Source organism: Lissotriton helveticus, chromosome 2_1 (assembly GCF_964261635.1).
Source record: "Lissotriton helveticus chromosome 2_1, aLisHel1.1, whole genome shotgun sequence".
In the NCBI taxonomy this organism is placed as follows: Eukaryota; Metazoa; Chordata; class Amphibia; order Caudata; family Salamandridae; genus Lissotriton; species Lissotriton helveticus.
The window spans coordinates 166,326,154-166,398,242 of NC_136059.1; the positions used below are offsets into that span (position 1 = coordinate 166,326,154).

The 72,089-nt window shown below is 47.8% G+C and overlaps 1 protein-coding gene across 1 annotated transcript; it reads left to right on the forward strand.

Moving 5' to 3' along the window:
* The first annotated feature begins 22,784 nt into the window (after positions 1 to 22,784).
* Positions 22,785 to 59,462, forward strand: LOC144817833 (C-C motif chemokine 19-like). Its single transcript, XM_078674685.1, has 4 exons — positions 22,785 to 23,032; positions 36,074 to 36,200; positions 49,232 to 49,337; positions 58,159 to 59,462. The coding sequence occupies exons 1-4, from the start codon at positions 22,972 to 22,974 to the stop codon at positions 58,180 to 58,182; spliced, it is 318 nt and encodes a 105-aa protein (XP_078530811.1). The 5' UTR covers positions 22,785 to 22,971; the 3' UTR covers positions 58,183 to 59,462.
* The last annotated feature ends 12,627 nt before the right edge of the window (positions 59,463 to 72,089 follow it).

Genomic DNA, 72,089 nt, shown 5'->3' on the forward strand with positions numbered 1-72,089 from the left:
GTGTTAACTCGTATCCTGTTAAACGGGCACTAGTTAGATGCTGTGTTTTCGTTTGATTCAATAAAGCATCTACCGCATGGGGAACTAACACCAACAATTTATGTGACAGAACTATTCCCTCACTCTGTCGTATGGCCACAGCTGTTGCTGCAACTGCTCGAAAACATCCAGGCAATCCTCGAGCCACAGGATCGAGTACTGCTGAAAAGTATGCGCAAGGTCTCTGTTTATCTCCGTGTGACTGTACTAAGACTGACAATGCGCACCCATCCTTCTCATGTACATATAATGTAAAGATCTTTGTATAATCTGGTGTACCTAACACTGGTGCAGAACAAAGAGCTTGTCTCAATTGCTCAAAAGTATTCTGACATTCATCTGTCCATTCAAGGGGAATTTGTGCAGTTTTGGACAATAACGCTAACAAGGGTTTTACAATGTGCGTAAATCCTAGTATCCATTGCCTACAAAAGGACGTCAAACCAATGAAGGCACGAACATCTTTCTGAGTGCAAGGGACTGGCGTATCTAAAATTGCTTGAATTCGATCTGATGTCAATGCACGCCCCTCCTTAGACAAAAGATGACCGAGGTAGGTCACCTTTGGTCTACAATATTGCAACTTCTTCCGTGAAACCTTGTGATTATTGTTAGCAAGAAAAGAAAGTAGGGAGAGAGTACTCTCCTCACATTGTTCCTGCGTGTCTGCTGCAAGCAAAATGTCGTCAACATATTGAATAAGAGCCACCCCAGACTGTAAGTCAAAAGAATCAAGCTGTCTTTTTAAGGCCTGACTGTAAATGCTAGGGCTTTCTGTATAACCTTGAGGAACTCGACAAAATCTATATGATTTATTATTTAATGTGAAGCCGAACAAATATCGACTGTCAGGATGAATGGGAATCGAGAAGAAAGCATTTTTCAAGTCGATTACCGTGAAGGTAGTAGCTGTGGGTGGAATCAAAGTGAGTAAGGTGGTAATATCAGACACCACCGGATACTGTGGTACAACTATCTTATTCATTTCTCTCAAATCAATAATAAAACGATAGATTTTAGTGTCTGTGTCTTTCTTTAGGATCCGAAGAATCGGGCTGTTATAAACATTATAGGGAACTTCCTCCACCACCCCTGCCATTATCAAGTCATTCACAATATGTGTCAAAGCTATTTCGCCTTCTCTGGAGATCTTGTACTGTGGTACACGAGGCAAAGACGCTCCCTCCTTTACAGTAATACTTACAGGAGGAATAATCATTTGACCCACATCAGTATCAGAAATGGCCCATAAAGTGCTTGGGAGAGAAGCTAATGCATCGGCCTCCTTCAGGAGGCACGTTCTCTCAACCTCTGGGTAATTCTCATTCAAAATAACTCGCACCCCTTCAGGGGCACAGCGTATAGCTGCTCGAAAATGTTTTAACATGTCAAGTCCCACAATATTATCTGGCGTGTTCGGGGATAACAAAAATGGGCATTGGGCAGTTAATTTGTCGATATGAAATGTGAGGGGTTGAGACAATGGGCTAAGAGAAGGCGTTCCATCGAACCCTATTGAAGTAATTGTTTCGCCAGACAGGGGAGCCCTTGTAAATGTAAATGTGGGTGTACTTGTAAAGCGCACTACGACTCCAAGGAGTATCTAGGCGCTGAAGACCGCTGGGGAACCCGTCCTGGTTTTCCCTGTGAGATGGTCCCTTTCTGGGTATCTCCAGGGTGAAACCAGGCATCCCCGGCGTCTGTGGGGGGCCGTTGTAGAGATGAGGCAAGCTTAATGCCCAGAGTTGCCGAGTGTGTTCCCTGGTTAGAGTAGGCACCGAGGCGAGAATTATCGAGTCCGTTTTGACCCTGGTCCACAACCCTGCCGCGTCGGGAATTGAACCCTGGTCCCGGGCCGTTCTCTGCTTACGGGTCTGCCACCTCTAACCAGTGAGCCACACCACTCCACAGTACCAAGTGGAACCAAGTGTTTAGACAGAGCGCTACGAGTAGCTCCTGTATCGACCAGAAACTGATCAGTAGAACCCAAAACATGTGCTGATATATATGGACCCCTTTGATCGACTGGTACTTCAACCGATTCCACACCCCATTCTACGCAATCCTATGCATAATTGTTATCCTGAGACTCAGGAAAGTCTCCTTCAGCTATCTGATACTGATTCCTTCGATCAAAAGTATTATGATCAGCCTGACCACGACCCCTTGCCTCAAACCTACCACGATCATTCGCTCCACCTCTCGGTCCTGAATAACTATTCCGTGACCTTCCACTTCCACGACCACGCTGATTACGCTGTTCTCGAAGCGCCGAACAATCTGAAGCCCAATGTCCAAACTGTTTACAGTATGCACACTGATCCTCAGAAATATCAGTACGAGTAGAAGACGTACCATACAATCCTCGTCTACCCCTATTGTTCCCTCTCGGCTGTGTCGCATAAACCTGAGCCAACATCACCTTCGTCTTCAAATCCTTCGCTTTCTTATCACTACTTTCTTTAGCCTCTAATTCCTGTTGTTCATAATACTGAGCCATAGTTAATAAAGAAGCAGGGGTTGCCGTGGTCCATGAACTTTCACTGGTTTTTAAACGTTTTGCAATCTCCGGTAGGAGATTAGCCACGTACTTATCCTCTGTTAATGATTGCCCACCGTAATCATGGAATGCTTCCTCGAAACGTGAAAAGAAATCAGAGACCGATATATCCGGCTTCTGTTTGCAAGAAGCCAGCATCGTCCAGTCAATTTTCTTACAAGGAACAAGCGTTTTTAATTTATTCAAAATAGCCGTCGGAAGATCTAAAATCAATTGACATGGCTTACATGCAGGTTCTCTATCTAAATCAGCCCCGACTAAATCCTTCCATTCTGCACCTAGAATCGCTCGATCATCAAACTTACGAATCGCCCTCCACATATCAGGAGGCAGTATCAACCCAAAGAAAAGATCAATGTCGACTAATGTCATAACACACGAAGAAATAGCACCTTCCACGCCTTCATAAAAAGCTGCTGGATTTTTACGGGGGTCAGGTAAGGCATTCTTAAGCGCCAAGACATCCGTTCTATTCCATGGCGTATAAACCCAATTATACACAAAATAACCCTTCGCATCTTTAGACCTCTTATCGTCATCTGTGCCTTGCCCTTTAGGAGGGACATACAAAGGCGCAGCCTCTCGCATAGGCATAATATTAACTGCAGCGCTCTTATCTGTTCCAAAGATAGGGCACTCGTTGGATACTTCCGTTGATCCAGACGTAGACGAACCCGATGCCTTTTTCTCCACTCGTAGCCGTGTCGCCTCATCCCGTAGCTTAACCAAATGCTGGAAAAACTCATCCGCATCTGCAAGAACAAAAGACCTTTATGAAAATTCTCACGACCAACTAATATAACTTTAGGTTCCAACTCAGGTGAATGTCGTCTACAGCGTTCAACAACTTCATCTGCAAAATGATCTAAAAAATACAATTGTTCCTTTTCAGACCACGTACTCATAAGACCATTGACCTCTGAAACAGTTATAGAATTTGAATTAAGTTTACGAGTCAACGCGCTCAAGTCCGTAGCTCGATCAGCAGTTAATCGGGTATGCTGACCGTCCTGATCGTCCTCGCTCGAGTCCTCATTCGGGGTTGTAGGCGAAACATACGGAGGCGGGCAACGATCTAGTAATGAAAAATCATCTGGCTCATTAGTAACGGCAGGATAAAGAGGACGTTGAATAGGAAACTGACCATTAACTTGCAAATTACGCTCTCGAGTCTCCCTCTCTTTCTGTTCCTGCAATTCTTTTTCTTGCAACTGTAAAGCTTTATCACGAGCAGCCTTTCGCTGCTCCTTGTCCGCCCAGGCTTGTTCACGCTTCATTCGTTCACGCACTGCTTTTTCCCACATACGCACACAATCAAACATATCCTGTCTAGACCTGCGCTGAAACAAACACTGCTCCACATACTGAACCTTTCGTAGATCAAACGACCCATGTAGTGGCCATTGCAATTCACGATCAGTTTTGGTATATTTATGCCATAATGTACTATACATAATGGGAGGAAGGCCAAATTTTATGTACATTTCACGATTAGGTGTCCCCTCTGGGGGAGCCGGCTGAGATTCATTTAATCGATAATTGGTACCATTTCCAAAACAGCACATTCCTCGGAGTGTGCTTAAAACAAGCATGTCAAAATATCACGAAAACGCGATATTACATAAAATGGCACTTAAATATGTTGTACACATGGTGTGCCGTTCAAACAAATACAAAGTCAGAGAAATATCTCTACGTGCCTGTCTATGTGAGGTACACTCCACATATAATTCAAATCATAGGTCCAAACGTTAGCTAACTCAAACAAATACAAAAAGCCACAGTAAGTGTCAGTAGACTACCTTACCAATCACAAGCTTACCAAATATTTTCAAACATCCAGGTTCCAACTGCCAAGTTCCTTAATCGAATCAGCCAAACGGGCACTGCACAATGACCCAACCGATCAGGATCTCAGTCGAGGACCGGCGCCACCTGGAAGGTCGAGTCAGAAGGAAAGGAAGAAACACCGTGGATGCCAAGACTTGGGTCACTCTGTGGCAGCGTATGCGTCCATGGCGAGTTTCCAAGCCTTCGTCGCGACCTCTCCTTCGGGCATCCGAGTCGCCGATGGGTCCCTTCGTGGTCGCCAATTTGTGGTATTGGGTTTTGACAGGTCTACATACTGTGCAAAAACTCTCGAACACCATAGAATAGAAGTTGGCACGGAAACTGGAAATGCAAAAGACAAGTTTATTAAGACCCCATGGTGTGGTGGTACATTCCTACAGCACCCTTCGGCAATGCAAGAAGTATCACACCGAACATCGATGTGCGACCTCTTTTATACAAGTTTAACAGTAATAAAAAGATAGGCGGTATACTCTTTTCACAGTTTAGGTACATATAAGGGCATTTTTGGAACACAGCCAACATGTGGGAGGAGTTTAGTACCACTGGTCAGTTGTAGGGGACATTCCTAAGAGATGACCACTCAAATGTTCGAGAACGCATGCGTGAGCTTGACCAATGCTAAAAATAGCCTGTTGCCGGGCAAGGTAAATGGTCATTGGTACAGAGGAAGGACAAAAGGGCATGCTGACCACGAGGCAGCATGTTCATACAAAATGGAAGCCAACAGAATTCAAAATGGCCCCCGCGCGTTTGGTCAAGTTAACCATGAAAGTTTGTGTAGCTGAGCTAAATGCTAACTCAGGTGCTGCCAATTTACGACAACAGGGACCCTTGGGCCTCAAAAAGCATTTTTTTTCCCAAACAACAAGCTTTACGCTGGGTGCACGAATCCTGCTGAGCAAATAAAAAATGAATGAAGCTCGGTATCCCACGCTTCGTTCTTATCAGCACCCCGGATGGGCTAAGTCCCAGGGGCAATAAGTAAAATATATGTGTGGCCCCAGCAGAAGGACCACCACCACCCCTGGGCTTTTATAATTTATGTGCATTCGTAAAATTATGTGGAAGGGGCCTCGCGGCACCCCAATCCCTGGAAACCGCCACCTCCCCAGGGCTTCAATATAAATAAAAGTATGGGGGGCTTCTGCCCCCCCACACTGCTCCAGGAACCACCACCTCCCCGGGGCATCGACTAAATTAAATATGGGAGTCTGCAGCGGCCCGGGCACCACCACCTCCCAGGGCTTTAAGTCTGTTGGAAGGGGGCTCGCGGCCCCCCTCCTGGAGCCCTACTTGGCCCTGGGGACCGCGACCCCCCATGGCCAGCTCCAGCAATGTCCTGAGGTGCCCATCCCTGGGACATTGCAGTTTGCTATGGCAGGGCAGGAGCACTGCTCCTGCCCTATCATTGCAAACTTCTGCTTTGCTTAGTGGAAGCTCTCATTTCCCTAAGGGAGCTGCATGTCTGGCAGGGACCGTGGGGGCATTGGGGCTCCTTCCGCGGTCCCCAACGTGAGGGCCGGCCCCGGGGATGGGGTCCCAATTGAGTTACCTCAAATATAACAGACAAATTTCTCTGGTTTTATTCGAGTGAAATGTCCAACTACCTATAACGTCCCTTAAACCTATGTTTTGTTCAGTGAGTTTCTAAGGTTTTTTAAATGCTTATTACTAACTATAATGTCCCTGCAACCTATAGTTTTTTAAGTGAATTTCCAAGGTTTTTTACATGTTAATTCCTAACTATAACATCCCTGAAACCTATGTTTTTTTCAGTGAATTAAAAAGGTTTTTTGAATGCTAATTTCTAACTATGTCTACAGAAGTAGGACATGTGCAGAAAGTGGAAGAAAGGCGCAGAAAGAAGCAAGACAAATGCAGAAAGACGCAACAGAACTCCAGAAAGTGCAGAAAGAAGCAAGAGATATGCCCAAAGAACCATCAGAGGTGCAGAAAGAGGACTTGTTGCAAAGTCATCCTGTGCCCCCAACTTTATGCTGACTGGTACTGGTGGTAACTGACTCTGACTAACCAGGCCCGGAGCCAGTGCTATTCTGAAAGATACTTAGAATACAGTGAAAACACCTACATAAACTAGGGTACACTATAGGCTGGGATAATCCTAGTCAATTTGTTGTTCACAATTTTGGGTCTCTGACTGTGGCTGGACCTTCCATTCTCCTTCCCCTGAATGGTAATCTTAGCCCTACCGGATCATAACTTGATCTATTTCTTCCCCTACCTGTTGTTACATGTCTTGCATGGCTAACCACCGTGGGGATTTCTTCTCTTGGTGGGTAAGATTGGTTAATTCCCCCAAATTCCTCTGTCCTCAGTTAAATTACCGAGAGATCAATGGGCACTGTTAACTTTTTCCGGGGCCCGTACTTCCCCCTTTTCCCTCTTGCACTCGCACTTTCATCTCACCTCTCTAAACCCTTAACACCACAAGATGGATGGACAAGGGTTGAGCTTCGGTGACGATGACGCAGCAGCAATTCATAGATTACCATCCATCCTGGGTATTGATACTGAAGCAGCCACTGGGAGTAACTCAGCTGATTGGAAATCACTCTCTGATATGAAGAGGGAGTGGGTTAGAATTACCCTACATGGAGCACTCATGGCTGAGTACTTTAAGGCGAAAATAGCACCGAATGGCCTCATTGTAAAAAACTTCCCCAGGATATTCTGGGAGGATGGCCAGTTCAAGATCGAATGGTCATTAATCTCTTGGAAGTGTAGCCACGACCTCCTTATTTTGCTGGTCAATACAGCAAAACGATTAGCTGACGAACTACTCAGCAAAATCCAGATCGCGGAGAGTACACTTAAGAGTGCTGGGCAAAATCCAGGCTTCAAAACCAAGCTGGCCAAATTAAACAAAGAAATCTCAGAACACAAAGAATTTCTGATGAAACAAAAGGTAACCAAGTTACAGAAAGATATCCAGCGGTTTCCGAAAGAAAAGGTCTATCCGTGTTTAAAAGATGACTACGTCCCTCCTGGGACGGGCTATCTCTCGGATTCCAGTGCCAATTCCTCCAGGCGAGGCTCTAATAGTGATAGCAACTCGAGCGGGGACGATTGGCAACCACAACCCCGGAGGGGTAAGAGAGGAGGGAGACGTGGTCAACCATTCTACCCACACCCTCCTTTCCAGGGCCCGCCTATTTGGCAATATCCCCAATTTCCGCATCCAATGTCACCGTATGCACCCCAATATCCACCTCAATTTGCCCCCCATGACACCAATCAGCAGCCTTGGGGCAGAGGGCGCGGCCCAGACAAGAGGGTGCAATGGGAGGACACACAAGCTCAAGGGATGGATACCAGGAGCAAGACAGCACGAAAATTAGTCTAGTAGTGAATCTTTCTTCACGCCAGCTTACAGAAGGTGAAGAAAAGGTGCTACAGAAGGGACTTGGGTTCGTCCCTACACCCAGGATCGACCCTTTCCAACAGAGTTGCGAAATCCCAAAATTCTTCCGGAAGATCAGGCTGAGAGCTTTCTTTGACGGAAGACCACAAGAGACTCCTACTGACTGAGGTCTCCACAACCCCTCTAACTTTACGCCACACAGTGGGATGGTCCCCAATGAAATTTTAACATACGAGCAGGCTGTTCTCAAAGACATTGGAGCAATGAGACCGAGTAAGAAATATCACAATCTCTCTAACTCTGAAATGCAGATGTTAGATTCCTTAGCCAACGACCAGACTATCACAATCAAACAGGCTGATAAGGGTGGGGCAACAGTCATAATGGATACCATTGACTATGACACTGAATGTCTCAGACAACTACGGGATAGGCGTTACTATACCCCCATTCCATCCAACCCCACCGAACGCCTGAAACTTTCTATCACTGGATTGGTTGAGTCTGCCGAATGTCAGGAGTGGATTTCTAAAAAGGAGGCGGATTTCCTATCGAAAAAAGAACCTAGGGTCCCCTACTTTTACACCCTACCGAAAATACACAAGGGGACCACCCCTGTACCAGGACGCCCTATTGTATCAGGCATCGATTCTGTACTAGAGCCTTTTTCACAGTTTTGTGATCACTTTTTACAGCCACTGGTAAAACGAATCCCCTCCCATGTCCAGGACACCACTGATGTCCTTCGTCTCCTGGGCAACCTGCAGGACGATCTCCAGGTCGATTTTCTCATCACCCTAGATGTGGAGGCCCTCTACACTAACATCCCCCAGAGCACCACACTAGAGGTGATCGAGAGGATCCTCAGTACCGAGGAATGGACCTCTCCTACGCCACCTTCCTTCATTATGGAATGTGCTACCCTTGCCCTTACGGAGAACTATTTTGAATTCAAAGGACAATATTACCATCAGACCCAGGGCACTTCAATGGGCAGCACTTTTGCCCCCTCGGTGGCCTGCCTTTACATGGCCGACTTCGAGGAAAGATACATCAATGGGCCAATGTACCTCTACCATCTTAACATCAAACTGTGGAGGAGGTTCATTGATGATATCCTTAGACTCTGGTCAGGAACTGAAGACCTATACGATGAGTTCTTCAGCTGGCTTAACACACTGAATAACTACCTCACCTTTACCATCACAGCCTCAACATCCAAAATTGCCTTCTTGGACCTTACTATCAGACTAGTGGGGGGTAGAATCGATCCCAGAATGTATCGCAAACCTACAGATCGCAAGAGTTTGCTCCACTTTACCAGCCACCACCCTAAGGCCCTGAGACTGAATCTCCCTTTTGGACAATTCCTACGGGTCAGGCGCAATTGTTCCAACCTGACAGACTACAAGACCGAATCTTCCTTACTGTCCCAGAATTTAAGAGATAGAGGATACCCCACCAGAGAGATCTATAGGGCACGTAAGCGGGGACAAAATAACCACAGTGGGGCCCTCCTCGAATACAATACTCCTACCTCACAGGAGACAGACCTCATAACCTGTGTCACCACTTTTTCGCCAGCCTCTAATGAAATCAAAAAGATTATCAAACGGCACTGGCAGATTCTGAACACGGGTGATCTCAATCTTGCAACACCCAGATTCGCCTTCAAGAGGTCAAGGAACATTAAGGACATTCTGGTACAGACAAGGCCCAAAAAGGTTGAACCGCACAAACAAACTACTCTTTGGCAATTACCACCAGTACGGGGGCACTATCCATGTGGTTCTTGCAGTGCGTGCTCCTTTACCAGCATACATAAAACTATCCTCCTGACAGACACCTTCCTGTAGGAGCTACGGAGCCACACGAATTGCAATACCTCCAACTGCATCTACTTACTGAGATGCCCACGCGGTCTGCAATACGTGGGCATGACCTCCCGCCCCGTCAAAATCCATATCTCGGAACACAGAAGCAAATTCCGTTGCAAAAAAAACAACACGAAGATGTGTAGGCATTACCTGGAACAAAATCACACTGCTGACTCACTGACATGGCTAATTCTTGAAACCCCCCCAGATATATCAAAACACAATCTATTCCTGAAGGAACAAAGGTGGATACATCGTTTATCCACTGATAGCCGGGGACTCAATGGGGATATCCCATGGAGTGCTTTGTCAACACACTACCTCCATGAAGCCTTGGGCCCTTTTTCCATTCTACTCTTAGTTATTCTACAGTAGGACTAAGTGCCTTACTGTAACTCACCTTGTCACTGTCGACCACAGGGCCTCCAATCTCTGGCGTGATCGTCGACAACTTAACTTGCCAACAACTAGCGAGTGGTTCATTGGCCAACCCCACACTGATCATAACTGTGATGTTGATGCTTAGAAATGGCCGTTAACTGTTTGGCATGTTACCATAACACTAGCCGGGTCACCTTCTACCAGACATGGGTAAACAATCCTGCGATATCAGTTATACCCACGGGCAGACTGTGGCCAATTTAGCTGTTTTGGGCCTCATCGACCTCACAAACGTACGTTTGATTAGAGACCCTTCACAATAATAAAACCCACCTCTCTTCATCCACCTTTGTTCTACTAATGTGTAAACACCTAGAACATGGATAGTACATAGATTGCTTATTTACCCACTATAATAGGACCTGCCTCTCTTTATCCACCATTGTTATGCCAATGAGTAACACCTAGAACATGAAGAGAACATAGATTGCGTATTTACTCACTATCTAAGCCAAAAAAAACCCCGCTCCACTCCATCATGGCCGCTCCATTTACCACCGATACCACATGACCCACTGGGTCTTGCTACTTCCTGTTTTGGAGCTTTAGGCCACGCCCAGCGTGTTACTTAACTTGGAGACATGCCACGGATACTCCACTATCCGGACCCGGTAGCGATGGGTAGGCACAACGGGCACTGAATGAGGCAGTAGAAAGTAAGTGTACTTCTTTTACTACCCTGGCCCCACAGTTCCCGTATTGCCGTTTCTGTGTCCTGACAGCGGTGCTGCTAGGATCAGGGCTACACGCTCCCACTTGTAATCTCTTTTGATCGTAATTCATACTGGCCTCCCGACCATGCGGCTATTACTGTACAATATACCGCGCAACGGCTCTTTTAGAATCGGGGCCTCATGTCTGTCTGTGTTAGCTTTGTGATGGTGAAGCTCAGCCGGTATCATTCTGTCACAGGTTTTGACAAAGCGGCAAGTTTTTTAACATTATACTGTGACTGTTTTTATCCTCCCCTCTGCACGTAATTGGGCTACATTAGACCGCGAGGTGGGCAGTATTTAACAGGCCACGCACTTCTTATAGAACGGTCTTGGTGCACGCATCATGACCAGGAGTGATCTGCGGGCACATAAACTTGAGGGCAGAGGATGTCCGCGCCCTTGACTGTGCTGCGCATTACTTGTGGTCTTATCTGCACCGACATGCTTCCGCTTCATTGCAGTGAGGTCTCTTAACAATACTTGAGACTTAAGGCACCCCCCCAAGCGATAACTTATGCATACCTGATCTAGGATTGCGACTGGGGCACTCGCCATTTTACGGAGCTGGCGACACATGAGTCTACTCTATATCTAGTCAATTTTTACATCAAAGATTCTTATCCCTCCTTCCATAGCCACTACCACTATGGTTTCCCCCTTGATGTCAGACCTACCGGGTACTGTTGACACCCTTATACTCTAACCCTTAGGTGAGTAACAGTACACCCAAACCCATGGATTTGCATTTTATTGCATTTGAATGCTGCTGTAATCAGTTGTTTTTAACTTGTTATTTTAACCACGTACTAGTCACCTTTTTCACTAGTATGTCACATATTCACATCAACACGGTGAGCTCACGGTCACTACAGGGTCACTTGTTGTTACTTACCTGTGGTAATGATCTCCTTTGTCTCCCCTTTAGGCAAGAGCAGTGTCAAACAGGTAGTACAACTTATGTGCTGTATTTAAACTGATACTATTACAGGTCATGTTTTGTAGATAGTAGTTTTTTACTAGGTCCTGAAGAATCGCAGTCAATGCACTAGAAGCGAGAAACATGTTGACCACACCATTTGCACTTTAGTTCTGTTACGTCCTTGGAAACGTTTGTTCCAGCGACCGCAGACTATTCTTGATTTTACTTGCGGCAGAGGACCACCAGAATAAAATTGTTTTCCGGTACCTTGTGCCACATTTTATCCTCACCCACACCATCTACCCTGTCCTGGCCCCTTACCCACACTTCACCCATAGGAAGTTGGATAAAAGATCTCCGATAAAGAGCCCCTCTTTGAGGTGAGCCCGTTAGGCATTGCACCGCCTGCCCAACGAGGAGCATTGCCGATGATGAAGCATGACACTCGCAAGGGAAAGATGCAAGAGCAGTGCAGAAAGAGAAAAGAGGGGTGCAGAAAGAGGCAAGAATTCTGCAGAAAAAAGCAACAGAGGTGCTGAAACAGACAAGTGTGGTGCCGAAAAAGACAACAGATCTGCAGAAAAAAGCAACAGAGGTGCTGAAAGAGGCAAGTCAGCTGTAGAAAGAACCAAGAGAGGTGCAGAAAGAAGCATCACAGGTGCCGAACGAGGCAAAAGGGGTAGAGAAAGAGGAGAGAGAAGTGCAGAAAGAAGCAAAAGATGTGCTCAAAGAGGCAGGAGGGATGCAGAAAGAGGCAAGAGCAGTGCAGAAAAAACCAAGAGATGTACAGAATGAAGCAACAGAGGTGCTGAAAGAGGGACAAAGGGTGCAGAAAGAGGCAAGAGAAGTGCATAAAGAAGCAAAAGAGGTACAAAAAGAGGCAAGAGCGGTGCGGAAAGAGGGAAGAGCAGTACAGAAAGAGGCAAGAGAGTTGCACAAACAGGTAAGACAGGTGCAGAAAGAGGCAAGAGGGGTACAGAAAGAGGCCAGAGAAGTGGGAAGAGAATTGTTGAAAGAAGTAACAGAGGTGTAGAAAGAAGCAGGAAAAGTGCAGAAAGTGGCAAGTGAGATGCAGAAACTGGCAAGAAAGGTACAGAAAGAGGGAAGACTAGTACAGAAAGAGACAACAGGGGTTCAGAAAGAAGCAAGACAGATGCAGAAAGAAGCATGGAAAGAGCAGAATCAAGCAACAGGAGTGCAAAAAGAGGCAAGAGAAGTGCAGAAAGAAGCAACAAAGGTGTAGAAGGGGGGAAGAGAACTGCAGAAAAAGGCAAGAGATGTGCAGAAACAGGCAAAAGAGGTACATAAAGACACAGCAAGAGTGCAGAAAGAAGCAAGACAGGTGCAGAAAAAATATTGAAAGTGCAGAATGAAGCAACAGGGGTGCAGAAAGAGGTAAGAGAAGTGCAGAAAGAAGTGAGGTGCAGAAAGAGGCAAGAGAAGTACAGAAAGAGGCAAGAAAAGTGCCAAAAGAGGCATGAGAGGTACAGAAAGAGGCAAGAAAATTGTCGAAAGAGGCAAGAGAATTGCTGAAAGAAGCAACAGAGGTGTAGGAAGAAGCAAGAAAAATGCAGGAAGAGGTACATGAGATGCAGAAACAGGCAAGAAAGGTACAAAAAGAGGGAAGACAAGTGCAGTAAGAAGCATGGAAATTGCAGAAAGAAACAGCCAACAGAGGTGCAGAAGGAGGCAAGATAACTGCAGAAAGATGCAAGAGAGTTGCAGAAACAGGCAAAAGAGGTGCAGAAAGAGGCAAGAGGGGTGCAGAAATTTGCAAGAGAAGTGCAGAATGAATCAAGAGCAATGCAAAAGAACCAACAGAGGGGCAACAAGTGGGAAGTGAGGTGCAAAAGGAGGCAAGAGAGTTGCAGAAACAGGCTAAAGGGGTACATAAAGAGGGAACACGTGGGCAGCCTGAGGCAAGGGAGGTGCAGAAAGCAGGATGAGGGGAGTATAAAAAATGGAAGAGGGAGGCCAAAAGGCACAGAGGTGCAGGAAGAAGCCAGAGCAGTGCAGAAAGAACCAACAGAGGTGCAGAAAGAGGTAAGAGGGGTACAGAAAGAGGCAAGTGGAGTGCAGAACGAAGCAAAAGAGGTGCAGAAAGAACCAACAGAGGTAGAAAAAGAGGCAAGAGTGAGCAGAAAAGTATAGGTGAGGTGCACAAAGAGCCAAGAGGGGTACATAAAGAGGCAGGAGGGGTGCAGAAAGAGGAAGAGAACTGCAGAAAGGCATGAAGGATGCAGGCAGAGACAAGACAGATGAAGAAAGAAGAACAGAGGTACAGAAAGTGGCAAGAGTGGTACTGAAAGAGTAAGAGAAAAAAAGAGGTATAGAAATAGGCAAGAGAGTCCCACAAAGAGGGAAGAGGGGTGCAAAAACAGGCAAAAGGGGGTGCAGAAAGAAGTGAGGTTCAGAAAGAGGCAAGAAAGGTGCAGAAAGAAGCAAGAGATTTACGGAAAGAGGCAAGTGAAGTGCAGAAGGAGACAAAAGAACTGTAGAAAGAGGCGATAGAGGTGCAGAAAGATGCAAGTGAGGTGCAGAAAGAGGCATGAGGGTACAGAAAGAAGCAATACAGGTGCAGAAAGAAACAAAAGAAGTGCAGAAAGAAGAAATAGAGGTGCAGAAAGAGGCAGAAAGGGTGCAGGAAAACATAAGAGGGATACAGTAAAAGGCAAGAGAGGTGCAGGAAGAGGGAATAAAAGTGCGGAAAGAGGCAAGAGGGGTACAGAAAGAAACAAATGAGGTGCAGATAGAGGCAACAGAAGTGCAGAAAGAGGAACAAGTGGTGCAGAAAGTAGATGAGATTTTCAGAAAGAGGCAAGAGAAGTGCAGAAAAAGAAAGACATGTCCAGAAAGAAGCAACAGAAATGCAGAACGAGGCAAGAGAGGCGCAGAGGGAAGCAAGAGTGGCTTGCACACCATTAGTACCACTTTAACACCCACATTTATTAATAAGTAACAGGTGACCATTCTAGGTTTGCAAAAGGTCTTCCACCACGCTGTAACACTTGTTGCAGCATTTTTGGTAACGTTTGAGCAGTGTGAGCTAGAAACAAGGCTTTTTTTGTTCAAATCTGCAGATTAGGGAGCAGATGATGAATTATGTGGCTAATGCAGAAAATGTATAATTGTGCGAAATTCGGTACAGCCAGTCGCATAATTCCAGTGGCCCTACTCATACCTCTGACTAGGTCCACAAGTGCTCCTCAGTGATTCCTTCTTTTTTTGTCTCACTGAGTTCATAGTTGAGCTTCTATGAAAACGCGGAAGACTAAACCCGACATTACACCTCCACATTACGGACTACCATACCACATAATTACTCTCCATAACACATAATCCCACTCTACATAATTCCTATACACTAAATACCACATACTTTCTATCCACATAATTTTACTGCACAACATACCACATAATTCCACTACACAGAGCGTACAACCACTCCACTCCAATAAACATTTGTAAAAACGTTTACATTTACAATGCCAATAGCTCTAATTCTCGCAAATTACATTGCAAACACTTCTTTAACTAGTAGTCGCCTTTGCAGAGTGGTGGAAAAGGGGTGCTGGGCCTCCGACTAGCACTCAGGAATTCCAATGCATAGGACTTACAGGAGGTACCAGGAGGGCCTCTTGGCCCCCAAAGTCCCTCAGGAGTAAATTGGACTTCATCCCCCATCCCGTAGTCTGCCAGGAGGCACGTTTGCAGAGTGGTGGAGAAAGGGGGGCACGGCCTGAAGATGTCTTAGCAATCCCACTGTGTGGGACTTACTGGAGGTAACAAGAGGGGTAGTTGGCCCTCAAGAACATCCTTGGGGGCCAACTACCCCTCCTATTACCTCCAGTAAGTCCCACACAGCAGGATTGTTAAGTTCTCATAGCAGGCCACCCCCCCCTTTGCCCACCACTCTGCAAACGCATCCCTGGCGCGCTCTTGGATGGGGATTGATGTCCCCTTTGCTGCTGGGGGTCCTTTAGGGGCCAACTAGCCTACCTCTTACCTCCAGTAAGCCCCACACAGTGGGATTGCTGAGGTGGACAAAGGCCACACCCCCTTTCCCCACCACTTTGCAAACGCACCTCCTGGTGCATTCTAAGTTGGAGTATTAAGTCCCCTTCATTCTTGGGGGTCCCAGGGGGCCAGCTAGCCCACCAGGCACCTCCAGTAAGAGCCACACACCTGGATTGCTGAGAGTGGTCCAAGGCCACACCCCTTTTTTACACCACTCTACAAACGTGGGCGGAGCCATGCTCCTACCCTGCCATAGCACATAGCAATGTGCCGGGTGTGGACACCCAAGGACATTTTGGTCCCCAGGGCCTTCAAGGGCTTCAGTAGGGGGGCTGCGCGGCCCTCCTCCCTACATTTCCAAAGCCCCAGGGAAGTGGTGGTTCCCGGGGATGCGGGGGTCCGCTACGGACCCCCATATTTAAATTAGTGTATGCCCCTGGGAGATGGTGCTCCCCAAGGCAGTGTGGGGGGTGGTGGGGCAGGAGCCCCCCATTTTTTTTATATTAATTTAAGACCCGTGAAGGTGGCGGTCCCCGGGGCTTGAAGGGGCCCATGAGGCCCCCCCTGCCGATAATAATCAATGCCCCAGGGAGGTGGCGGTCCCTGGGGCAGCGTGGGGGGGCAAGACACCCCGCACACTTCATTTTAAGACAAAGCCCCTGGGAGGTGGCAGTCCCCAGGGCTGCGGGGGGCCCCTTGCCCCTACGCATATATTAAACAAAGCCCCGGGGAGGTGGCAGTCCCCAGGGCTGTGGGGGCCCACATGGGCCCCCACACTTCAATTAAGAATTGCCCCTGGAAAATGGCCCACCCAGGGGCTTGAAACAAATAAAGCGAGGGAGGACTCACTTCATTTTTAAAAAATAATTCCGGCCTGATTTGCGCACCCAGCGTGAATTCGGCCAAAATAATTTTCTCTTAATCTTTTTTTGGGCCTGAGGCGGCCTAGGTGGTCAGGGTGTTTCTACCCTGCCCCCTGTTCTTCATTTGTCACTTTTTTCCCTTTTTCTGGTGACTCGCTTACCGAGTCACAAGATGGCTGCCAACACATTCTGCTTTGGAGTGTTGGCAGCCAGTCAGAACTCAGCTCATGGTCGGGAGGAGTTGCAACTCATCTTTGGTGCTCAGATATCGATATTTTTATTTTTTAAATTTCTCTGGGACTACTGAACGGATTTTCACCACTTTAAAAAAGAGTGCTTTCTGAACCAAAAGCTACCTTTTTGCCAAATTTGGTGTACATAGCTGCAAAGGTTTCAGATTGCCATGTGTGACATTTAAAAAAAAATTGTGAAATTATAAGTGACATTTCAATGACTATGAGTGACACTTTCTCGCGAGCAAAAATCATGCAATTAAGACGAGGGAAACTTCTAAATATCAGAAATTACAGCCAATTGAGCAACAAGAAACGCCAAGAACTTCTTGAAACTGTTGCAGAGCACCAGCAATGGAAGGAGACTAATCCTATTGCTCCCTCCTGTAACCGGACTGTTGCACACATGTCACTTTTTCCTCCTGTAATGCACCGTTTTCTACCTCTTGTATTTTGTTTGCTCACAATTGTCACTTTTGCCTCATGTAACTTAACGTTTGCTTTTGTGTAATTTGCTGTTTGTCTCATGTAATTTTCTCCTCATGTTGTTTTAGTTCTGTTCCTATTGTGAAGCACTCTGACACCTTCGGGTAAAGTGTGCACTATATAAAAAGTAACGCATAAAATAAATAAATAAAAACCATTACCAATTACCATAAGTGACACCAGCGTCGCGTGCGCAGCTTGAACTGACACTGATTTACCCATAGTTGAGTGACCTGCTGCTGCCCAGCCATGAGGTACACTGTCACTCTGCCAGTGCCTGGCTGTCTTAATCCAGGCAGCTGATCTCTGCTGTCCAATCCAGTCGCGCCGACAGAGACGGTGACTCCTCGGCCGCCACCGGGGCCCCCCCCCCGGCGCGGCCACGCTCGCAGTCCTCCTGGTGGCCAGAGCTGACTGTCGCCGGCTCAGCTGAGCTGCCAGGAGGTGGTCAAGGTGCAGCCTGCAGTGTTTAGCGGGGCGCAGGCGGCCGCCCGCCGCAAAAGCTTCATGCGGCCCCCTGCGGCCATGGCGGGCGGCCATGGCATGAGAGAGACTACGTCTCGTGCACAGCCTGCACTCTCTCATATTCCCCTGCCGCTTCTGCACTTTCTAGTTCCTCAGGACGTGACGCAACTCTACCGCCGGCACATCCGGATTTAATCCCGGCCCCCTGGTGCCACGGTCGGTGGTTGACAGCTCCAGCAGTATCGACTGAGAGGGCACCCCGGCCCCCCTGCAATGATGATGAGTCTGAGAGTAGCCGCGCGCGGCGCCGCACCATTTGCCGCATTCTTGTTTCCAGGGCAACACAGCAGGCAGCTCCTGGCAGAGTGCAGAGAGATACATTGTAGCGCTCTCAGCCACTACACAGAGCTGAGAGCTGCAGTCTGGTTAACTGTTTAGGAACTCGGCTGAGCAGCACCTCTCTCAGAACAGCAGAGAGAGCCCAGGCACAGGCACCGCTGGCACGCCTGGCACAGGTGGCAAAATGCGTGACAATGCATTTCAGTGCGGTGATGCGGATCACCGCACTGAAATGCGTGAGTGTCACACCTGTTGCGTGAGGCTTGGCAGGGCTGGGTGTAATTCCGTTCAGCAGTTCGGGCTGTAGCCTGTTCCAAAATTTCTATTGAAATTAACATGGGGAAAAAGCATTTTGGGACCCCCTTTTTTCTCGGTCCCTGCTTGACGAATCACCCTGAAACTTTCAAGACATGAGCTGACCGGAGTGGGCCATTTGTTTTGAAAATTTCGCGAACATACATCTACCTGCGCCAAAGATATTGGCAAATGAAAAAACACTTTTCCTATGCATAATAGGTCCTAACTATAACTATATACTTTCGACCGCCAGTAGGTAATATATATATATATATATATACATAAATATACAATTACAACTCCGACGTGCAGTCATGCACACACAGAGATACGGACAACTTGATACGCTTAGTGCCCAGTGAAGCGCTTTAGTTTCAGTTCGGTGCAAAGTCAAACAGACGCGTTTCGGCCAACGCAGTGGCCTTGATCAGGTATACATAATTTGAGTTATACTTACCTGGCAAGTTTTTACCACACATATATTTGCCTTTACCAGAAATGCTTTAACAACGCACATTTTGTTGTAAAGGCAAGCATTGTAAAGGCATATGCGTGGTAAAGATTTGCGTGGTAAAGTCTTGCGTGCTAGTGTCACGGTCATTGTAATGCCCATGTTGTAAAGCCATGCATGTTAATTGCTTGCGTGGTTCCGTCATACATCCCTTTTTGACGGAAATAATATGGTGCGTGGAATTTTTTTTTTAAATCACCCTTTCAAGATGTACCTCCCACAAGTGTTGGTGAACTGGCGCATGTAGTTCCTGTCCGTGTTCCAGACTCTCTCATGCGTATGCTCGAGTTGTTGGCTGGCAGCAAAGCACTGTTCTCATTCAGCTCAGGTGAGTGACTCCGGGTTTGACTGATTTGACAACACACAGGGCAAAGTAACTCATCTCTAGGCGCTATAGAGCTAAGGAAAGTACTAGGCACTGGAATGGAGAGACATCAAGTGAGACAGAAAGATCCTAGACGCCGACAGACCAGGAAACAGACAAGTGCAAAGACTGTGAGCATTGATATCCGTGCAGTCTCAGCAGTCAGTCTTCTTCCACTTACTCTCGCATATCCCAGAGATGGAATCCAGCAGGTTTTATACTTGCATCTCTGATAAAGTTGTTTCTGCCCCTATAAACTCTAGCTTATATTTGAAGTCCAAAGTTCTTGTTTGTTATTTTTCCGAACAAAAGTGTGATACACAATGTCTAGTTTCCAGACGAGACAAAAGAAAATTGGGCCAAACATGTAGCAGGAACATCTCTACTGATTCCTAGTGATGCACTCAAATGAAACATCTGTAGTAAAGCACTGATCCTTGGCAACTCCTTCCTTGCCCTGACAAGCGGAATTGTAATAACACTGCATCTTTCTTGTACATAGCCCTCCGTATCGCTATTGCTACCAGCTGTAAATACCAGGTGCCCCTGTTACAGAGTTACAAGTCAGTCTATTGACCTCAGGAGTGTTACAACATGAGTTGGCTTTACAGGTTTGGAAGTCGAAATTTGCAGCTCACCCCAGATTTTAACCAAAGCCAATAGGTCTCGCCTTTGAGCTATTAGAATTAGCAATGTTGTGTAACAATGCTGAACAACAGTGCCGATGCTCTGGAGTGTGCCTGGAACTAATTCTAAAAAGCACTATGGCGTAGACAGAGCGAATTCACTTTTTTACAGTCAAGACTGATACCTGGAAGCAGCAGTAGGTCGGGTGGGGATCACAATATAAAAAAAAGAAACACTTACCTCCTGGCTGGCTGGCTGGCCCCTGGCGCCGGCTCTCCTGCGTGATCTTCCTGGCTTCTTGTAAGAAACTGGAAGCACCAGGGCTCCCATGCTCCCCGCAGCCAACACAATGCTGTAATGCAACCTTGTGATTGGTCTGGGAGCTGTGACACAAGGCTCAGCCAGGGCCTATAGGGGTGGGCATGTTCTCCATGCAGGCTGTAATGCAGCCTGCATGGTGAAGGGGGAAGGTGCGCATGACTAATTTGGGTGGGCCGAAAGAACCGACCAAACAGTCATTGTGCACTTAGGAGGGTTGTACCCTCCTCCCCTGCTCTTCAGCCCCGCCCGCCCCCTCACACAAGCTGCGGCAGCAGGAGGACATAATAAAATGATAATAACATTAGTTGTTATCCTTTATTTTTTCCTTTCTCTTGCTGCCTCGAGGCAGTGGGGTGACGCTCCTCTGCCTTAGCGGAGGAGCCGCCACTGCTTTTTAAAAAAAAATCTGTGCTGGATATGTCATGTTCCTTCAGTTCTTTTATTATTATTTTCAGCTATGCTACACAGCAGCCACGCTGCTATACAACATTGCTAGAAATCTCTGGCTTACCATTGGCTTTGTGGTTTGTAACTCACAATTGCTTGGCTTTCTATTCGCTGTCTCTGTTTGTTTTAGGCTGTCCAGCTTGAGTTTGTCCATTCTCTTGACCAAACCCTATTTAACTGTATTCTTCCACCAGTACTGGAGTTCTGTAAATATGCTTTTAAATCTTGTTATTTTGTCACATTTGCTGTGTATTCAAAGACAGAGGTCAAATGTCAGGCTCTGTCGTCCTGGAAGCTTGGTGTTTACTTTTCTTTCTCTGACTTCAAAGAGAGAGGGTTTATTTGACAAACATGCTAGCTATGGGGTTGGGGGGATCTTGAAGAAGGCTGCATGATGTTGTTTTTTTCTACCACCCAACAACATTTAAATGTCTGTAACTGAACTGGGCTGATATTTCAGAATATATCAGATTTACATAAGCTCAAATGATGCAAATTTTTTGTAATTATGAAGTATGTTGGAAACAAATATATTAACAGAATCAAAACAAATCAGTACACTAGGTGATGACATTTACACACTTTATTGTTTGCGTGCAGCATACTCTTATCAGAACTGTATGACTTTGCAAATGTAATGGTCATTTTAATTGAAGATGTGTTGTCTGAATGGCAGTGTGCAACCACACCATGCATATTCCATTCTACGCCACTCCGCTTTGCGTCACTGCACTCTACTCTGCACCACTTGATGGCACTGCACTCTATCCTCCAATACTCTATTATGCACCACTGCAACTCTTTGGCACTGTACTCTACACCACTCTGCTCAGTTTGCTCTCTACACCACTCTACTCTGAGCCACTGCACTCTGCACCACTCTACTCTGAGCCTCTGCACTCTACGCCAATGCACCAAACACCACTTTACTGAAAGCTAAGGCTCACTAAACACTTTACTAACAGCAAATACTCACTAAACATCACAGCACTCTTTGCCAACTACTCTGCTCCACAGCACTCCACAACACTCTACACCACTCTATGCCATTCCACTCTCCTACACTAGTCCACTCTATGTCACTCCACTCTATTACAATCTACTCCACTCTATACCACTCTACTCTACAACACTCTACTCCACTTATGCAACACCCTCTGTGCCACTCCACTCTGCTCCACAACACTCCACGACTCTCTATGCCACTTCACCTTACTCCACTATGCGCCACTCATCTCTATTCCACGCCCTTCCTCTCTACTACACTCTACTCACTCCAAGACACTCAACTCAACTGAGCACCACTCTACGCCATTCAACAACACTCCACTCTACTCCACTTTATGACATTCCATGCCTCTCTCCTTTGGTCACTAACTTTTAGCCATGCTGAGCTGCAGTGACGCTAGTGTCCAACGTGGCTAAAACATATTGGCAAAGTCAATAGCTCTTGCATAGAAGAGACCTATTGGCTTTGCCATTGCTTGTTCTACATTGGTGTTGAATTTTTCTTTTGTTGTGTTTCTCTTTATTACTGTTTGTGTTTTGCATACATACTTTACAAATTGCCACTAAGTTTGGCCTGACTGCTTTGTGCCAAGCTACCAGTGGGCTTAAACAGGTTGATTTAGTGACTTTTGTGGTTCACTCAGGCAGGGATTGTGGTTGTTGCTTGAATAGGGTCAAGACCCTCTCAACCAAGTGCCTAAGTTAGGCACCAGCTGCGATTTCAAGGAAAAACCCAATAAATGTTTGACCTTGCCTGTGAGCGTTGACATTTATCTCTCTTAAAAAATATATGGAAAACTGACTAGGATGTGGCAGAGTTTGGAACTGAGCACTTGGACGCATGAGAAGGGAAAGTTTGTTTATTGCAACGTGCCAGCTCCCAAAAGAGTGAATGAGTGTGTGATGCTGGGAAGCGGCTCGAGGCACTTCACCATGTGGGTTTAACTTCCCGGCCCACTCTTTCGCATTTTTTTCTTTCTTTGTTTCTGCTTGATATGAAATGAAACTGAGAGCAGCCGGAGAGCTGGATAAATAGAGGCGGGAGCACTCAGCAGGGACGGGAGCCCAGGGACAGGCAGAGGGACAGGCATTCACTGCACTCACCCTGGCCGTCTGCTGACACTCACTGAACGCGCCACGAGGCCCTCTGCTGGTTCTGAGAGTGTTTGCTTCCTGCAGACTGTGCTGTGAGCTGCTGTACGACCATGGCTCTGAACATACCACTGCTTTGCCTCAGCACCCTTTGCCTCTGCAGCATTCTGCAAGGTAAGAAAAGGCGTTCTAGGACCGTGTGCGCAGTGTGTTTGCAAATAATGCAAGAAACTAGGCGCTACAGTGTGCAGTGTGTATGCATCTGATTCAAGAAACGAGGCGCTACTGTGTGCAGTGTGTATGCATCCAATGTAAGAATCGAGGCACTACTGTGTGCAGTGTGTATGCACCCGATGTAAGAATCGAGGCACTACTGTGTGCAGTGTGTTTGCACCTAATGCAAGAAACTAGGCGCTACAGTGTGCAGTGTGTATGCATCTGATTCAAGAAACTCGGCGCTACTGTGTGCAGTGTGTATGCATCTGATTCAAGAAACTCGGCGCTACTGTGTGCAGTGTGTATGCATCTGATTCAAGAAACGAAGCACTACTGTGTGCAGTGCGTATGCACCCAATGTAAGAATCGAGGCGCTACTGTGTGCAGTGTGTATGCATCTGATTCAAGAAACAGAGTGCTACGGTGTGCAGTGTGTATGCACCCAGTGCAAGAAACGGGGTGCTACTATGTGCAGTGCGTATGCACCCAGTGTAAGAAAGAGGGTGCTACTGTGCACAGTGTGTATGCATCCGATTCAGGAAATGGGTGGCTACTGTGCGCGGTGTGTATGCATCAGATTCAAGAAACAGGGTGCTACTGTGTGCAGTGCATATGCACCAAATGCAAGAAGCGGGCCACTGTGTGCAGTGTGTATGCGTTCTATGAAAGAAACAGGGGGCTACTGTGTGCAGTGCATATGCATCAAATACAAGAAGCGGGCCACTGTGTGCAGTGTGTATGCGTTCTATGAAAGAAACAGGGGGCTACTGTGTGCAGTGCATATGCATCAAATGCAAGAAGCGGGCCACTGTGTGCAGTGTGTATGCGTTCTATGAAAGAAACAGGGGGCTACTGTGTGCAGTGCATATGCATCAAATGCAAGAAGCGGGCCACTGTGTGCAGTGTGTATGCGTTCTATGAATGAAACAGGGTGCTACTGAGTGCAGTGCATATGCATCAAATGCAAGAAGCGGGCCACTGTGTGCAGTGTGTATGTGTTCTATGTAAGAAACAGGGGGCTACTGTGTGCAGTGCATATGCATCAAATGCAAGAAGCGGGCCACTGTGTGCAGTGTGTATGCGTTCTATGAATGAAACAGGGTGCTACTGAGTGCAGTGCATATGCATCAAATGCAAGAAGCGGGCCACTGTGTGCAGTGTGTATGTGTTCTATGTAAGAAACAGGGGGCTACTGAGTGCAGTGCATATGCACCCAATGTAAGAAAAGGGGACCTACTGCATGCACTGTGTATGCACCCAATGCTAGAAACGGGGTGCTACTGTGTGCAGTGTGTATGCATCCAATGGAAAAAAACGGAGGGGGTATTATGCGCAGTGCATATGCATCCATTGCAAGAAACGGGGAGGTATACTGTGTGCAGTGTGTATGCATTAAATGCAAGAAATGGGGGATTACTGTGTGCAGTGTGTATGCATCCAATGCAAGAAACAGGAGGGGGTAATGTGTGCAGTGTGTATGCATCCATTGCAACAAACGGGGGGAGAGGTACTGCATGCAGTGTGTATGCATCCAAGTCAAGAAGTGGAGGGCTACTGTGAGCAGTGTATATGCATCCATTGCAAGAAACGGGGGGGCTACTGTGTGCAGTGTGTATGCATTCAATGCAAGAAATGGGGGCTACTGTGTGCAGTGGGTATGCAACAGATTCATGAAACGGGGGGCTACTGTATGCAGGGTGTATGCATTCAATGTAAGAAACTGGGGGGGGCTACAATGTGCAGTGTGTATGCACTCAGTGTAAGAAACGGGGGGCTACTACATGCAGTGTGAGCAGTATGTATGCGTCCAATGCAAGAAAGGGGGAGCTTCTGAATACCCGTTTGTGTAGTGCATATACATTCAGTGCAAGTGAACGGTGCTTCTGTATACCTGTGTGCGCAGTGTGTATGAATCCAAAGCAAGAAACGGGCCGGGGGCACTACTGAGTGCAGTGAGTCTGCATCCAGTGCAAGCCGCCGGGCGATTCTGCATTCTGATTTGTGCAGTGTGTCTGCATCCAGTGCAAGCCGCCGGGTGATTCTGCATTCCGGTTTGTGCAGTGTGTCTGCATCCAGTGCAAGCCGCCGGGCGATTCTGCATTCTGATTTGTGCAGTGTGTCTGCATCCAGTGCAAGCCACTACGTGATTCTGCATTCTGGTTTGTGCAGTGTGTCTGCATCCAGTGCAAGCCGCCGGGTGATTCTGCATTCTGGTTTGTGCAGTGTGTCTGCATCCAGGGCAAGCCGCCGGGTGATTCGGCATTCTGGTTTGTGCAGTGTGTCTGCATTCAGTGCAAGCCGCCGGGTGATTCTGCATTCTGGTTTGTGCAGTGTTTCTGCATCCAGTGCAAGCCGCCGGGCGATTCTGCATTCTGATTTGTGCAGTGCGTCTGCATCCAGTGCAAGCCACTGGGTGATTCTGCATTCTGGTTTGTGCAGTGTGTCTACATCCAGTGCAAGCCACTGGGTGATTCTGCATTCTGGTTTGTGCAGTGTGCATGCACCCAGTGCAACCTGCCGGTGATTGTGAATTCCTGTATGTTCATTGTGTATGCGTCCAATGCAGGAAACACAGGACTTCTGCATGTCTGTGTGCATAGTGTGTATGCATCCAAAGCACGGAAAGGGGAAGCTACTGTGTGCAGTTCGTATGCATCCAGTGCAAGCCGCCGGGTGATTCTGCATTCTGGTGTGTGCAGTGTGTCTGCATCCAGTGCAAGCCGCCGGGTGATTCTGCATTCTGGTGTGTGTGGTGTGCAAGCATCCAGTGCAAGCCGCCGGGTGATTCTGCATTCTGGTGTGTGTGGTGTGCATGCATGAAGTGCAAGCCACCGGGAGATTCTGCATTCTGGTGTGTGCAGTGTGTCTGCATCCAGTGCAAGCCGCCGGGTGATTCTGCATTCTGGTGTGTGTGGTGTGCAAGCATCCAGTGCAAGCCGCCGGGTGATTCTGCATTCTGGTTTGTGCAGTGTGTCTGCATCCAGTGCAAGCCGCCGTGTGATTCTGCATTCTGGTGTGTGAATGTATCCAGGGCAAGCAGGCGCGGTTCGTCCATTGGGGCGTGGGGGGCGTAGCCCCCCCTGCCCGACGCTGCCCGCAGCTCCCTCATGACAATCATGTCAATGAATCAACATGACGTCAGACCGCCGGGCGGGCGTCATGTTGATTCATTGACATGATTGTACAGGCGGCAACACAAGTACGCATGCGTGGGGACGGAGGGTCAATCAATCAATCAATCAATCAATCAGGTCATTTGTAGAGCGCACTACTCACCCGTAGGGTCTCAAGGCGCTGGGAGGGGGGGGGGGTGCCGCTACTGCTCGAACAGCCAGGTCTTGAGCTTCTTCCTGAAGGAGAGGTGGTCTTGGGTCAGGCGCAGATTGGTCGGAAGTGAGTTCCAGGTCTTGGCTGCCAGGTAGGAGAAGGATCTTCCTCCTGTTGTCGCTCTTCGGATGCGGGGGACGGCGGCGAGGGCGTGGTTGGTTGATCTGAGGAGGCGCTTGGGAGTGTAGAAGCTGATCCGGTTGTTGAGGTAGCTCGGGCCTTGGTCGTGTAGGGCTTTGTGCGCGTGGGTGAGGAGCCGGAAGGTGATTCTCTTGTTGACCGGGAGCCAGTGCAGATCTCTCAGGTGTCCGGTGATGTGGTTGCGTCGGGGGATGTCGAGGATGAGTCTCGCCGAGGCGTTCTGGATCCGCTGGAGTCTCTTCTGGAGTTTGGCCGTGGTTCCGGCGTAGAGGGCGTTGCCGTAGTCCAGTCGGCTGGTGACGAGGGCTTGGGTGACCGTCTTCCTCGTCTCGGTGGGGATCCACCGGAAGATCTTACGTAGCATGCGCAGGATGTTGAAGCATGACGAGGAGACGGCGTTGACTTGTCTGGTCATGGAGAGGGAGGAGTCCAGGATGAAGCCCAGGTTGCGTGCGTGGTCCGTCGGTTTGGGTGCGGTGCCCAGGGCGGGGGGCCACCAGGAGTCGTCCCAGGCGGAGGGCGTGGAGCCCAGGATGAGGACCTCCGTCTTGTCTGAGTTCAGTTTCAGGCGGCTGGTCGTCATCCATTCGGCTACGTCTCTCATCCCTTCGTGCAGGTTGGCTCTGGCGGTGGCGGGGTCGTTGGTCAGGGAGAGGATCAGCTGGGTGTCGTCGGCGTAGGAGATGATGTTCAGGTTGTGTTGGCGTGCGATGGCCGCGAGGGGGCTCATGTAGACGTTGAAGAGGGTTGGGCTCAGCGAGGATCCTTGGGGTACGCCGCAGATGACTTTGGTGGCCTCTGACTTGTACGGTGGTAGGCGGACTCTTTGTGTTCTTCCGTCGAGGAAGGAGGTGATCCATTCCAGTGCCTTCTCCTGGATTCCGATGTTGCTGAGGCGCTGTACTAGGGTGCGGTGGCAGACAGTGTCGAAAGCCGCGGAGAGGTCCAGGAGGATGAGGGCCGCTGTTTCTCCGTTGTCCATCAGAGTTCGAAGGTCGTCGGTGGCGGCGATGAGGGCGGTCTCCGTGCTGTGGTTCGCTCGGAAGCCGGACTGTGAGGGGTCGAGGGATCCATTCGTCTCGAGGAAGGCGGCCAGCTGTTTGTTGACGGTCTTCTCGATGACTTTGGCCGGGAACGGGAGGAGCGAGATGGGACGGTAGTTCTTGAGGTCGGTGGGGTCTGCTGTGGGTTTCTTGAGGAGAGCGCTGATTTCGGCGTGCTTCCAGCTCTCAGGGAAGGTGGCGGAGTCGAAGGAGGTGTTGATGATGTCCCGCAGGTGGGGTGCGAGGACAGCGTCGGCCTTGTTGAAGACGTGGTGAGGGCAGGGGTCAGTCGGAGATCCGGAATGGATGGAGTTCATGGTGCGGATGGTGTCTTCGGTGCTGATCGGGGTCCAGGTGCGGAGGGTGGTGGATGGTGGAGTCGTTGCGGTTGTGGCTTGCGTTGGTTGGTTGTTGAAGCTGTTGTGTATGTCCGTGATTTTGTTGTGGAAGTAGGACGCGAGGGAGTTGCAGAGGTCTTGCGACGGGGTGATGTCGTTGTTTCCGGCGTTGGGGTTGGAGAGCTCTTTCACGATGTTGAAGAGTTCCTTGCAGTTGTGTGCGTTGTTGTCCAGCCGGTCCTTGTATGCATTTTTCTTGGTGGCGCGGATCAGTTGGTGGTGTTTCCGGGTGGCGAGTTTGAGGGTGGCCATGTTGTCCGTCGTTGGTTCCCTTCTCCAGGCTTTCTCGAGGGCTCGACAGTTCTTCTTGGAGCACTTGAGTTCGTCGGTGAACCATGGTGTTTTTCTGCTGCAGGATCTGCTGGGCGGGGTCCTCAGAGGGGCGAGTTCGTCCGCGCAGTTGCTGATCCACTTCGTGAGGTTGTCGGCGGCCTGGCTGGGGTTCGCTGAGTTGGCGGGAGGGTGCTGGCTCAGGGAGGCGGTGAGCTGGTCGGCTGTGATCTTGTTCCAGCTTCTTCGAGCAACCTGTTGCTGGAAGTGGTGGATCGTCGTTCTTCTGAAGGTGAAGTGGACGCAGCTGTGGTCCGTCCAGTGGAGTCCTGTTGCGTGGCTGAAGGTGACGTCTTTGCTGGAAGAGAAGACGGCGTCGAGTGTGTGTCCGGCGAGGTGGGTGGGGGTGGTCACCAGTTGCTTGAGTCCGAGGTTGTCGAGGTTGTCGAGCAGGGTGGTGGTGTTGCGGTCGTTGTTGTTCTCCAGGTGGAAGTTGAGGTCCCCCAGGAGGATGTAGTCGGCGGAGGGGAGAGCGTGCGGGCTGACGAAGTCGGCGATGTCCTCGCTGAATCGTGTGCGTGGTCCCGGGGGTCGGTAGATCAGGGTGCCTCTGAGGGTGGTCTTCGGGTTGGTGTGGATCTGGAAGTGCAGGTGTTCAGCGGTGGTGAGGGTGTCGTCGGTGTTGGTCGTGATGCGGATGGTGTCTCTGTGGATGATGGCGATGCCTCCTCCGGTCTGGTTGTCGCGGTCCCTCCGGGTGATCTTGTAGCCCTCTGGGATGGCGATGGCGATGTCTGGGGCTGAGGAGGCGTTCATCCAGGTCTCGGTGATGAAGGCAACGTCGGGGGCGGTGGTGTCGAGCAGGTTCCAGAGTTCTACGGCGTGTCTGTGGACGGAGCGGGTGTTGAGCAGGATGCACTTGAGGTGGGTGCTGCTGGAGTTCGGCTTGGCGGGTGCAGGGAAGGTCCGGATGCAGGTGAACTTGCAGGCGAGGCAGCTGAAGGGTCCGTGGGTGTGCTTCGGGGCGGCTCGGTGACATCCTGGGATGTGGCCGGTGTTGAGTGCGACGAGGTCGGAGGCGCTGTAGGTTCGTCGGGTCGGCTTCCGTCGGTGGGGGCCAGGGGTCCTGGCGCTGGGCGCGGTCCAGGCGCGGACGGGCGCAGACGGGCTTACCTTTGGCGCGCCTTCGGCGCACAATCGGCGCGCCCGCTGCGCGTCAACGCTGCGCGTTCGCACGGTCGCCATTTAAGGCGAAGTGCGCGGGTGGGCGGAGCAGCTGGGAGGCGGGAGCGGGGAGGGAAACAGAAGAAAAAAGGGGCGGGGCTAAGGCGGTGGCGGGAAGCGGGAGCGGGGGGCGGCGAGATGGGCAGATGCAAAGACAAGCACAAATGCAGTCAAAATACGGGGAAAAAGGCAGAGAAACACGAGGAAAACAAGCACAAATTCAGTCAAAATACGGGGAAAAAGGCAGAGAAACACGCGGAAAACAAGCACAAATTCAGTCAAAATACGGGGAAAAAGGCAGAGAAACACGCGGAAAACAAGCACAAATTCAGTCCAAATACGGGGAAAAAGGCAGAGAAACACGCGGAAAACAGGCACAAATTCAGTCCAAATACGGGGAAAAAGGCAGAGAAACACGAGGAAAACAAGCACAAATTCAGTCAAAATACGGGGAAAAAGGCAGAGAAACACGAGGAAAACAAGCACAAATTCAGTCAAAATACGGGGAAAACCAAGGAGAGCGCTCAGGGCGGCAGCGAGGCCGGCGCTGAGACAGAGGCAGGCACTGGGGGCACACGCAGCAGCTGGTGGCCGTGCGGCGCGGGGGTGTCCCACAAGTGGGTCACACTCACCTGCGTCGCACGGTCGCCATTTAAGGCCAAGTGCGCGGGTGGGCGGAGCAGCTGGGAGGCGGGAGCGGGGAGGGAAACAGAAGAAAAAAGGGGCGGGGCTAAGGCGGTGGCGGGAAGCGGGAGCGGGGGGCGGCGAGATGGGCAGATGCAAAGACAAGCACAAATGCAGTCAAAATACGGGGAAAAAGGCACAGAAACACGAGGAAAACAAGCACAGATTCAGTCAAAATACGGGGAAAAAGGCAGAGAAACACGAGGAAAACAAGCACAAATTCAGTCAAAATACGGGGAAAAAGGCAGAGAAACACGCGGAAAACAAGCACAAATTCAGTCAAAATACGGGGAAAAAGGCAGAGAAACACGCGGAAAACAGGCACAAATTCAGTCCAAATACGGGGAAAAAGGCAGAGAAACACGAGGAAAACAAGCACAAATTCAGTCAAAATACGGGGAAAAAGGCAGAGAAACACGAGGAAAACAAGCACAAATTCAGTCAAAATACGGGGAAAACCAAGGAGAGCGCTCAGGGCGGCAGCGAGGCCGGCGCTGAGACAGAGGCAGGCACTGGGGGCACACGCAGCAGCTGGTGGCCGTGCGGCGCGGGGGTGAATTTTTACCCGTGCCCATGCATGCGCAGTTGTGTTTTTGCGGCGTTGCACATGCCCATCAGGAGCCCTAATGGGCGTGCTGCGGGCGAGAGGGTACCTGTGCCCCTGGCGCCAGGATTGGCGGTGAGAGCCTGTGACGTGTGGGGAGCAGAGCCCAGAGGTGGCGCGGACCGGGACCGGCAGCAAGGTAAGAGTGTGTGTTTTTCGGTGTTCCAGTAAACTAGCTTGCACAAATGACTTGAGATAGTTCGGGGTGTTAAAGCATCTGCTGCCGAAATGTGTGCGTCTATTCCAGGTCACCCGTTTATTTCACGGCATGGGGTTTTGGAAATGTAAAAATTCTCAGAATTTCTATTTTGATAGTTGCAACAACAGCCTTCAACAGATTTCATTTTATAAACATTTTCCAGAAAATGAGTTAACAACTTTGTCACCACAAATATAATGTACTCTTTGAACTAAGGTTATAATATGTCAAAATGTTAACAAACGGTAGAGGCGGAATAGCATGATATATGCATTTATTATTGCATGCATGTTAGTGTATGTTTGTATGTGAATTTGTATAGTACATCCCTAGGGCTTACAGGATGGCAAATACATGGGCGGTAGAAGGTTTCCAGCATAAAAAGGTAGGGGTGATGTAATATGTAAACTGGCACATCCTTCAACATCGATCCTAAAGGCTTGTTAGAGTCCATAATTTATTTTTATATGGTCATAAAAATACATGAATGATGGATGGATGCAGGGTGGGTGCATTAATGATTGTTCGGTGGATGGGTGGGTGGATGGGTGCATGGATGGATGCATGCATGATGGGTGGATGGATGCATGAATGATGGATGCAGGATGGATGGGTGGGTGGATGGGTGGATGCATGAATGAATGATGTATGGATGCAGGATGGGTGGATGGATGGGTGGATGCATGAATGATGTATGGATGTATGGATAGATGCATGGATGCATGCATGATGGGTGGATGCATGATGGATGGATGGGTGAATGGATGGATGGATGCATGAATGATGTATGGATGGATGCATGCATGGATGCATGCATGATGGGTGGATGCATGATGGATGGATGGGTGGATGTATGGATTGGTGGGTGCATGAATGAATGATGTATGGATGCAGGATGGGTGGGTGGATGGATGGGTGGATGTATGAATCCATGTATGGATGGATGCATGCATGATGGGTGGATGCATGATGGATGGATGGGTGGATGCATGAATGAATGATGTATGGATGCAGGGTGGGTGGGTGTATAGATGGGTGGATGCATGAATGAAGTATGGATGTATGGATAGATGCATGGATGCATGCATGATGGGTGGATGCATGATGGATGGATGGGTGGATGATGGATGGATGCATGAATGATGTATGGATGGATGCATGGATGCATGCATGATGGGTGGATGCATGATGGATGGATGGATGGGTGGATGGATGGATTGGTGGGTGCATTAATGAATGATGTATGGATGCAGGATGGGTGGGTGGATGGATGGGTGGATGTATGAATGATGTATGGATGGATGCATGCATGATGGGTGGATGCATGATGGATGGATGGGTGGATGCATGAATGAATGATGTATGGATGCAGGGTGGGTGGGTGGATAGATGGGTGGATGCATGAATGATGTATGGATGGATGCAAGGTGGTTCGGGCTCGCTCGCTGCGCTCGATCGCTGCGGTGCAATATGCAAATTAGTTTACGCCTTACCACTTTCAAATGTCACCAGCCGCCCCTGAGGGCCAGCTGCCGGGTGATTCTGAATTGCTGTGTGTGCAGCGTGTATTCATCCAGTGCAGGAAACGGGGTGCTTCTTTGTACCTGTGTGCGCTATGTGTATGCAGGCAGCAGTGGGATTCTGAATTCATGTGTGTGCAGTGTGTATCCATCCAGTGCAAGGTGTGGGGTGATAGGGTGCTAGTGGTAGTATCACGGTTTAAGGCCATTTCACAAAAGTCAGCAGGGACTCTATAGCGCAATATCACACGGAGTGCTAATTCAGGAACCGTCTCAGACTTGGACTGGCTGGTGTTTTATATAGTGCAAGAGATCGCGGAGTAAATGTCACCACTTTTGATAGTGAAAAATGGTTGTTTGTCACGTAACTTTACAGGGACTTGCAGCATTTGTTTATGTCTCCAAAGTAAGTGAAAAACACAATAACACCACACAAAGTGAAGCATCGACACAACAAAAGCACATTGTTATTATTACATTGTTGTGTTGTGTTTTGTTTGTGTACTGTTTTGATATTTTTGTACTATGGTAATAGGTTTGTGTTGTGGTGTTGCTGTACTTCAGCTGCAGTTTGCCTGCTTAATTATTCCCAAATATATTCTAGTTATGCATTGCCACGTACACAAATCTGCTTTCATCCTATTGTGGTAAAACGATGTTGGCACCAAGAGCTAATTACTTATCACCAAGGGCACGGAAAAGCACCAGCAATAAACGTTTTGTAATCCGACCTTATTTATTTTGGCTCAATAGCAGATCTGAGGTGATTTCCATCCGTGGCACCAAATGTTTAATTAGAAAGAGGATTGTCTTCACTGCATCCCGCTTTGAAGTAGGCGCAAAACGTTTTTTAAAGGAAGGAAGAAGACAACATTTGGCCAAAGTGTTACTGGAACTCGAGGTCCCAATATGGGAGGGAAAGGGAAGGCTGGGATTTTAAATTAGATAATAACTTTTCACATAATGCTTGAAACACCTCCCAGTAGGTGAGATGAAGAAATATGTTGCACTGACAATGCAATGGCAAATTGGGTGCAATGCAACTGCCTGTAACATAACATAGCATAACATAACATAGCATAGCATAGCATAGCATAACATAACATAACATAACATAACATAACATATCATAAAACATAACATAACGTAACGTAATGTAACATAACATAACAATAAAAACATTAAAAAGACATGGGATAAAACAGGGGAGCAGTAGAAGGTAGCAGGGTAGTGCTGCAGAGGATGGAGACAGGTATGGGCAGGTAATACCAGTTTCAAATTGCATTCTATGTTTCTGTATCATTATCCGTCACAGAAAGTGCCAACAAATCCCCATAGGTTGCATTTTTTACAACCGCTGCAAAGTACATAGGCTTTTATGAATAAAGGGGCTGATTACCATGCCGCCTGGACGCGAGTCCCACCGGCATTGTAGCAGAATCTTCGCAAATTACGATCTGACCGCTGAGTTGGTGGTCGGATTCTGTATTTCATCCATTGCGGCTTGTTGTTCAAACATCCCGGGACCGTGGGGCAGATACCATGTGGTGCCTGTCCAAGGGTGCACGATGCAGCACCTCAGGCCCCATAGCAGACGGCCAGAGGGAAGGGAGCTTGATATTTAAATGCTCCATAGGCCTTCAAACTTCAGTGTTCTTATTAATTGCATACACGCTTTTTTGCCCAAAAAACAATTGTGATGGAGTAACCCTTCTGCCAAGATCTAAATCATGGTCATAGAATGTTAACCTGGTCAGCTGATGTAAGCTGTATGCCGGTCACAGCAGGCAATAGAGAAAAGACACCCATAGAGAATGGAGAGTGGGACAATGCCTTTCCTTACATTCATAACCTCTTTCTTTGTCCACTTTTACCACTTGAACAGCAGAAAAGTTGCTTCATGCATGGTTCTTGTTTTTTCATCCAGACACACTACTAGTTTGAGGTCAACACGCCACATTTAGGAATCCAGTATTGCTAACAGATGTAGAAATAGAGAAAAAAGTATGACCCTGAAAAAACACTCCTTTAAGGTGGTGAGTTGTCAACAGAAAATGCTCACCATCTTGACTAGATGAGTTACCAAGAATGACCTGACCCAAGCCCAATTAATAGTTGTCGCTTTTGCCAATTTGTTTATTCTCCCCAGTTGCATCTTGTGCCCAATATCAAAGCAACAGAGGTCAATAGTATGAAAACTGCTCCCTTGTCATTGTTGCCCGCCGACAGTGGCATACTCTGCCCCATCGGTCGTCTAAAGCTAGACTGAATGTAGACACAGAGAATCTCGTTGGATTCAACGCCTGTCCAGAGCTTCTGGTTAACAACTTACTGAATACATTTATTTATTAACAATAAGATGAAAATAGAGCTTCCAGATTCTGGCTTTTTTTAGACAAAGTTGTTATGGCATGCTTGGAAGGTAGACAAGTAACTATCAAATCTTACCATTTAGGAGAAAATGCCAAGTTCCTATAAAAAACAGATTTAGATGTTGACTGCCGTGTGCAAAAAAACATACGTGAAACATGTGCAGCAATTATACCTGGTTGCTTATTGTTATCTTCGCGAATATTGGGAATATCTGCACTCGGGCAGTGATGCGCCCCGAGTGTGGAGATTCCTCACCGCATGTGGAAACCCAGCCCAGAGTGCAGAAAACCTCTGCAGTCATAAAGATACTACTCTTAACTTACCTTTGTGAATACCGAAAAGTAGTAATGTTAGACTTTTGGTCTAAACTAAGACCAAATGTCTCACTTTACCTTTGTGAATCGGGCCCGTCAATTTTTAACAATACTTTTTCCTTGTTTTATTGAATGCTCTTCCCTGCTATTGATAGAGTTGCTTAAGACTTTTCATATAAAAAAAACACTCCGAAAAATGTACTTGATGATGATATAGTGAGATACTTCAGAGTTCCTGTATGCTGGTGATGCATTTCCCATATCTTATACCACATTTGAGGACGGATGTTCATAAAGTTTTCTGGCCTGCTTTAGAGTTGGGATGGTAGAGTAAAGTTCTATTGCTGCTGGAGTTAGTGGAAAATCCATTGCTGGAGGATTCACAGCCAGCAGAGAATACTGTGAAGTAATTACTTCTGCTACTGGATCAGTACTGCGGAGGTAAGAATTCCCCAACAGAGTATGTACCACTGTGTTTATAATAAGATGATTTTCCACTTCCTCCCAACTCAAAAACAGGTCTGCAGGCCCTTATGCAGTGATGGATGATAGAACAACATCTTCATTTTATAGTGATTTAGATTTCAGTAGTATTGGATTGTTTTGTAGAGGAAGCGTTACATCTGGGTGTGGCTCTGCTTGCGGAATGTCCTACGCCCTACTATTTCTGTTTCACCAGGGAAGTTGTGTTTGTTGTTTTTCTCGTTTGTACTGATCACTCCACCGTAAATCTGAGAATTTGCCAATACCACCCGCTCCTAAATCAGGCCTGTAATCTCAAAGATTTCACACAATGTGTAGATCCCTCTCAGGGATTGACCCATATCATTCTTGTCTATTTGCTCAGTCTCCAGTGAGAGTTGGGGTTCATTCACCAAAAGAATGTTGCTTCTGTTTCCTAGTTCACTGCAGCAACAATGATGTCGTGGACTGCTGCTTGAAAGTTAGTGCAACGCGGATCCCCTTCCGGCACCTGAAAGGATTCCAAATCCAGTCCCTTGAAGACGGCTGCGCCATTGAGGCTGTGGTGTGAGTACCCAAAAATGATCTACTTTGGGGGGTTCCAACGAGCAAACTGTGGTGTCATCAGTTGCTTTGGCAGGGTCCAGATGATGCACACTTTTTATGTGTTTTACATCTACAACCCCACCACTTGGAGACAGCCAACTGTTTCCATGTATGTAGGTGGGGAGGAGGTGAAGCTGTACAACAAGTCTGGTGATAATAATGTTTAGGCAGAGTCATTCCCCAAAATGTCCATTTGTGTTCCTGATACTGTGGAAACTGCTGACAGTAATATTACTCTCAGACCAGCTATGTCCAAGGTAATTTGCGGACATGGTCTAGATGTCATGCACATCTCAGGTCTAAGAATGCCTTCATGCTTACCCAGTGTACAGAGGCGTTGCTGCTGTGTCTCTATGGTGGGATCCACGACTCGTTGGGGTCAGTGATCGAGTGCAGTCATGAAGCCGTAAGACAAGGGGTACCTATGGGAGGGGGAGTAAGCTGCTGTTGATTGCTAGTTGGGGGATGTACGGGTCTAATGGGTTATATGTCCTTGCTTGCTTGTCATTTTTACTTATTTACTTGTCTTTCTTGATATTTCTTGTGCACTATTTATTATCTGTATCAAATCCTTGCAGCTACTGTTTAATGTTTTACTTTGAAAATAACAAAATGCGTTTGAAAAAAATAAATGCAGCCCTAAGTCTACAAGAGACAGGGCCTGGAGTTGATGATGCAGCTTGCTCATCAGGCATTCAACATTTAAGATAAATGACCAGCATCCTTCTGGGTTCCCCTCTCCATCATTATAAGCCACAGAGTTTCTTCTGTCCAGATGTTTTCAGTATCCCTTCCTGATGACGTCACCGGGGCATGGTCTCCTAGCACTCTTCACACCAGGCAGTATTTTGTGCAAAAGAACAATGGATTTAACCCAGATCTCTTGACTGGGGGTGAATGTATGATGTATTCAGCATTCCGTCTATCATTTGTTTGCATAGCACTTTTCACCCTAAGTGGGATGGGTATGCCCAGATGTGGATCCCTTGCTCACTGTGCCACTGGAATCAACCTAGCCTGGCTGATGAAGGGTAATAGCCAGTGGCCGGTCCCAGGATGCTTGTTCCCCATCCAGGGAAGACCTGGCCTAGCAGTTCGGGCTGGACTGTTCCCATTGGGCGCAGGGTCAAGACTGATTTGCTTATGGCGGGGTCCAAACTGGAATGGCATGGTGAGCAAAAGAACAATGGATTTAGACCCAGATTCCTGGACTGGGGTGAATGTATGACATTGATCTGCATTCTGTCCATCAATTGTTCTTTTTGCATTGGGCTGATGATTGTAACATACAGAATGACAATGGGCCCATAGGGCTGTTAAAGAATATGGTGGCCTGCTTCAGCCTTGGTCTAGGGCAGGGCATTCTGTCAGATGGAAGAACTTTACAAAACATATGTACGAAAACGCCCACCCTACAATGTGCCTGTTCATGAAAAGAAGCTGGCAAAAGAAGTTCAAAAGAAGAGGTTACAGGGGCATATTAGCAAGGGCACTATCGCCACTTTAGCTGGACTTTTTCCCGCTAAAGCAGCGATAATTTTATCGCCCTATTAGCAAGCTGTCGCTAACAGCAGTTAGCAACAGCTTTTAGGCAATAGCGGTTTCGACCCACTTTGAATGTCAGCGATATTTATCGCTAATGACATGCAAAGTGGGCGTACCCAACCTGTTAGCGACTGAAAGCAGTCGCTAACACAGCTATCGCCTATTAGCAAGGTAGGCTGTGCGATTAAAAATTATCACCAGAACCTAACGCCTGCTCAGACCATGACTTAACCTATATATATCCAATGAGAGGTGGATATTCAGGTTAAGTCCCCATTAGCGTTAATGCCTGAATATCACTGGATTTCCAGCGGTATTCACGCATTGAACTGCTATCGCCGGATATTTTATTGCATTAGAGATAAACGTTGCTAATAGCATGTTATCTCTGCGATAATATCCGGCGATACACAGCGATAAGAAAAAAATCCGCTGAGCGCATTTAGCGATAAATATCGCTATTTGTTGCTAAAATGCCCCATAGTTCTTTCACAGTCTCAACATTTCAGAGCTGAAGCATTTTGAATATTATATACAACAAAGCCATAGTTATTGCTCTTTTTTATTTTATGCAACTAAGAACCATTGACAAAGCCAATAGTCATGGCTTGTTGTAGGTGTAATATAACGTGTTGTGTTATATATATCTGGATGCAATGACAGAAGCAGCAAAATACCTGTCAGGGGCACCCTATGCTAAGCACAGATTTTTAGCTGAGGTGTTTTAAGCCACACCCTTAATTACATCGGACACTCCCTTTGGAGAGACCCCAAAGTTTGTTCATCCCACTTAAAGCCCTGGAAACAACACCATGTCACAGTGCCTTACGTCCTGTGCATCATTCATGGCTCATGACTTCCATGTTTTCAGATTGCCTATGTGTAGTAAGTGGTCCCACTCAAAACCAGCCAAGGGCTGGATTTAGTGATTAAACTCAACATCAAAGTTTCAAATCTGAGTGCCAGACCACTTCTGGTCCGAATTATCTTCCTAACATTAAACTCGGCCCCAGGGCATTGCAACACATCCTGGGAGGCTCCAATTCCAACCAAACAGATCAATAGTGAATAAAGTTCCCAAAAGACAGTGTGGACAGCATCACGAGATGCATGAAGAGCAAAAGCTCTCCGCTGCCCCATAACCAACACACTCACTAGAGCTTCTCCAAAACAAAGTCCTAGGAAAAAGAGGCATCTTCCGCAGATGCAGGATCCCTATACTATATCAAGAGACTATATATGCCAGCAAAGTAATATCGTACAGAACATTTTATTTCTTAGCAAAAAATATGTTGGAAGTCCTCACAACAGAGTGTGTTGTAATTTGTGTCTGCCAAAAGAACCCTAAGAGGCTAAGACCATCACTCACAAACATACCTCAATACCGTTGGATCCTCTGGTTGAACTCAGTAGTTCCATATGCAGTAAGTCCGTCGATATCCCAGTGATCGAAACTAAATCAGTTATTCCAATCTTCCATATCCGAAAACTCTCCCCACCCCACTCCTTGCTTTAGAAGGTGCAGCGAGGGTGGAGTTCTTGATGGGCCTCTTCTATCTGCAACTCTGCAGACAAAGGCTCAGCTCATAATTAATGTGAAAAGATGGGTGAGTGAGTAAGTGAAGAGATGGGTGGAATAGCTGGGTGGAGTAGTGAAAGTGTGAATGGATGAATGGGTGAGTGTAAAGGTGAATGGATGGATAGTGAGAGGAAAGATTGATGAGTGAGTGGAAGGATGGATGAGGGTAAATAGAAAGATGGATGGGTAAAAGGATGGATGAATGAGTGAAAGGATGATTTGATAAGTGAAAGGCTGAATGGATGGATGAGTGAAACGGTAGATGTAAGGAAGGATGAGTGAGTGAAAGGGCGGGTAGATGGACAAAAAAATGGATAGATGAATGAAAGGGTGGATGGATGAGAGAAAGGATGGATGGATGAGTGAATGGAAGATGGATGAGTGATAGAATTAATGGATGGATTCATGAGTGGATGAGTAGATAGATGGGTGGGTGAAGGGTGGATGGAAGGATGAATCGAAGGATCGATAGCTAAGTGAAAGGGGGATGGAGAGAAAAAAGGAGGATAAATGAAGGAGTGAAAGTATGGATGGATGATTGACAGGATAGATGGACGGATGGGTGCATGGATTAGTGAAAAGAAAGCTGTAAAGATGGATGAGTGAAAGAATGCATAGATGAGTGAAAAGGAGGGTGGAGAGCTGGAAAAAATGATGGAGGAATGAAAGGGTGAATGGATGGAGGGATGAGTGACTGAGTGGATAGATGAGTAGGTGAAAGGATGGCTGGATGGGCGATAGGGTAAATGGTTCGATGAACCAGGACCCCTCCACCTCATGGCAGTGCACGTGCTACTACCAGCATGACCCCTCCCCCTCATGGAAGTGCACGCGCTACTACCACAAGGTCCCCTCTCCCTCATGGCAGTGTGCGTGCTACTACCACCAGGACCCCTCGCCCTCATGGCAGTGCACGCGCCACCACCAGGACCCCTCCCCTCATGGAAGTGCACGTGCTACTACCACCAGGACCCCTCGCCCTCATGGAAGTGCACGTGCTACTACCACCAGGACCCCTCGCCCTCATGGCAGTGCACGCACTACTACCACCAGGACCCCTCTCCCTCATGGCAGTGCAGACGCTACTACCACCATGACCGCTCTCCCTCATGGCAGTGCACGCGCTACTATCACCAGGACCCCTTACCCTCATGGCAGTGCACGCGCTACTACCACCAGGACCCCTCTCCCTCATGGCAGTGCAGACGCTACTACCATCAGGACCCCTCCCCCTCATGGCAGTGCACACGCTAGTACCACCAGGACCCCTCTCCCTCATGGCAGTGCACGCGCTACTCCCACCAGGACCCCTCTCCCTCATGGCAGTGCTCGCACTACTACTACCATGACCCCTCTCCCTCATGGCAGTGCACACGCTACTACCACCAGGACCCCTCTCCCTCATGACAGTGCTCGCGCTACTACTACCATGACCCCTCTCCCTCATGGCAGTGCACACGCTACTACCACCAGGACCCCTCTCCCTCATGACAGTGCTCGCGCTACTACCACCAGGACCCCTCTCCCTCATGGCAGTGCACACACTACTACCACCAGGACCCCTCTCCCTCATGACAGTGCACACGCTACTACCACCATGACCGCTCTCCCTCATGGCAGTGCACGCGCTACTATCACCAGGACCCCTTACCCTCATGGCAGTGCACGCGCTACTACCACCAGGACCCCTCTCCCTCATGGCAGTGCAGACGCTACTACCATCAGGACCCCTCCCCCTCATGGCAGTGCACACGCTAGTACCACCAGGACCCCTCTCCCTCATGGCAGTGCACGCGCTACTCCCACCAGGACCCCTCTCCCTCATGGCAGTGCTCGCGCTACTACTACCATGACCCCTCTCCCTCATGGCAGTGCACACGCTACTACCACCAGGACCCCTCTCCCTCATGACAGTGCTCGCGCTACTACCACCAGGACCCCTCTCCCTCATGACAGTGCTCGCGCTACTACCACCAGGACCCCTCTCCCTCATGGCAGTGCACACACTACTACCACCAGGACCCCTCTCCCTCATGACAGTGCTCGCGCTACTACCACCAGGACCCCTCTCCCTCATGGCAGTGCACACACTACTACCACCAGGACCCCTCTCCCTCATGACAGTGCTCGCGCTACTACCACCAGGACCCCTCTCCCTCATGACAGTGCTCGCGCTACTACCACCAGGACCCCTCTCCCTCATGGCAGTGCACACGCTACTACCACCATGGATGTGTAAAATTATGGATGCCCTTGGGAAGATTATTGATTCACAATTTGCACAATCTGACTCCTTGCCTATTTATGCCTTTTAAAGCATAATTTTCTTAACCGAAAACAGGAAGACACTTTAAATTAAAATCTAGAGCAGTTTTGCAAATCCTCTATTTCCACACCGTCCCCCCATTGTTCTCTGCAAAGAAAACGGCTATATTGCAGGGAGTGGTGGTGTGAAGAATGGATAAGAGGAAAGCAAAACTAATTAGATAAGATTACCTACGCCATACTTTCAGTCAGGCTCCACCATGCTCACCTAAACTGACCCCCCCCAATATCAATACCATGAGGACAGAAATGGGATGCAGTACAGAGACGACAGGTCAGGGTCACAACTATGAGATTTCAAATCGTCAACAATTTCCTCAGGTTTTTTTTTACTTCCACAATCACAATAGCATTTTATAAAACATCTTACTTCTACAAACACAATTTCAAAGTAGTTATAAACATTATTTTTCTAATTAATGCAGTATAGATTTCACTGTATTTGACTTCTTGACTTTGTTTCTTTGCAGTCGTTAAAACAATCTCAGTGATCAAACCGAGATCTAATCCATCAGCAGCAGATTCTGCTGTGTTCTTGTTAGAGATATTCAAAAAGAAATCCCCGACACGTGTTTCTCTCCTGGCAGCCCGCCAATGAGCTCTCCATAAGGCGGTATAGAGGGCACCGAGGAAGGAGACAGGAAATGATTTACTAGCCGTTGCTTTATTATTTGTTTAGGTGGTTTTATAATCCTCCATCGGTTTTTATTGTGGTTTGTGGCGTACAAAGGATATCCTCTTAAAGGTAAGAAAACTTGTGCATCGTGTGCAGACGTATATGAATGAAATGTTGTTTTTAAATGTCTGTCCTTGGGTCTGCCCTGTCTTGGCGCATAAAATCTACAATAATTGCTTATCTAATTGAAGTTATGCTTAAAACGCATAAAAATAGAGAGAAAAGATTTGAGTGTATACATGAAGGCTTAATTTGTCCCTTCATCAATTAATACTCACTAGCTGTGTTCTAGTATGCACATTGTTAGAAATTGGGTTTCTGGCTGGCAGAGGTATGCACCCTACCCAAGCAGGAGGCACAATCCTAGCCAGGGTAAGTCACGCCCTAAATTATCCATTGCTCACTCCTTGGTAGCTTGGCACAGAGCAGTCAGGCAATGTGTAAGGTATTTATGCAACACTTCAAACATAAACACCACACAAAAAGATACCACACCTAGTTACACAGATAGTACATATTCTAATGTACAAAACAAGACCTGAACAACACAAATCCAGTAAGTAGAGCCGGAGTTATACATTTTTAAATAATAAACAGATATACTGTTTGAAAGCATAAAGCGCCAACCAGGCAAATCCAAAAGTTAGGGCCAACCACAATTGAGCGAGGGTCGGATAAAGGGAACAGCCATGGCCCATTGCAAAGTACCTTGGTTGCGCCATCGTCAAAGACGAGATGTAGGGTGCAGAGCGTCGATGTGTAGTCGTCGGTTTACACAGGTAGGCGATGCGTCAGTGATGATGTGTTGAGAATGGAGTCGATGTGTCATGCAGTGGGTGATGCATTGGAGTCGATCCTTGCAGTGGTTCCGAGGCCTCTGCGGCACCGGCAATGCGTGGATTGTGCTGGAGCAGCACTTAAACCCACTTACTAGGGCCTAGGACTGGATTGGCACCACTTGGCAGGGGAGACTCACATAAGGCAGAGTCAAGGTGCTGAGGCAGATGAGTTGGAAGTCTTTTATTTCCCTGAGACTTCAATCCAAAGGCAAGCCAGCAAGTCCTTGGATTCACTCTGGTTCTTGGTTCAAGTGGGTCCAGTCCTTCTCACCTAGCAAGCGGGGCAGCAGGCAGCATGTTAACACAGCAAGAAAGCAGTTCTTCCAGAGCAGCAGTGTGGCAAACCTTTAGCAGCATGGCAGTCCTTCTTCCTACCAGAGTATCCACAGGTCCAGAAGTGTACTAACGTGGTAGGGTCAGAAGACCAGTTCTCATACCCACTGGTGCCTTTGAAGTTGGGGGGACTTGAAAGAAGAGTTTTTGTAGTGCACAGATGTCCTCCCTTACTTCCATGTCTCCAGGCTTACTACAGGGAGATATGCAGCCCTTTGTGTGGAGACAGGACGCAGCCTATTCAGGTGTACATCTGAGGCTGTGACCAGATTATCCCTCCCATTCTCCAAGGATGGCCAATTAAGTCACACCTAAGCTCCCATTGTGTGTGGCTGTCGAGAGTGAATGCACAAAGCTATTCTGTCACCCTACCCAGACGTGTACTGAAGACAAACAGGGCGAAGGGTAGAAAAAAGCCATCTTTCCAAAAGTGTGAGGATGTCGAGTGTACTCCTTCCCTTCATCAATAAGTCTGTGTTTGTTTTGACTGCCAAATGTGCGTGCATAACAGCACTGCGGGTGCCCCAACACAGCATTATCATCGAAATTGGAACAAAGGGGCAACACTTGTTCCCCTTGCTGCTGCACTGCGAAAATGAAGAAACCTTCCTCAGACAATGAACCATATTTCACCAAGTAAACCAAAGTAATCCATTGTGATCCAATTGAAGTTTATGAAACTGATAATCCATGTACTCCATTCTTTTTAAATCACTTCAGAGACAGCCAGGTTGAGGTGGAATGTTTTATTCCGCATTTTCAAATGCCAAATGCTGCCAAAAGCTTAAACATTGACACGTGCTTTCAAACTTCCTTAAGCCAGTACAGTAAATGGACCCAATGCATTTCGAACATTTGTTCTTCTTCAGGGGTACTGCAAATATAATTAAAAAGAACTGCATCTACAAATATACAAAAGCACAAGACATTTCATTTCTAAAAAACAGTAACGTCAGCTACAGTTTTACCCAGGTCTGCCACTGGATTCCCATATTTCCTCCCTCCCCACTTAAAAACCTGTGCTAAAACAAATATAATTAAAAAAGAAATAACAAAAATGTCCTCACCCAAACTCCCTTGTTATATTATAAAACCATCAAGAAACGGTGTGCATTTACCTCGTGAAACTGGCAACTCAAAATCTGCGTGTCATCCCTTGTTTGCAAAAAAACCCTCAACTTTCCTCCTTCCACAACCCTTTCTTAAATCCTGTTTGCACACGTTTTCCCCATTAGACCTTAATTAGACCAAGTCCTGTACCCTGCTGTATCCTTTGGTGCTCATAAACATAACTAAAAACTACCCAACCCATAATGCACAAACCTAGTAATCAAAACACCATTTCAGGAATTAAAACAATATCCGAACCGATCCTGCCAAACCATGAATTATTTACAAACAAAATTAAAAGAGCCTCTTACTGTGATGTACTGACAAAGAATATAGAAATAAACATTAAGTGGCATTTTAAAAATTGTAATGATGAATTCAACTTTACCATTAAAGAGGATTTATGATTACAATTCCATAGGTACTAAACATGACAGCTCTACCTCCTTTCAATTTAGGATTACAGTTTATTAGCGGTAACAAGGAATCCCCAATGTTAATCTATGGAAGGGGTAGGGCTCACTGTACTGAAGAACACATTTGGGAGTTTTTCACTACCAAGACATGTAAAACCTAGATGTACCTGTCCTATCTTTTAATTACACTGCACCCTGCCCTAAAGGGCTACCTAGGGCCGACCTTAGGTGCAACCTATATGTAATAAAAGGGAGTTTAAGGCTTGGGATGGGTTTTTAAATGCCAAGTAAAGTCCACATTTGTAAAGCGCACAATCACCCGTAAGGGTCTCTAGGCGCTGGGGGCCGTTGGGAAGATTAAGCGAGCTATTGCCCAGAGTCACATGGTGCTGGGCTAACCTGCCGCCGGAGCCGGGGATCGAACCGTGGTCCCCAGATTCCAGCGTCAGTCGCCCTGGCCGCGGCGCCACACCTCTACATGGCAGTGTAAACTGCACACATGGGTGTGCAATGGTAGGCCTGGACATGTTTAAAGGGCTACTTAAGCGGGTGGCAAAATCAGTGCTGCAGGGCCTCGAGTAGCATTTAATTTACAGGCCCTGGACACAGGTAGTACACTTTACTAGGGACTTAAAGGTAAGCTAAATATGCCTATTGTGAATATGTCAATCAAACCATGTTTAGGTGTGTGAACACAATCACTTTAGCACTAGTTAGCAGTGGTACAGTTCACAGAGTCGTAAGGTCAACAAAAACAAATTCAGCAATAAGAGGAGGAGGAAAGCATAGAGTCTGAGGGTGACCCTGCAGAAAGGGCCATTTTCAACACACGTTTATCATGGGATTATATCAAGGACAATTTGATAATGGCAATAGTAAATTGAAAGTATCCTCTCACCAGCGCAGGTAGGCATCACTATTTGAGGTGCTGTATTTACATGTGACGTCTGTTGTATTTTCATTGATGTTAAGTTGATATTATCAGCGTGTCTGACAAGTGAGCGAAAATGGCGTCTGGCAGTTACATCCACTGGCTGCACCCTTTCAAGGTCTGTCACCCCACAGCCCCATGGGAAGGTGGAAGCCATTGATTGGGATGAGTTCTGCTGAGTAGTCACGTTGTATCCACTAGAAATGCAGTTAGGACCTCAGTTGGCAAATTATAACTCAGTGTAGTTGTTTCAAGAGCGCCATAGTTAGGAGCAATGGCGGCCATCTTTGTTTTTTGTCTGTATGATTTTTTTCCTCCAGCTGAACATGGTCTAAGGCTACAGTACATGACTACACTCTCATGCCTCTTCTGTTCTCATGCCTTCTTTGTGAACAGCCCTTCGGTGTGACCGTCTTCTTATTATACACCTTCCAAAGAGAGCATACCTAGTCTCTCTACCTCTGGGTGTGATCCCGCTATCCTGGCAGGAGACCCCTCCCCCCCCCCCGCAGTAAGCCCCACAGTTGCCTCTAGTTGTATTCGCGATAGGTGGTTTTTGATGCCTCATGTCTGTGATCCAAGATCAGTCAGAGGCTATTGTACTCCACATGTAACAATGGGAGTCATTTAACATTAGAAGCCTCAATACTGTTATGGCTATTTAGATGACCAAATACCCCCTTTAGCACTTGACCCTAAAGATAGCTAGGCTGCCAAGGAGCCCCCAAGATAATGTGGAACAGAATGTCAGAACACAGTAAGACACAGTGATATCACACATACAAAAGTTTTAAAGCACGGAAATCAGGAACATTTTGGACCTTTCCTAGCAAGAGGTCCAAACCTTATTACAACGCGTAGGTGGTAAATGCTTGTTTTCATACGGTGTTGTGTCTGTGTCATTGTTTTTCAGTGGTGCTCACGAATACCGGGTGTGTAATCCTCAATGAAATCCATGGACCAGACAGGCAAAAGTGCAACACACCCTTCTTATCAGACACAGTTCATGGTCACTCAGTCTAGTTGACTTCAAAGGCTGCAAGATAAATGCAGGGTTTCTGGTCTTTAACACAGGAAACGTTCACGCCTGACCCAATGGTCACTACCCAAACTGGCCTGAAGATCCCACCTGGGCTTAGTCATGCTGAGAGGGTCTCAAAGGGGTTGGGAGGTGAAGCATATCTTGGATGGCACAGTTCACAGTCTTTAATGTCAGGGGACTATATAATTCCACCGCCCTCCTCTGGAATCCCAAGTTTTTTGTTATTTTATTTAAAAATTAAAAATCTCAGAAACCACTGGTCATTTTTTGCTTTTATGCCCACAACCTCATGCGATGCCATCGCTGTGTGACAGATTTAAAGGTTATAGAGCGGGGTTTCACATTCTGATATCTTTGCAAACATTGAATGCTCATTATCTTGGTTTGCAGCGTTGGAAGCAGAGAAGCCTCACTGAGCTATGCCTCTGACTGTCTCCAGGCCAGGAGATGGAACCAAGGGGATAACAAAGGTTCTAAGTAGGCAGGCCACACATCAATGTGCAGGCTGCCTGTGCCCCAAAAACAGATTTCCCTGAGATGCTTATGGGGCAGAAATGAATATGTGATGTTCCGCGGACTGAAAGTCCGCGGAAAAAAAGATGCGGAGTAAAGGTTGATTACCTTTTGAAATATCTCACCAATACATACAGTATAGGTAATGAATCTCTCTCTGGACTCCAGGCAATGCAGACAATTAGAGACTTCTTTCTGCACAGAAGTTGGGCAGCCTTCTCTCCCTGGAGGACTGGACCTCACAGTAGCTTCCAATGTTCCTCAGGAAGCTGAGCTAATGAACTCCTCCTCTCAGGCAGGCTCTGAGTGCAGGGGACAGTCAAGCAACTCCTTTCAACTGGAATTTTTATCTAGACTTGCTCCCCGGTCTGGTCAGAGGATGCGGCCTGGAGCTTTTAACCCTGTAGCTCAGTCTTTCCTCAAGTGTACTGGTGCCCAGCCCCTTCCTTTGTCATGAGGGATCCTGGAGTAAAGTACTGCTCAAGCTATCCAGTATTCATCCCCAGAGCTGGCCAATCTGTTCACAGTCATGGGTCAAATTGTAGGAGGGCTCTTCCTATCAAGGATGGCTACTGCATGATCAGCTCAGGCAAGAACCATGGACAACAGGAGTCCTCCTGAGTTGGTTGCAGACAGTTCAGAAATGGATCTGTCTTGGGTCACAGAGAGCACAACAAATGCTTTGTGAAGCAGATAATTCAGGAAGAGGACCAGAGGTGAGGTGAGGAGGCCAGCCTCGTGCAAAGCCCTTGACGCTTTGAAGTTGCCGTACACTTGCAGGAAAGCCAAAATGGTTTCCCTCCTGCATCCTGTCAGACATGCATGTGGGTTTTAACCTCATTCTGTGCATTGCCCATGGTCTACTTACACTTTTCACTCTCAACGCACACAGATGAGAGTAAAGGCCCATGGTTCTGAGACTGGTAGAAACCTTTACTTAGAGATGGTCAGTAGGCAAATTCCCATGATTGAGACTGGTAAAAAGGCCTCTCCCTTCCACCACAAAGTCTATTACTACAAACACCAGTCCCAGGAGGTCAGGCCTTATAGGACAGCTGTCAATTTCTGCAATAGCGGGCCCTTTGGTGCCTAGACTGGCCTCAGGCACTGCGAATGGGTGTCATTCATGTAGAAGTCAAGTCCTTAAGAGATGGAGAAATCCCAGTTGCTAGGAGCGTGCAGGATCTCATCTTGTCTCTCAGTATATTCACAAGGCCAGATGCCATCTTCCACTCCCTGATCACCACCTATTTGACACCCAGAGTCCCCTTCAGTGCCTACAAAGAGTTCAAAAGGCTCGAAAACCACAGCTCCTCTGATCGATTCAACAACCTGCTTGTGAAGCTGGCACCCCGCTTGTGAAGCTGCCACCCCGCTTGTGAAGCTGCCACCCCGCTTGTGAAGCTGCCACCCCGCTTGTGAAGCCGCCACCCCGCTTGTGAAGATTCCACCCCGCTTGTGAAGCTGGCACACATTCATTAGGTTGCCGGAGTAGCTTTGCCCCACAATTTATGCTTTTTATTAATTGGATCTATTACATGTATTGAAATTCCACAAATGTACTTTGCAGTAAGTTATGCTTGAATTCTTATGCTTGCGTAAATGTATAGGCTGGAGTAGCTCATTTCACACTGATGTTTTATATCGAGCTGTTGAATAGTAATTTTCTTTTACTTCCTCTAGATTTATTACCAAGAAGGACAAGCCTCTGTGTGCCCCACCTAGCCAGCGATGGGTACATAGACTGATCAACCAACTAAAAAACCGTGCCCATCAGGTGAATGATGTGGTAAGCAGATTTTGGTTACATCCCATAGTTATAATTTTATTTTCTGCGATGCTGCAATTATCTTTCCAATCCAGGAACTAGCTCCAAGTGTGCACTTCCTGTGTGACTTTCCCTTCCTAGTCTCATTGTGCAGGCTGCCGAGGGCCCCCGGAAGTTGTCCTTTGACTTCCTGTAAGACACAAGGTTAAGTTTACTTCTTTCTGGATGGGTGACTGCGTGATACATCATCGGATTCCTCCCCTGCGCATGACTCAAATGCTAGGATCTGCAACCTCATGTTTCTGTACTCTATCTGTACCCCAGTGGGGTAGGTGTGGGCCTTTCTGTACCCCAGTGGGGTAAGTGTGGGCCGAGTCCTGCAAGCCAAACCCTAAAACACCTTTACCCTGTGCATCGTAAACATTGCAGACCCCTTTATCAGTCGCGGCTGATGCCAATATACAGTGGCGGCGTGGGGGGATTAATAAGAAATTTTAGAAAACAATTACCTGATGCTGCCGGCTGCCTCGGTGCTCTTCTGTTAACTTCCCCGGGACACCACCCCAGACTCCCCATCCCATCCATATGCTGCTCTCATGCTATCACCAAGCATGAGAGCAGCGCCGGAATTGGCCTGAGTGGGCTGGTTTGATGCTCGCTCAGGCACAGGGAGTCTGTGCCATTTCTCCACCTGGCTGTGGAACACCGCTGGGTTGGAGAAACCTAAGTGTGTATGTTGGTTTGGCCGGCCTAAGACGGCTGGCAAAACCGACATGCGCGCTTACAGTGCCCACCACTACTCCTCCCTACCATGGCCAGGCCCGCCCCTTCCTACACACGCATGGCTCACAGGCTTAGCCAGTCACTTTAAAATAAAATGATAATTAAACTGTTTTATCATTATTTTATTTTTCAACTGCTGGCTTTGAGCATTAGTGCGATGCGCCTCCATTACGTAGGAGCCACGCCTGCCCTTAACATTTCTTCAAAGTCAGGAAAATCAGTTTTTCCACCAATAAGCTCTACTTCGATCACAGACACGTCTGTTTCGCGTTTCCGCACCACCAAACTTTATGGCCTACGTGTGATGTACTCATAATGTAACAACATCAAAGCATTATACCCTTTTCACTAGTCACTACTGCCACTTGATGGGCCTTCAAGGGCTAGGATTTTATTTGTAAACTGAGACTTTTTCCACAAATGTTGCACATAGTAGCAGATAGGTCCATTAGATTGTTGGCAGTGCAATGGTTACATAAAGTAGTGGTGGAGAGATTTGCCATGGTTGGGACAATACACCTGACAACATATTCATCCTAAAATACACATCTTCGCGCGTAGGAATCAGAATGATCTGTCCAGGCTGGGCCAATGGCTGTTCAGGTACCAAAGCTAGGATTGGAGTCCAAGTCTCCAGGGTGTAAAGTTAGCAGTTTTGCCACCTGACCAAACCTCTTCCCCATAAAAGTCAGACAAGGAGACCTGATTTCAGGATTACCCTCTTATATGAGCAGATTGTGGTGACCTCAAATTAAAACATAATACACTCACTTCTATTGGGTAATTTTCTTTGAAGCATGAGCAGACGTCCAAACATACCTGCATTTGCTTCTGGTATTGGAAAACTTAATACGATGCACCTCCTTTAATTCAAGTCATATTTATCAATATTTGTCTTGTGATAAACCTTGGGTGAATTTTTATTGTTTGGGCACTATCCTTTCCTGAATTTTTTATAAATAAATAGTGTGGTCTGGGTAGGAGGTATTCCTAGGTATCATATAGGGTATTGCAGAAGTTACTCTAGTGTCCCTTTGATAATAATATTAAAAGCTATTGGCAGTGATTTACCATCAATGGGCAGCGGGTGGAGGCTCTGCGAGATAAAGGCTTCAGTATGACTACTGTCAGGTGTCATCTGGTGTCCACAGAGCAGGTAATCCCAAATGTATTGCACCACGTTGTAGTAGCTGACAACCCTGAGAGTCCCTATCCTGTAGCTCTGGATCCCTTTAAATGGGGGAGACTCAGGTTCCTTGAGGGTAGCAGTGAGTCCAGCCATGCCTGTGGATTGCCTCCTTGGTACCGACATTTGGAAGGAGATGGAGCTCCCGTCCCACCTGGAGATGTTATGGTTGCTAGAGTGAGTGTGCTAAACTATACAATCCATTGCCACCGGAGATGAAAGTCGAGAAAACATGGTGCCGGGAAAAATGGTCTAGGTATCTGCCAAAAAGAGGAAGGGCAATGGGAATGGGAAACCCGCTCCTAAATCACCCACTGTCAGGGAAGAGGCTGAGCCTGAGGATGACGCCCCAGGACCTACAGCAAAGGAATTTGCTTCCCTGGGGAATCTCACTGAGTTGGCTGGCTGGCAAGGTGATGGAGTGCCCATCAGGGAGGAATTCTGCAAGTCCCAGAAGGAGTGCCCTACAGCGGCCAGTGTAGGCCCAGGCAGCTGGCAACACCTCTTGGGGATCACTTGATGTACTGGGAGAATGACCTCCTGTATAGTGAGCCTAAGGCTCCAGAGCCTGGTGCAACCCAAGTGTTGATGGTCCTCCAGTGCTACAGGGTCTTTCTACGGGGTATGGCTTATGATCTACCCAGAGCAGGAAATCTAGGGCATGACATGACCTTTGCCAGGTTTGTCAGATGCATTTATTGGCCCCGAATGAGAGTGACCTCAGATGCAATCGGTAGATTTTTTCAAGTTCAAGTTCAAGTTAAGGCATTTATAAAGCGCACTACTCACCCAGAGGGTCTCAAGGCGCTAGAGGGAGGGGTTCATTGTTTATCGAATAGCCAAGTTTTCAATTCTTTTCTGAAGGAGATGTGATTCTGAGTAAGGCGGAGGTGGGTGGGGAGTGAGTTCCAGGTCTTGGCAGCCAGGAAGGAGAAGGATCTGCCGCCCATGGTGGTTTTTCGGATGCGCGGGACTGCGGCGAGGGCTTGAATGGATGATCTTAGTTGGCGGGTGGGATAGTAGAAGGACAGTCGGGAGTTGAGGCATTCTGGTCCTAGATTATAAAGGGCCTTGTGTGCGTGGGTAAGAAGGCGGAAGGTAATTCTTTTGTTGACGGGAAGCCAGTGGAGGTTTTTTAAGTGACCGGTGATGTGCTCTTGGCGCGGGATGTCTAATATGAGTCTCGCTGATGCGTTTTGGATGCGCTGGAGCTTTTTCTGCAATTTTGTTGTAATTCCGGCGTAGAGAGTGTTGCCATAGTCCAGTCGACTCGTGACCAGAGCATGGGTGACAGTCTTTCTTGTTTCGAGGGGGATCCAGCGGAAGATCTTTTTGAGAATGCGAAGGACGTTGAAGCAGGAGGACGACACGGCGTTGACTTGTCTGGACATTGAGAGAGAGGAGTCTAGAATGAAGCCGAGGTTACGTGCATGGTCAGTGGGTGTGGGCGCTGATCCCAAAGCGGAAGGCCACCAAGAGTCGTCCCACGCTGAGGGGGAGGATCCAAGGATGAGCACCTCAGTTTTGTCTGAATTGAGTTTTAGGCGGCTCTATTTCATCCATTCGGCTACTTCTTTCATACCTTCGTGAAGGTTGTCCTTGGCGGTGTTGGGGTCTTTGGTGAGGGAGAGTATCAGCTGGGTGTCGTCGGCGTAGGAGATGATGTTGAGGTTGTGTCGACGTGCGATGGGGGCGAGGGGACTCATGTAGACGTTGAAGAGGGTGGGACTGAGTGAGGAGCCTTGAGGTACGCCGCAGATGACTTCGGTGGGCTCTGAGTAGAAAGGGGGAAGTCGGACTCTCTGTGTTCTCCCGGCTAGGAACGAGATGATCCAGTCCAAGGCTTTTCCTTGTATGCCGATGTTGTTGAGGCGTTGTATGAGGGTGCTGTGACAGACAGTGTCGAAGGCGGCGGAGAGGTCGAGAAGAATGAGGGCCACTGTTTCACCGTTGTCCAGGAGTGCTCGGATGTCGTCGGTCGCCGCAATGAGGGCGGTCTCGGTGCTGTGTTTGGCTCGAAAGCCGTTCTGTGAGGGATCCAGGGAGTTGTTGGATTCAAGGAAGGCTGCGAGTTGGCTGTTGACGGCTTTCTCGATGACTTTGGCCGGGAAAGGGAGGAGGGAGATGGGTCGGTAGTTTTTCAGTTCTGAGGGGTCTGCTGTTGGTTTTTTCAGAAGGGCGCTGAGTTTGGCGTGTTTCCATATTTCTGGAAAGGTGGCTGAGTTGAAGGAGCAGTTGATGACATCGCGGAGTTGGGGAGCGATGATGGAGTCAGCTTTGTTGAAGATGTAGTGGGGGCAGGGGTCAGAAGGTGAGCCAGAGTGGATTGAGTTCATGAGGTGAATGGTATCTTCAATGGTGATTGGGTTCCAGGAATTGAGGTAGTTAGTAGGAGGGGTGGGATCAGAAGGGGGTGGGGTGAGTTGGTCATTGGGAGTGTTCTTGAAGCTGTTGTGGATGTCGGCAATTTTGTTGTAGAAGAAGGAGGATAGCGCATTGCAGAGGTCTTGGGAGTTAGTGATGTCGTTGGATGCTGCGGGAGGGTTGGTGAATTCTTTGACGATATTGAAGAGTTCCTTGCTGTTATGAGAGTTGTTGTCGAGACGGTCCTTAAATGCTGATTTCTTGGCGGAACGAATCAGTTGGTGGTGTTTGCGGGTGGCTGTCTTGAGGGAGGTCATGTTGTCTGAGGTTGGTTCTTTTCTCCAATTCTTCTCCAGGGTGCGGCAAGTCTTTTTGGATTTTTTAAGGTCATCATTGAACCAGGGAGCCTTTTTGCTGAATGATTTCAACTGGTGTTTTTTCAGGGGTGCTAGTTCGTCCGCACTGTGTGTAATCCATTGCCTGAGGTTTGTGGCTGCTTGGTCTGGGTCCGTTGTTAGGGTGGGAGTGTTTTGGCTGAGGGATGCGAGGAGTTGGTCGGTGGTGATTTTGTTCCAATTTCTTCGGGGTATGGGTTGTGGACGGTTGTGGGTCAGGGTTGTTTTGTAGCTGAAGTGAACACAGCTGTGATCCGTCCAGTGGAGAGCTGTAGTGTGATCGAAGGAGATGTGCTTGCTGGAGGTGAAGATAGGGTCGAGCGTGTGTCCGGCTGTGTGAGTGGGGGTGTCGACAAGTTGTTTGAGTCCGAGATTGGACATGTTGTCCAGGAGGGTGGTGGTGTTGTTGTCGAGAATGTTGTCAAGGTGGTAGTTGAGGTCTCCTAGAAGAATGTAGTTCTCGGAGGCGAGAGCGTGCGGGCTGACGAAGTCTGTGATGTCGTCGCTGAATTGAGATCGGGTGCCTGGGGACCTGTAGATGAGGGTTCCTCTGAGGGTGGTCCTGGGGTCGGTGTGGATCTGAAAGTGGAGGTGTTCGGCGGTTGCAAGATTGTCGTCAGAGCTGGTTGTAATTTTGATGGTGTTTCTATGGACGATGGCGATGCCTCCTCCAGTTTTTTTAATGGTGCGGTCTTTTCGAATGATCTTGTAAGTGTCCGGTATGGCTATGGCGATGTCGGTGGCAGAAGATGCGTTCATCCAAGTTTCAGTGAGGAAGGCGATGTCAGGTGACACGGTGTCGATTAGGTCCCAGAGTTCGGTTGCGTGTCTGTGGACCGAGCGGGTGTTCAGTAGGATGCATTTCAAGTCGTTGGGTTCGGAGCTGAGTGTGGAGGAAGTGTGTTTGGTGAGGGTCCTGAAGCAGTTGAACTTACAGAAGAGGCAGGAGAATGGGCCGTGGGTACGTCCTGGGGTAGCTACGCAGCATAGTGGGGTGCGTCCTGCGTTGAGGGCGAGGAGAGTAGCGGCATCATAAGTTACTCTGGGGGGTTGGGGGCGGCATAGGGCAGGGGGAAGGGCGCTGGGCGCGGTCCAGGCACGGACGGGCGCAGACGGGCTTACCTTTGGTGCACCTTCGGCGTGGACGCAGCGCGTGGACGCTGCGCGTTGGGACGTCAGTCTTAAGTGGAGAGTGGAGGGGGCGGAGCGTGGGAGGGTCAGCCGGGAGGCGGGAGCGAGGTGGGGGAAGGGCCAGGGGATGCACACAAAATGGAAACAACAACAACAAGCTTTGCAGCAGGGGAAACGGAGGTGCTTTTAAATAGTAAAGTATCTCTTAACAAGCACAGCCAAGAAGTGCGCGCTGGCGATATGAAAGGCACTAATAATGCAGGCACTATGGTTTAAATACAGACAGTTCAGTCAAGCGCTACTAAATGGTAAATGGTCTGCACTCGAGCGCTATGATAGAAAATGCAGAGGCAGAGTCAGGCGCTACAATCACAAGTTAACACTCAGCGCTATGAAGAGAATTCAGCAGAGTCAGGCGCTACAATACCAGGTCTTCGCTGGAGGAAGGCAAGGGGAGCGACCGTTCGTGTCCAGGACAGGACAAGCAAGTTGGAAGTCAGGGGTAAAGTGAAAGTCACAGTTTGTACCTCTCCCTGTCGTATGCACCCCCTTTGAGAGGGTGGGTACTAACATTGTGAAACCCTTAGATCCCAAGTCTGCATTAGGCAACATGGTCAGCCTTGACTTGGTGGATCATGCCACCCCATACCTGGAGGCTACACACCTGAGAACAGTGACTGTGTCCAGATCACTGATGGGGAACTTTACCCGAGTGGGTTTCCCCAAGGAGGTATTATCTGATCGGGATAACTTCAGGCCTGCATTCATGAAGTCAGTGTGAGACAAGTTTAGGGTAACCTACAACTTCTCCCCAACATATCATCTCCAGACCAACAGGAGCTTCAACAAGACTCTCAAAGGCATGATCATGGGTCTGTCTGAGCCTTCAAAATGGAAGTGGGATGCTCTCTTACTATGCCTGTTGTTTGTTTACAGGGAGGTGCCACAGAAGAGAGTGGGGTTTAGCCCCTGTGAGCTTCTGTATGGCCATGCACCCTGTCAGAGGGCCTCTCAGCCTAGTGAAGGAGGGGTGGGAGAAAACTCCCATGAAAATCCCCCAGGGTGTAGTCTGCTATATGTTGGCACTCCGGACTCAGATGAGGAAAGCTGTTATGAAACTGTGTCATGACCAGAAAGCAACTATAGTTGAGTTTCAACCCGGTTAAAAAGTGTGGGTGAAGGGTCCACTGGAACCCCAGGCCATGCAGGACTGGTAGACCGGGCCCTCTCAGATGAAGAAGCGCAAGGGGAGGGCACCTACCTGGTGGATCTCTAGACCCCAAGGAAGTCCTCGAAGGTCCTTCATTTGGATCCATACATGAGAGGTCTGAAGTCACCATTCTCCTGGTGACAGATGAAGGACTGGAGGAGGAGAGCGAACCTCTCCTGGATCTGCTATCTTCCAAGGAGCAGGGTGGGTTAGTGGAATGTGTCAATCTCTCCTCTACCCTGACCCCAGAGCAACCGAGGAACTGTCCCCACTTGCTGAGGTAGTTCGCCTCCTCTTCTCACTGACCCCAGGGATCACCATTTGGTGCACCTGTGATATTAACACTGGGGACAGCATACCTGTTAAGAATCAAATCTAAAGGTTGTCTGAGAAGGTGAGAGCCAGTATCAAGGAGGAGGTATCCAGATGCTGGAGTCATCAGCAATTGAGCACGCTAATAGCCCTTAGTCCAGCCCAGTTGTTCTAGTCCCGAAGGCCACCCCACAAGGTGCCACACAAGAACTCTGGTTATGTGTGGACAACATTGAGCTCAGTGGAGTCACCAAGACTGGCACTCACCCCTTCCTCCAAGCTGAGGATGTTATTTATCAGTTAGAAACTGCTAGGTTGCTGAGCACCTTTGTTGTCATAATGTACGGGCATTGGCAGATTGCCTTAACTGAGAGGGCTAAGGAGAGGAAAGCGTTCTCTACACCAGAGGGCAAATTCCTAGTCAGGGTGATGTCCTTTGGATTGGGGAATGCTCCTGCCGCCTTCCAGGAACTGTTCAACAGGTTCCTGGCTGGGATGGAGGCTTTCAGTGGCACCTACCTGGACAACATTGTGACCTTCCATTCCTTCTGGGAGGATCACCTGTTCCGGCTCCAGGAAGTGTTTGATGCCCTGGAGAAAGCAGACCTGACTATCAAGGTGAGCAAGTGACATATAGGGCAGGGCTCAATTGTCTACTTGGGACAGCAAGTTAGTGGGGGCAAAGTGCAGCCCCTCTAGACCAAAATTCAAACTATCCTGGCATGGGAGAAACCCCCAAGACCCAGAAAGAGGTGAGCACCTTCTTAGGCCTCAGCAGGAGATTCATCAGGGGGTATGGCACCATGAACTATGATAAACTGGCAGATTTATTGTCATTCACTGAATTCAAATGAACAACTAGTTCAGTCTGTTACTAACACCCCACCAAGCACATAACCACCCAACTATGTACTCCATCTTGCCCCTGGTGTCCTGGAGTAGCTGAGGGGTACCATGTTGGTTCTATATAAATAGATAAACATTGATGTACGTCCTGAAACCCATCAATCAGAATAGTTCCTTTACTAAAACTAGCAAACCTGTTCAGTGGTCCTGTGAAACCATGAGATTGCCATATGTGTCACCTCCTTTCACCTTGTCACTCAGATCTCAAACGCAAGGAAAAGATTATCTTCTCTCAGTGGCCCTCTCAATATGATACCTATTAATTTATAGTGTTTATAAAGGGCAAACAGTGACCATCAGGTATCAGAGTGCTGTACAAAGAAACTATGACTGCTTTTGAAGATGTAACTTCTTTTCTGACCATGGTGTTAGCGTATAAAGTTGACTTGTGATGTATCTCCCTTTGGAAAAGCCCTTGACATTCAAATAATGGCCAAGATGTGTTATCACTCTGCGATTCAGAAGTCTAGGGAGTGACTACGAAGACAAAATGCATATGTCATGAAACATGATGTCCTCCCACTCATGGCATATTCTCTGTTTTGTTTTTTAAAGGTCAAGCAGGACACCAGCTACTAGCCACCATGATGCCACCCAAGGCTGACCCGTGACCTTGGGAAGTGAAGGATGCAAGAAGTTCGGGGGCAACATCTGAAGTCTTCATTCTTTCCCAGCTTCCCTAGCGGCAGATGCTGAGGGCGAGGGCTATATTCCTTTCAAATGTGAAGCTGGGCCTCTGAGGGCAGACAGCATCTGTGCTGCATCCTGTCCTCCCCAGCAAACTGTTTTCTTTTGTGACTCTTCTGACTTCTTGGAAAGGAAATCCCTGCGATAGACGTGATGGTCATTTGGGAAGATAATTTTCTGGAAGTTATGTTTGCCATTGTGAAGCAAAATGTGAATTAGATTGCTCAGCCTGTGTATGGCAGAGAAGGACGCTTGTCCACTCTGAGAATGCATGCATCTATAGTGGTGACGTAGAGTGGTGTGGCATGCATGACAATTAGTGGTCATTAAAATGTTTGTCCCATTCAATATCAACATTGTTTATAGTACCTTGCGTGTTTTCAGTAAATTGATTGAGGGTGCTATATTGCATACGTGAACCAAGGAAGACAGGGCGAGCCGTGCATCTGTTCTATTGCAAAATACCCCCAGTCCCTCCTCCACACCCTTTAAAGAAGAATACATTAGTGTAACTTCTTGCACAGGCTGCTGATACTATCCAACCTGATAGAAATTGACACTAATGAGGATCCCAACTTTGCTTGTTGGGCGCTGTGGGACAAGACCGTTCACGACCAAGCCGCGTGAGCCGGAGTCAGGCCCGCGCGCTCGACGCGTGACCTGTTCTTGGAAATTCTTAACTCTGTGCAATGTGATCTTTCCAGCTAGGATTGCACGGTTCGTTGTGAATTGGCCAAGTATTGCTGTGCTGAATGCTGTCCTCAGTCTGGTGTTTATGCTGATATATTGTGCAAATTTGTGAACCAGTCTGTGGACCATGAAAATATCCAATCAAACGCCCTCTTAGAAGGAGAGCTCGGCTCCTCCCCCCTTTCATGCAGATGAGCACCTGTCAATCCCAGCAGCGATGGCACAAGTGGCAGAAGAGGACGAGGGATCTGGTGACATAGGGCTTTATGTTGTAAAGCTACTCTGTGGTGAAGGTGACTGGGGCTTTTTGGTTTCTGTATATGACTGTTTCTTAGTCACCCGTGTACATTGGGAGAGGGTGGGAGCATGTAGTTTATGGCTGTACCTTTTCATGCACGATTAATGCAATTATAATCTCTGATTTCTATATTTTTAACTTTTCTCAAAGTATATTTTTAATACAATAAATGATATAATTAAAAGTTGCTGTGTGGTGCTTTTCGCGACATGTGCCTGTATCAGTGTCGTCGCTGGGCGAGGATCAATAACTCTCAGAACTCAGGTAGTGGACGGTTTCTCCTCTCTGACACATTTTAACATTGGCAGAAATTATGGACGTTTTGTTGGTAATACCGATGCACATCCTAGTAATTTCTGGCAGAGTTTCCAGTGGCTGAAGTCTGTTAGAATGCAGATATTGGTAGCAAATGTCACCATCTGGTATTTCCAGGGCACAAGTCCCACCCAAAAAAGTGGGCGGACTGACCAAGGTGGGCAGTATGCAGGTGACAACCCGGCACGTGACATTATGGCCCATGACATCACAGCGCATGACATTGCATGTAGCATCACAGGAAGTGACATCAGAGGAAGTGGTGTCACATCCATGACTTTACAAGAAGTGACATCACAAGAAGTGAGAATATGTCTTAAGACTGCACACCACACATATGTTTAGCCAGTATATCATGAGTACATTTGAGGACATTATGAGTATGTGCACAAACATTCCTGATTTAGGCAGAAGACTCAAGCTTTTGTAAGCTACATGTAAAACAATGTCGCTTTTTGCCAGGGTACAGGTTCTTCTACCCAAGGTTTGACAATCTAACTCTGCTGCCAGCCTAAATCACCAAGCGTAATATTCAAGGAGCAGCACTTTTCCATGTAGATGTAGCTACCTGCGCTCTCAGGAGGTGAGACTGCTCTTCTATGCAAAGTATCCTTACTTAGCCCTACCCACCACTAAATGTGCCTGTGGTGGGCACCTGCACTCGTTTTAGGAGATTGGGGGCTAATTTTCCAACAATAGACAAACCCCCAAATGCATCAAGAACCCATTTTGCTATTCCTTAATAGCGAAAAACAACGATTCGCTATTAAGGAATAGCAAAATGCAATGCATGAAGAAATCACTAAAAAAAATAGCGATTTCTTAAAATTCCTTAATTGCGACTCACAAATTGCGAGTCACAATTAAGGAATACCTCCCCATTCATTCCTATGGGCCTAGAGGCCCATAGGAATGAATGGGAAGACATTCTCAATTTGCGAATCGCAATTAGCGAATCGTAAATTGAGAATGTGATTTCAAGGGTGCAGGGGTGTCCGAAGGACACCCTGTTGCACCCCTGAAATTGATCTGTGCACATATGTTGCGCACACATATGCCCTTAGGGCATGTGTGTGCGCAACATGAAACTTTAAAAAATGCATTTTAGTGCATTTTTCAAAGTTTTTGCAAATTACCATGAAGTTCAACTTCATGGTAATTTGCGAGCCCTATTAGCGAAACCGCTATTTTTTTAAACTTTAATGCATTTCATTTAAGGAATCTCAATTTGAGATTCCTTAAATGCAAGTAATCGCAATTTTGCGATTTCTTAATTTGCAATTTTTGCATTTGGGATGATGCATCCCAAATGCAAAAATACCGGTCGCAAAGGAGCAGATTCTGAGAATCTGCCCCTTTGCGAGCGGATTTTACCTTGATGAATCTATGCCCATGACTCAAAGCAAGATGAAAAGACAGAAAGGGTAGAAAGGAGAAAGAGAGAAAGAAAAACAATGCTGAAGACAGAAAACAGAATGAAAAAAGAACCAGCAAGAATAAGCAAGTGTAGAGTGGTTAAGGAAAAGGGTTATGGGAATATTGCAATTCAGCAATAGGACCCTAAGAATAAGATTGGGGCCCTGCATTTATGTTTTTACAAATTAGACATTGCTTCCTCCACAAATTTCAGCTCCACATTTAGCAGCAGACATCTCTCATGTTCTTATTATTGGCGAAACTATGGCCCACATGCATCATTGTGTCTTTTAGCATTTCTTAATTTGTGAAAAATAAGGAATCGCAAATTAAAAAATGCAAAATGATATGCATCAATATTTTCGGTATTCTTGTGGGATTCGGTAAAAATCGCATTTTTTACCGAATCCCAAAGAAATACCGATTTCTTAACTTAATTTTCGCAATTCCCATTGATTCCTATGGGGCAAAAGGCCCATAGGAGTCAATGGAAATTGCGAGTGGCACTTAGAAAATTTCATGGGTGCAGGGGGGGGTCCAAAGGACCCCCCCATGCACCCCTGAAATGTACTTTTCAGCATAAGTTACATACACACATGTCCTAAGGACATGTGTGTGTGTAACTTTACAGTTTAAAAAATGCATTTTTGTGCATATTTAATCAATTTCGCAATTTACCACGAAGTTGAACTTCGTGGTAATTTGCACTTCCAATTTAAAAAAACGCATATTTTTCTATAATGATGCATAGCATTTAAGAAATCGCACAATTGCGATTTCTTAAATGCTAATGCAATTTTAGAAATCGTAAAAAAGATGCGACTTCTAAAATGGCATGATGCATCCCAACAAGCACTTTTGCATTCGCAAACGGCCGATTTTAAGGAATCGCACCGTCTGCGACTGCAAAAATGCTTGATGCATGTGGGCCTATATCTAAACCACCCTCGCAATTACCAGCGCAACCTGACAGCTCACCCTGGAATTAGTAACACCAGAATGCTCACACGAAGAATGGACCACAAATTTCACATTAAGAGGTATCAGCTCTACATCAAAATAAGTGGAACCCACCCAATATCCAAAGATGAGAATAAAATGATGACAAGGATAACTGACAAGAAAAAGGCACATGCAATTTCCGTCCCAACTCGCACTTTCAAGAAAATGTTGGCCTTTACAAGGATATATTGCTGGCTTTTACAGAAAAACTACCCAAGTGAGGAACAGCGAGAGACACCACAACTATAGCCAATAACCAGAATCTGCATTAGACTACGCTCGCTAATAAGAATTTGGCATGTTCTAGACATGTTATGCTGTCAAAATGGTTTCACTGGAGCTGGCCTACTTGACCTACTTGTTTACAATAACACTAACCTGTGGTCTCGCCTGCAGGAGCCAGCCCTAAGTATGAACACATGATCTCTCATTTCATATATAATATACCTCTGAATTACATCAGTTTCCCAGAACTAAGAGCATCATAACAGCAAAGCTACCCTTTGTAAGGCAGTACATCGCAAAACCTTACAGTATTTCTGCAGTAGGTAGGTGTGAAAAGGACAGAAAACAACACCACCCATACCCTGACAGGGTAGCAACTTAGGAAAAATTAACACAGCCATATCCAGCGCAATCACATTTCCAGAGCTACAAAAAAGCAACCTGTCTTCCTTTCAGGGAACACAGCTCTTCAACATTTAGTGATTGGAAATGTAGCTAAAGCACATAATTTTGAAAGTTTGGAAATCATATTTTGTTGTGATGTGACAGATTTAGATATTTCTGGAGGAGCAAGCAGGGTTATGAAAGCAGTCCTTATTTAAAGTGAAAAATGCAGTTGCTGCATCTGCCTGCCACCCGAGCTCCAACCTCATGTGCCAAGAATTAAAGACAAAGCATTTGCCTTTGAAGTAAAATAGGAGAAATAAAAAGATGTCCATCTAATGGCTTGAAATTAGCAATGTGAAAGCAGAAAACCTGTGATTGATCCCAGATTGACCAAATTGTGTGATCCTAGGCAAATCTCTCTCTTGTTTTTGATGTAATAGGCTTTTGTGTTGCACCATATGTAATAATTGATTTTCATGTAGCTTCTGCCGGCCAGCCACACTAACCTCATGCACCAAGGGGCAGATTTACAAGCCCCTTGCAAAACGTTTGCGCCGCTGTTGCGTCACTTTTGTGATGCTGCAGTGGGGCTAAAAATGCACCCCATTTACAACGTGATACATCTAGGGAGATGCGTCACGTTGTAAAGCCCTGCGTCACATCATACCTGCGCCAGCTATAATGTATGCAGGGTGGGCGTTCCCACGCAAAAAAGCCTAGTAGAATTGGTGCAGTGAAATGTACAAGATTTCACGGCATCACTTCTAGGATGCCACTGCGTCAAAGTCTTACGCCTGCTTGAAGCAGGCATAAGGAGTGATGCAGTGTAGTGAGAATAGGCCTCCCCATGCATTGCTGGAGTTGCGTCGTGCTTGCAACACGACACTAGCAACGCGTGACTTTTGCCCCAAAAGATGCGTCAGAATTTTTGACGCCTCTGTCAATCCTTGCGCCATGGCGTGCTATATTGTAAATAGGGCGCATCCATGGTGACGCAAGGGTTTCGCAGGGTGGCACAGGGAAAGTGGCGCATCTCTACAGATGCTTTACTTTCTTGTAAATCTGCCCCCAGGAATTTAAGACAAAACATTAACCTTTGATGTGAAATAGGACAAACAAAGAGAGGGGCCATTTAGTAGCTGAATTGCACAAAGTGAATGCAGAAACTCTGTGTGTGTGCTGCCCATGACCTTCATATGTCAGGCGGACGCTGTGGTGATGATTGAGGATTGTCGCCCTGGAGCACTGCTCTATCGAGAAGAGGACTGTCGCCTTGTGCAATGCTGTGAGCTGAAGGTGCTGTTTCCCTGTGTGCGCTGTTACGAATCCCAAATGCCAGGAGGCGGCCGTGGTGAAGTGAAAGGGATTTTGCCCTGGAGCAGCATGCAGCTGTGAAGGAGAAGCAATTCATTACTGTGAGAAAGTGCCATCTTTCTTGCATTGGTATGCCCCCACTTTTATCTGACTGCTGATGTGCTTTGACTGAGTGTGCCCTGGGCTCCTGCCAACCAGGTACCCAGGGCCGGTGTTCCTTCCCTAAAACCCTATTGACATCTCCGGCCACCTGTCAGCCCCTAGTAAATGGTACCCTAGGTATACAGGGCCTGGTGACTAAAGAAGACCCCTGAGGGCTGCAGTACTCTTTGTGCCACCCTCCGGGGCCCTGTACCCTGACATCCACACACTGCCTTTGCAGGATGAGTGCCTAAGTACAGAACCAAACAAAGATTCAACATGGCACACATCCCTGTGTGCCAGGCCCACAGAACCCACTGTCCTGGCATACTTCAGTCACTCCTCTAGCTGGGTGCCCTATGCTAGAGGTGTGGGCACAGGTGCATGAGCCCTGTGCCCCTACAGTACCCAGGGCCATTCCTGGGCACTGTAAGTGCAGTGATGCCATTAAAAGTATATGGTGCTGGGAGGTTGTCATTACGAACTCCACAGCACGATAATGGCTACACTGAAGACTGACAAGTTTGGTATCAACGTTCTGAGCACATTAAACCTGCACTGATGCCAGTGTGGGATTTAATGAAGAATGCACCAGAGGGGGCATCTTAGAGATGCCCCCTGAAAACCTAACCTACAATCCACATCTAGGCTGAGTGGCTGCAGAGGCTGCAACACAGCAGACATGTTGCTGGACCCCTGGGTGGAGAGCCCCCAGCTCTCCTGGGCCTGCAACCATGCACATCCTGGGCGAGGTGCTAGGTCTCCTCCCCCAGGATGGGCAGGGGGAAGCTTCAAAGGCATACTGCCTCTGTGAGCTTCTCCAGACCATTTGCTGTACCCAGCAGCTGGCCCCCACCAGTCCTGATCCCCACTCTGGCGGGAAGAGTGGCGGGAAAAACTACGCCAGGAAGGGGGGTGCCAGCCTGTGCCAACCCCACCCCTCAGGTGGGGAGACGAGGTGAAGCACGACCCCGGGCTCCGACCATCTTGAAAATGGGAAGCCCTGCCCAATCACAGCTAGGCTCCTGCCCCTCTCCCACAGGAGAGGAGCAGGCTAGGGGTGTACCCGCCCCAGGACAGGGTCCTATTGGTCCCTGTCCTTGCCCTACCTGTAACACCCCTAAATTCAGTATTTAGGGGCTTCCTGAACCTTCCTTCCTCGGATCCCGAAAGAAAGAAGAAAGAAGATCAAGAGGAAGAAAACCCGCCGTGCATCTGCTAACACAGGACGACAACAACTGACTTGGCCCCAGCCCTACCGGCCTGTCGATCCTGGAACCTGCTCCTGCCTAACTCCCGGCGACTCCTGCGGACAGCAACCTTGGGACACCCAGAGGACCTGCCTGCCTTGACCCTCCTAAAGACTGGGACTCCCATCAGCAGAGGCTCTGCTGCAACAACCCCCCTGTTGCCAGCCAGGAAGCTCAGGACCAGCCCACTCTGCACCCGCTGATCCCGAGCCGTGCCCAACAAAACCAAGACCATGAGGACGTCCCCCCGGTGACTGGGACCCAAAGTCCAGTTCCCAAAGACCCTCCTCGACGACCCTGATGACCCCCTCAGACTCAGAGCCAGGGGCCACCCCAACCGCGACCAGATGAGGGTAAGCTTTTCCGACACCCAAAGACACCCCTGCACCCGGTGCCCTACAGCCCCCTGTGTCTCCCTTTGGAGTACCTACCTGTTCTCCAAGATCCCAACTTACCTCTCGAAGTGCTGGTCACCCCTGGAGAGTCTCCGTCCCCGAGCCTGCAGCCTTTGTTCCTTTTTTTACCTTTCCCATTGGATTACATTGAGCGCCCGACGGCTCAAAAGCACCCTGCACCCAGCCGCCCGAGTGCCACCTTTGTCCTATCTTACTTCCCCCTTTGCCCTGAGCAAGTGACCAGGAGCCCAGCTTCCACAGCCGCGTGGCCTGCTAGCCAGCAGCCACCAACCGAAGGCCCCCTTTCCCTCATTGGATATCATTGGGCCTAACTACCTCTGCACCCGGCCGGACCTGTGCTGCTAGAGCTGAACCAACTGTACTTACCTGATCCTGGGGGGGGCCCTGAGTCTATGCCCAGAACCTTAACTTCACCAGCCAAGTACTCACCTGGAAACCGGTAACTCACTTACCTGCCATTGGATAACATTGACTAATTTTGACTCGAAAATTTTCTGTGTGTGAAGTTTTGGAAACTGAAAATATTCATATAAAATCACCCGAATTCCGAATTCTGAAGTACTCACCTGTGATCAGGGGAGAAGCCAGTACTGTACCTTGTAGCCCAGTACTGAACCGCAAAAGTAATCCATACCGGGTTTGCTAGTAATCTGTATTTTCTCCATAGGAACCCATTTTCTGCTTTTCTCTGAAATTTCTTCTATCTACTTTTGAAAACTTGAAATATTCTTTAAAAATCATACAAAATACTGAAACCCAATTACCTACCTGTTTTAAGTTAAGACCCAGTGCTGACCCTAGGAGCCCAGTACAGGATTACAAAAGTAACGCGCTCATACTTTACCTGCAACCTGAATTTTCTCCCATTGGATACCATTGCCAGATTTACCTTGAAACAGCTTTATATTCATGAAAATTCACTACAGTAACTAAAACGTTTTTTTAGGTCGAGCAGACGTACTCTCAATGCGTGAGCATTGAGGTGTCTGCTTCAGGCCTATTGCGAGCCGTATTTAGTTTTGAGGACACGAAATATGCACGAGCGCAGTTTGCACCTCGTGGGCGCGCACGGCGCCGTGCCTATCTCCTGCCTCTAAGCTCCACCACCACACACGCATGCGCATACACAGAGACACGCATACACAGAGACACGCATACACAGAGACACACAAGCGCCCATGCACGCACCCATACATACAGAGAACCTATCCCCGCCGTCGCATACACACACACACTGCATACACAGACGCATACACAGAGACACACACACAAGCACACATGCACCCATACATACATACATACATACATACAGAGAACCCGCCGTCGCATACGCGCGCGCGCGTGCACACACACACACAAGCGCACCAAGACCCCCGCCGCCCCACCAGACCCGCCCCACTCACCATGTTCTTCGTTCGTGTCCCTTTGCAGCCATCCGGTCATTCTGAGCAACAGGCGGGTGCCGCGCTGAGACGCAGTCACGCAAATCTGCCGGCGGGCACAGGAGCGCGGGGTAGACTCCCGTCTGCTTCCTGTATTTGTCTGGCCCCGCCCCCGTCCCAATAAAGGTTGCCTGGCTTCCTGTAGAAATGTGTCTGTGCGCATGCGCACACGGAGGCGTTTGTTGTGGCCATGTTTTATTTTGTAGGTTACTACTGCCGCAAACATGGGGATTATGCGTACAAATCTTTACTTAAAGCACAGCGGTGTGTGCCTTTAAAGATGCCTTTAATAATGTTGCCGCGCGTGCCTACACGTGAAGGAGCTACTATTCAATCTCCGGGGGCTGTGGGGCTCCTCCTTTCACCCAGTGACCCGCTCTGGCTTTCAGCACGGCCCGTGAAGAAGCTACTATTTATTCATCGGGGGCTGTGGGGCTTCTCCTTTCACCCAGTGACCTGCTCCTAATTAGCAACAATGCCGGGCACATTTGTTTGTTTTTTCGCATACTAAATAATGTTGCTGCGCGTGCCTACATGTTACATAATGTGGCCAATAATATAGAAGTGTTCTATATTACCTTGGGAGATATTTTGGTATCTCGCATCTTTGATAGCATACTAAATAATTAACTCGCACCGCAACTCGCACCTGACACTACACCAGTTGGAAAAGTCGAGCCGGAAGTCAAAGTCAACCGTAAGCGGAGGCAGGCCACGGAATTGCTGCTCTCGCTGCCTATCCTGGAGTGAATATAATCTAAAAGTTGATAATGCTGCCTAATTAAAATAAACTTTTACACTACTTAGCGTACCGCACGTTCATAATGACATTTATTCTGAACAGACTGCCACACTGCAGTCTCTTCTCACTGTACTACTTAGTTTTCAGCGTTGTTCAGACGCACTAACCCCCTTTTGTGTCCTGGGGTGATGGGTGAGCCACTACGGTGTTGGTCGGACCTGCTTGAAAACAACTACTCGCTCCGAGCACAGGTGTCATTGATAATATTTTTGATGCTTCCCTCGTCTTCATTGCTGATTTTGCTCACCAAAAAGTGTTACTTGTAGTCATTGGAATATCACACATAATTACACTGAAATTAGGAAAATGTGACAATGGCAATCGGAAACCTTGGCAACTGTGAGTCACTAGTGCTCGCACCCAAGTATTTGAGTTACATACTTGATTTTTAGAGGTGGCGTGCAATCAGCAGCTGCCTGCAGTCAGTGAGCGCCAGGCCCGGAGTTAGAGAACTGTAGGTAGAAGTTGTGGCAAAGCTGCAGGAGAGGCTACCAGCTGCGGGCAGTGATCAAGTGTGACTGTGTGAAGTATGGCTGTACAGTGTACTGCACCTGGGCATGTTGTGCCACATCGTGTTATATGAAAATACATTCTTAATGCATTCTGATTAATGCAAAGTGATGCAGCAAAAAACTGTGAGGAATAAACACCACCTCTGTCATCTAAGTGCCGGTGTTCCCTCAGTCGGAGATCGCTAACACTAGTGCCTTTAATTAGTTGTTTGCTGGACACAGTGCGTGCTTAGCTGAGTTTTGCTGCTACCTTAATCATATTTTTTTGTTACTCTGGACCTAGTTAGGTCACCTTTGAACCATTGTTTGCCCTAATTTATTTATTTATTTATTTTTTGCACTTGTAATGCGCACAGATACCCACAAAGGGTTTCCCGGCGCCAGGGCTAAGAGATCGAAACACAGAGAGCAACAGCTGTCAATGACCACAATTACTTATTAAACAGCCAAGTTTTAACGTTTTTCTTAAAACTAGCGAAGTTGTCGTCTTTGCGTAAGGCTAAGGGGAGGGAGTTCCAAAGAACTGGTCCCATATGGGAGAAAGATTTCCCCCCCATTCGGGCCAGTTTAAATCTAGGAACCACAAAAGTTGCTCCATTGAGAGAACGGAGATTTCGTACAGGAACATGGGGCCTGACCAATTTTTGCAGATATTTTGGAGCAGTTCCTGCCCTGATCTTGAACATATAAGTCAAGGCCTTAAACCGGACCCGATTCTCAACCTTCAGCCAATGAAGATCTCTGAGGTGCTTCGAGATCCTTGCTGTCCTAGGGATCTTACATAACAACCTGGCTGCGGAGTTCTGGACCAGCTGTAGCCGCCTGGTTACGGCTAAATTGGAACCCAGGTATAAGATGTTACCGTAGTCAAGCCTAGATGTAATTAGTGCATTGACTTCGGTCTTCTGGGTATCCACAGGCAGCATCCAGATAATCTTCCGCAGCCATTTGAGGATCGTGAAGCAAGTACCAGCCACTTTGTTAGCCTGCTGTTTCATCGATAAAGAGTCATCGATGCACACCCCTAGGTTTCTAACCTGGGTGGCCGGTGTGGGGAAAGCGCCCAGAGAGGGCGGCCAATGAAAGTCCTGCCACAGATCACGATTTTTCCCCAGGAGAAGAATCTCCGTCTTCTCCCCGTTGAGCTTCAGCTGGTTGGTTGACATCCAGCTGAAGACTTCCTGAAGACCTAATTTCAGCACAGAAGGGGATGAAGACTCTGAGTTGGTAAGGGAAAAAATAATCTGCGAATCGTCCGCATAGGTCATGAGTTCAAGACCTACCCGCTCTGCTAAATCAGCAAGGGGGCGGAGATACAGGTTGAAAAACAACGGACTTAAAATTGAGCCCTGGGGCACGCCATGGGGTGACAGAAAAATATCCGACTGGGCATGTGAGGACGAGATCTGAAACGTCCGGCTGCTCAAATATGATCTAATCCAGTCCAGCGCAGTGCCTCCGACACCATCCTCACTCAACCTGGCAAGCAGTCTGTTGTGTGAGATGGTGTCGAAGGCTGCGCTCAGATCGAGCAGGACGAGAGCAACCATTTGCCCGTCGTCCAAGAGTCCCCTGATCTTCTCCGTGACTCCCAGGAGGGCAGATTCGGTGGAATGGCCTGCCCTGAAACCCGACTGGGAATAATGGAGTAGGTTGTTATTCTCCGTGTACGATGAAAGTACACTGTGGATGTGCTTCTCCAAAATTTTAGTGAAGGCAGGCAGCAGGGATATCGGGCGGTAGTTTGCCAGTACCTCTGGATCAGCAGATGGTTTCTTCAACAGAGGGCTGACCATGGCGTGCTTCCAGGACGCCGGGACGGTTGCCAGACGAATGGAGGAATTAAGTGTCTCGGCAATAATCCCCAAAGCAGCATCGTCCAGTTGGCTCAGAATGTTGATTGGAAGGGGGTCGCACGGAGAGCCCGATTTAATAGAGGTAGCCAAGAATTTTAAGGTGTCCAAGGTAATATATGGCCAGCAGTCAAGCCGATTTCCTAATGAGCTTTGTAGGGGAAGAACTTCCTTGTCCTCCCTCACCAAAGGATTAATATTAGCAAGAATAGTCTCGATCTTTTCCACAAAATACGTGGCAAGATCTTGACATTTTTGAGGGGTAAGTGGGGGTGCAGCCGCCATAGAGTTTGCTCCGGCTAAATCTTTAACTGTGTTAAAAAGAGTCCGTGCTTTGTTGGCAGCAGTATTGATAGTCTCTGTTACATAGACTGCCTTAGCTCTGGAGCAGGCCGTATGGTAGAGGTTTCTAGCCTTACGGTACAATTCCTTTATTTGAGGATCATAATGCTTACGCCACTTCCTCTCAAGTCCCTTACACTTGGTTTTTTCCAGTTTCAATTTTTCCGTGTACCAGGGAGCTGGGGGCCGATGGACATTCATTCTACACCTGGTTGCGGGCAGACAGATGTCAACTGCTCTCTCCAACCAAGTGTGGGCTTCCAGCGCATTTGTTTCCATGTCCTCACCCAAGACAGGAGGGGATGCCTGTAATGCATTCTGCAACTCGGTCAGATCTATTTTTTTCCAATTTCTCATAAAAATTGGGGGCCGAGCAGAGCCTGGCATCTTGAATTGTGTGAGAGTAATACTGAAAAGCGTTAAAAAATGGTCCGACCAACAGATAGGGTCAGTTTTTAGCCATTTCAGTTCCTGTATGTTAGAGATAATGGGGTCCAACAAATGCCCAGCTTTATGCGTGGGGCCTTCATTTCTCAGAAACATATTCAGGGTATTAAAATCCTCCAAAAGATTAATGGCTGTACTATTAGATTTATCCTCAAAATGGAGATTTAAATCTCCCAATATGGTCAAGTTTTGGGCATTCAAAAAATAAGGTGAAATAAGATTAACCAAATTCGCAGCCCAAACACTGCTGTTTCCCGGGGGGCGATAAATTAAAAAACCAGAAAACATAAAATTAGGGTTCAGTGAAATTTTAAAAAATGCTGCTTCGCATCCAGGTATGTTAACCATTTCAAAATCACAATTAAAATCCCTATTGAAGATCACAGCAATACCCCCTCCTGCCTGCCTTTCTCTATCTACTCTAACGATAGCATAGCTAGAGGGCAGGGCAGCGGCTACATCGGGGCCTGCACCATCGTGCAGCCAGGTCTCCGTTAAAAATACCGCACAAGGTTTTTCTTCAACTAAGAGGTGGTAGATATCAGCTTTATGTTGGGGCAGTGATCTACAATTAACAGTATAAAAAGTGAAAGTGCAGGGATTTAAAACAGAGGCTTGACTAGGTGACTTAGACTTGTGTAGTACCTCTGGATAGGGTTGTACATTAGTTAGCGCAAAAGCACAATGGGGACATGCATGTGTACCCATTAAGGAAGGTTTTAGGACGGAACAGTTACTATTACTACTAGGGCGCAGCGCCCGTAGCTGATCCGCTGAGAACCTACCAGTACCAGCGCTACGTGCCCCGTGACCCAGCCTGGCCCGAACGGGCACAGACGGGCTGGTCTTAGGCTCGTCTTTGGCGCAGTCAAAGGCGCCTACCCTGCGCGCCATCGCTGCGCGCTGGGGCCGCAGAGTGGCTAAATACTCGCCAGGAAGCGGAGGTC

Excerpts from the sequence above, each read along its gene's own strand:
- LOC144817833 (XM_078674685.1), top strand. The coding sequence starts at position 22,972 with ATGGCTCTGAACATACCACTGCTTTGCCTCAGCACCCTTTGCCTCTGC. Across the intron at positions 36,201-49,231 it reads TGCGCCATTGAGGCTGTGGT|ATTTATTACCAAGAAGGACA; the intron begins GTGAGTACCCAA and ends TACTTCCTCTAG. Across the intron at positions 49,338-58,158 it reads CCCATCAGGTGAATGATGTG|GTCAAGCAGGACACCAGCTA; the intron begins GTAAGCAGATTT and ends TGTTTTTTAAAG.